Source organism: Triticum aestivum, chromosome 5B, assembly GCF_018294505.1.
Source record: "Triticum aestivum cultivar Chinese Spring chromosome 5B, IWGSC CS RefSeq v2.1, whole genome shotgun sequence".
Lineage (NCBI taxonomy): Eukaryota > Viridiplantae > Streptophyta > Magnoliopsida > Poales > Poaceae > Triticum > Triticum aestivum.
The window spans coordinates 171,411,415-171,483,503 of record NC_057807.1 but is presented as its reverse complement, the minus strand read 5'-3'; the positions used below and the strand labels follow the sequence as shown (position 1 = coordinate 171,483,503).

At 47.3% G+C, this 72,089-nt stretch overlaps 1 long non-coding RNA gene across 1 annotated transcript; it reads right to left on the bottom strand.

The window, feature by feature from the left end:
- Positions 1 to 30,169: 30,169 nt before the first annotated feature.
- On the bottom strand, positions 30,170 to 35,300 carry LOC123110934 (uncharacterized). Its single transcript, XR_006453846.1, has 6 exons — positions 33,517 to 35,300; positions 33,332 to 33,431; positions 32,294 to 33,105; positions 31,987 to 32,168; positions 31,810 to 31,888; positions 30,170 to 30,772 (listed from the first exon to the last, which is right to left on the bottom strand). It is a non-coding gene; the product is annotated as an uncharacterized lncRNA (long non-coding RNA).
- Between the last annotated feature and the right edge of the window lie 36,789 nt (positions 35,301 to 72,089).

The window sequence follows — 72,089 nt, the reverse complement described above, 5'->3', positions numbered from 1 at the left end:
GGCGATGACCGGCGCACGACAGCGCTCGTCGTCCGACCAACTCAGGTGTCGGGAGGACGCACGGCTGGTCTCGTTGGAACGGCCGCGACGCGGCGCGTCCATTGCGGCTGCGGCTTGGGTGGGCAGAAACGTCGCCGGCGAGCTCGGCTGCGGCGGCCGAAGCTCGGGTGAGCTTGGGATCGGAGCTACAGTGGGCATGGCGATGCGGGCGTAGCACCTACGGCCTCTACGCGGTGCGGTGAGCACGTGGGTGTGCTCGGTTGGGGGCTACGGTGAATGTGGCCACGGCGGCAAGGGGCTCAGGCGGCGGCGCGATTCGGTCGTCTGCGAAGCAGCGGCTATGGTGGGGAAAAGATCACGGGAGCAAGGGGAGAGGAGGCAGGGGCTCACGACGAGTCGGTTGGAGAAGACGGCGAGCTCGGGGGAGGTCGGACGGCGACGTAGCGAAGCCGGCGATCTCGGGTGCTGGAGGTTGAAGACGACGGTGATGGCGGTGTTACAGGGGCTCCCCCGGTGCATTGCTCGGCAAGGAGGGGAAGGTGGTTTAGGAGGAGCTCCTTGGTGCATTGGAGAGGCGTGGCAGTGGCCCTGGCCGCGGCGAACGGTGTCGGTGTGTTCCGGCGATGCTCTCAGGTGAGCTCGGGGGAGAGGGCTAGAGAGGGAGGGAGAGAGCAACAAGTGAGGGAGAGAGCAACGAGTGAGGGAGAGGAGAGAGGGGACTCGGGCGTCTCCAGGCGCATGTCATGACGAGGAAGGGCAAGCAGGAGGTGGCGGGGATACGTGGCCGCGGTCGCTCGCGTGGGGGCACGCAGCTGCTTCGGGGCGAGGGGAGGAAGACGATTGGCAGCTGGGATACACAGAAGCGGGCCGCGCAGGTGGGCTGGTGTCTCTAGTGGGCCTCAAGGTAAGTCCAGGCAAGGTCTGTTCCTTCCCTTTTCTATTTCTGTTTTTTTGTTTTTTTATTTAAATCTTTGCCACTGTTTTCAAAAAGAACAAATCCAAACCAGTGACAAAATTCCTCTGAATATTTTTATGTTGCTTAGTGGACTTTTCCAAAAGCACATAAAATGTTCCAGGGTATTTGGAAATATATTCTATACAAGTTATGAATATAAATCCAAATGCAAATGAAATAATGATTTAAATTCAGTGCCCAAAATATTCCTCAAAAATGCTCATTATTTTTGGTTTGGTGCAAAAACCTTTGCCAAATATAACCAACATTATTTAAGGCCATTTTGGGAACACTGAATGCAATTTCCAGGGTTCTTTGCCCTACTTTTAACTAAAGTTTTGAGGCTTCAACAATCCTCAATTCAAGTTTCAGAAATTTAAATATGATGCCTGGATAAAAATGCAACTATTTACAAACAATAATCTAGGGCTGTGACATCCTCCAAAAGATCAAGGACGTCTTGTCATGCCTGTTCTGCTTCGGCTTCTGAATAAAGCTCTACTCGAGGCGAGTTGTGGAGGAGATCACTCGGAAGCACAGCCTCGGCTCCGTACACCATGAAGAAAGGGGTGCGGTCAGTGGACTGGTTAGGAGTCATCTTTAAACCCCATAGGACAGACGGTAGTTCAGTTACCCAGGCTCCAGCTGCATGCTCGAGGTCACGCATGAGCCGTGGCTTCAACCCCTGAAGGATAAGACCATTCGCCCTCTCAGCTTGACCATTTGACTGTGGATGCGCAATAGATGTGTAGTCCATCCAAGTGCCTTGGGTGGCGCAGAAATTTCTGAACTCCTATGAATCGAAGTTTGAGTCATTATCTATGATAATACTATTGGGACTCCGTATCTGAGTATCAACTCCCTCATGAACTTGATGGCTGTTCGAGAATCTAGCTTCTTAATAGGCTTAGCTTCAATCCACTTGGTGAAATTGTCGACTGCTACGAGTAGATGGGTGGAACCGCTTCTGCCGGTCCTAAGTGGTCCAACCATGTCCAATCCCCACACAGAAAATGACCAAATGAGTGGTATGGTCTTCAAAGCAGATGCAGGTTTGTGGGACAAGCTTGCATAGAACTGACACCCCTGGCAGTGTTGAACAATCTTGTTAGCAGCTTCGTTGCCACGTGTCCAGTAAAAGCCAGCTCGGTATGCTTTGGCCACAATTGTCCGAGGGGACGCGTGATGACCACAGGTCCCCGAGTGGATCTCTTCTAAGATTAGTCAACCTTCCTCCGGAGAAATACATCATTGGGCTACACTAGTGACACTCTCTCTGTAAAGTTGTCAGTTCATCACAATGAAAGCTTTGGATCTGCGGACAATCTTACGTGCTTTAACTTCATCCTCTAGGAGTTCTTGCCCGAGCAAATATGCAATGTATGGCACTGTCCAGTCGAGGATAATTACCAGAATCTCCATAACCAAGTCAATGACTGCAGGGACCTCAGTATCAGTCGGGTCAGAGGGAATTATCGCCTGAGGAGGATCTTCAATGAAAGAATCTTCCTACACTGATGGGGAATGGAGGTGCTCAAGGAACACGTTGCTAGGAATGGGCTTCCGAGTGGAACCGTTTTTTTCCAAATCGTCAGCTACTTGATTTTTGATTTAGGGAATGTGATGAAGCTCCAGACCCTCAAATTTCTTTTCTAACTTCCTCACTGCTTTGCAGTATCCTCTCATAGTGGAGTTCCTGACGTCCCATTCTTTCATCACTTGATTTACCACCAAATCTGAGTCGCCGTAAACCATCAGGTGATGGACGCCGAGTGAAATGGCCATACACACCATAAAGGAGTGCTTCATATTCAGCCCTGTTATTAGATGAATCAAAGTGAATATGGAGGCCATAACTAAGCCGATCACCTTTTGGGGACACCAGAACCACTCCGGCACCAGAACCATTCAGCATGTTAGAACCGTCGAAGAAGATAGTCCAGTGCTCCGAGTGGATCTGAGTCGGCTGTTGCCGTTCTATCCATTCGGCCAAGAAATCTGCAAGGTGTGGGACTTGATTGCCTTTGCTTCAAACTAGATATCAAAAGGGAGATGTTCGATGGCCCATTTGGCCACTCAACCAGTTACATCCCGATTGTTGATGATTTCAGACAGCAGAGCATCACTGACTACTGAGACCGAGTTCTCTTGGAAATAGTGTGCAACTTTCTTTGCTCTCAAGTAAATACCATAGACAAGCTTCTTACAATGAGGATACCTCTGCTTGGATGGAGTCTGAACTTCAGATATGTAATACACTGCTCCACTGGGAGGACTATGCCGACGACTTGACCAGTGGCCACAATGTATAAAAGTAGAGGTTCTTTGCTATTCGGGGCAGCGAGCACCGGTTGGGTGGAGTGCAGGGCTTTGAGCTCAACAAGCACTGCTTATGCTTCGGGAGTCCACTCGAATGTATCGTATTTCTTCATCAGTCGATATAAAGGTAATGCCTTTTCTCTGAGACGAGAAATGAACCAAACCAAAGCTGCAAGACAACCCGTGAGCTTCTAGACATCGTGCACATGCACAGGGCGCTTCATTCAGACGATTTGCATTGATTCTCTTGGGATTGTCATCTATTCCTCGTTCGGAAACGATAAAACGTAGTAACTTGCCTCTAGGCACTCCGAAGGTGCACTTGGATGGATTCAACTTTATGTCATACCTCCTTAGGTTGGCAAAGTTTCAGAGAGGTCAGTTAGCTGGTAGGAACCTTTGCATGAATTGACAACGATATCATCCATATAGGCCTCAACGTTCCGACTGATCTGAGTGAGGAGGCACTTCTGGATCATGCGCATAAAGGTTGCACCAGCATTTTTGAGACCGAATGGCATGATGACATAGCAGAAACACCCGAAAGGGGTGATGAAGGCAGTTTTTATTTCATCTGGCCCGTACACTCAGATTTGATGGTACCCATAGTATGCATCAAGAAAAGACAAACACTCGCATCCCGCTGTCGAATCAACTATTTGATCAATACGGGGGAGCGAAAAAAGATCTTTCGAGTAGGCCCCGACTGATATGCTTGAAATCTATACTCATACGACGTGACTTGTCCTTATTGTGGACCATGACGACGTTGGTGATCCACTCGGAGTGGTATATTTCACGTATAAACTCTGCTGCCAGGAGCCGAGCCACTTCCTCGCTAATCGCCTTTCTCTTCTCTACAGCGGAGCAACGGAGGTGTTCTTTGACATGTTTGGCCTTTGAATGAACTCTCAGACGGTGCTCGGCCAGTCCCCTAGGTACACATGGCATGTCAGACGGCTTCCATGCGAAGATGTCCCAGTTCACATAGAGGACCTGGATGAGCACGACTTCCTATTTCATATTGAGTGTCATGGATATGTTCGTCGGAGCGGCCGCAAGATCTTTCGGGTGAATGTGAGCTTGCTTCGTCTCACCCGCCGACTGGAAAGCAGACTCGGAAGCTGGCTTCTTGGATCGGAGTAAATCAGTCGGATATGCACTTCTCTTCTATTCTGCCAACTCCACCATGGCCAGCTACTCACCAGTGATTTTTGATCCTTGCTGAAGGCATTCTTCGGCTCTTTTCCTGTTCCCAGTAATTGTGGTTACGCCCTTCAGTCCGGGCATTTTCAACTTGAGGTACACGTAACATGGACGGGCCATGAAACGTGCGTAAGCCGGTCAACGAAGGATAGCATGGTAGGCACTATGAAAGTCCACCACTTCAAACGTCAGTTTCTCCTTCCAAAAATTCTTCGAGTCACCAAAAACCACATCCAGAGCAATCTGACCGAGTGATTTCACCTTCTTCCCTAGAATGACTCCGTGGAATTGCATGTTGCTCTCACTTAGTCGGGACATCAGAATGCCAATTCCTTTCAGGGTCTGAGCATAGAGTATGTTTAAGCCAATCCCACCATCCATGAGGACCTTACACAACCGAGTGCCTCCCACAACCATATCCACCACTAGCGCATGCCACCCAGGGGTAGCAACATGAGCTGGCTGATCCGACTGGTTAAAGGTTATCGGAGTCTTCGACCACATGAAATATGTGGTAGTCAGTGTAACGGCCATATTCACCTCTCGGTTAATGACTTTCTGTCAACTTTTACTCTCAACATCGGCGAAAATCACCAGAGTGGCATTGACCTTCGGGTAATCTGCAGCTTTTTCTTTGTCGTCATCCTTGTCCGAGCCTTTTTCACTTGGCTGACCTTCACGGAACTGCTAAATCAAGAGCCTGCACTTTTGAGTGGTATGCTTGGGTAAAATCAGGTTACCCTCCTCATCGGTCTTCATGTGGATGGCACACGGCAAATCCAGGACGTCCTGGCCCGACTAATATCTCTTCTTCTTAGGGATCCACTACTCTTTGGACTTCCCTTTGAACTTGCCTTGAGCGGCAACTATAGCCGCCTCTGCTTGACTAGCGGCTTCAACTTTGCGCTTCTGTCTCCGACTGGGATTGTTGTGGTTGGGGTCATGCTCATTAGCTTTCCCTTTGCCGCTGCGGAGGCGGTCTTCTTCTTCGCCATTCGCACCGAGTGGCAATCTCCATCATTCGGTTCATGGTCAGGGTCCCAGACCGTCCAGATTTCAGAATGAGCTCTCTGTACCTAACACCTTCTTTGAAAGCACAGACTGCTTGATGCTCTATAACATTCTCCACCACATGGTGAAGCGTTGTCCAATGTTGTATGTAATCTCTCAAAAATTCACTCGGTTTCTGGATGCAGTGCTGCAATTCAGTCAGCCTAGCAAGACGCTCGCAAGTGCCTTCGAATGTTTTGATAAACACTCGGGCCAAGTCTTCCCAACAGTATATGCTTGTAGGAGCCAACTGGTTCAACCACGCCCGAGCCGACCCTTTTGTTGGAAATATGCCCTAGAGGCAATAATAAATTAGTTATTATTATTATATGTCCTTGTTCATGATAATCGTTTATTATCCATGCTATAATTGTATTGATAGGAAACTCAGATACATGTGTGGATACATAGACAACACCATGTCCCTAGTAAGCCTCTAGTTGACTAGCTCGTTGATCAATAGATGGTTACGGTTTCCTGACCATGGACATTGGATGTCATTGATAACGGGATCACATCATTAGGAGAATGATGTGACGGACAAGACCCAATCCTAAGCCTAGCACAAAGATCGTGTAGTTCGTATGCTAAAGCTTTTCTAATGTCAAGTATCATTTCCTTAGACCATGAGATTGTGCAACCCCCGGATACTGTAGGAATGCTTTGGGTGTACCAAACGTCACAACGTAACTGGGTGGCTATAAAGGTAAACTACGGATATCTCCGAAAGTGTCTGTTGGGTTGGCACGAATCGAGACTGGGATTTGTCACTCCGTGTGATGGAGAGGTATCTCTGGGCCCACTCGGTAGGACATCATCATAATGTGCACAATGTGACCAAGGGGTTGATCACGGGATGATGCGTTACGGAACGAGTAAAGAGACTTTTCGGTAACGAGATTGAACAAGGTATCGGGATACCGACGATCGAATCTCAGGCAAGTACTATACCGGTTGACAAAGGGAATTGTATACGGGATTGCTTGAATCCTTGACATCGTGGTTCATCCGATGAGATCATCGTGGAACATGTCGGAGCCAACATGGGTATCTAGATCCCGCTGTTGGTTATTGGCCAGAGAGTTGTCTCGGTCATGTCTGCATGATTCCCGAACCCATAGGGTCTACACACTTAAGGTTCGGTGATGCTAGAGTTGTTATGCGAAATAGTATGTGGTTATCGAAGGTTGTTCAGAGTCCCGGATGTCATCCCAGACGTCACGAGGAGTTCTGGAATGGTCCGGCGGTGAAGATCCATATATTGTACGAAGGGTATTGGAGTCCGGAAGTGTTCCGGGGGTACCAGGCTATGGCCAGCATGACCGAAAGGTGTTTCGGGAGCCCCGACAAGTGTTGGAGGGCCTCATGGGCCAAAGGGGAAGGGGCAAACCAGCCCACTAAGGGGTCGTGCGCCCCTCCCAGCCCCTCTCACGTAACCAGGAGAGGTGGGGGCGCCTCCCCTAGGGCAGCCCCCCTTCCCGGCTTGGGGGGCAAGTTTCCTAGGGGTGGGGGCACCCAAACCCATCTAGGGTTTCCCCTGTGGCCGCCGCCCCTCCCCTTGGGAACCCTAGGGAGCCTCCTCCACCCCCTTACTCCTATATATAGTGAGGGAGAGAGAGGGTAGCCGCACACCCTTCCCTTGGCGCAGCCCTCTCCCTCCTCCAACACCTCCTCCTCCTCCGTAGTGCTTGGCGAAGCCCTGCTGGAGAACCACGAGCTCCACCACCACCATGTTGGGGAACGTTGCAGAAAATTAAAATTTTTACCAAGATCCATCTATGAGTTCATCTAAGCAACAAGTCAAGTGAGTGAGTTTGCATCTACATACCACTTGTAGATCACGTGCGGAAGCTTGCAAGGGGATGGTGATGATGGAGTCGTACTTGACGTGATTCAGATCACCGATGTCCAAGTGCTGAACGGACACCACCTCCGTGTTCAACACACGTACAGGACGCGAGACGTCTCCTCCTTCTTGATCCAGCAAGGGGGAAGGAGAGGTTGATGATGATCCAGCAGCACGACGGCATGGTGGTGGATGCAGCAGAACTCCGGCAGGGCTTCGCCAAGCGACTATGGGAGGAGGACGAGGTGTAGCAGGGGGAGGGAGGTGCCAAGCACAAGGGTGCGGCTGCCCTCCCCCCTGCCCTCCTTTATATAGGCCCCCAGGGGGGGGGCGCCGGCCCTGGGAGATTGGATCTCCCAAGGGGGCGGCGGCCAAGGGGGGAGGAGTGCCCCCCAAGGCATGTGGTGCGCCCCCCCTACCCTAGGGTTTCAACCCTAGGCGCAGGGGGTGGGCCTAGGGGGCGCACCAGCCCACTATGGGCTGGATCCCCTCCCACGTCAGCCCATGGGGCCCTCCGGGATGGGTGACCCCACCCGGTGGACCCCCCAGGACCCTTTCGGTGGTCCCGGTACATTACCGGGAGACCCCGAAACTTTCCTGATGGCCGAAAAACCACTTCCTATATATTATTCTTTACCTCCGGACCATTCCGAAACTCCTCGTGACGTCTGGGATCTCATCCAGGACTCCGAACAACATTCAGTATGCTGCATACTCATATTCATACAACCCTAGCGTCACCGAACCTTAAGTGTGTAGACCCTACGGGTTCGGGAGACATGTAGACATGACCGAGACAACTCTCGGGCAATAACCAACAGCGGGGTCTGGATACCCATGTTGGCTCCCACATGCTCCTCGATGATTTCATCGGTTGAACCACGATGTCGAGGATTCGATCAAACCCTGTATACAATTCCCTTTGTCAATCGGTAGGTTACTTGCCCGAGACTCGATCGTCGGTATCCCAATACCTTGTTCAGTCTCGTTACCGGCAAGTCACTTTACTCGTACCGTAATGCATGATCCCATGGCCAACACCTTGGTCACCTTGAGCTCATTATGATGATGCATTACCGAGTGGGCCCAGAGATACCTCTCCGTCATACGGAGTGACAAATCCCAGTCTCGATCCGTGTCAACCCAACAGACACTTTCGGAGATACCTGTAGTGCACCTTTATAATCACCCAGTTACGTTGTGACGTTTGCTACACCCAAAGCACTCTTACGGTATCCGGGAGTTACACGATCTCATGGTCTAAGGAAGAGATACTTGACATTGGCAAAGCTCTAGCAAACGAACTACACGATCTTTGTGCTATGCTTAGGATTGGGTTTTGTCCATCACATCATTCTCCTAATGATGTGATCCCGTTATCAACGACATCCAATGTCCATAGCCAGGAAACCATGACTATCTGTTGATCACAACGAGCTAGTTAACTAGAGGCTCACTAGGGACATATTGTGGTCTATGTATTCACACGTGTATTACAATTTCCGGATAATACAGTTATAGAATGAATAAAAGACAATTATCATGAACAATGAAATGTAATAATACTTTTATTATTGCCTCTAGGGCATATTTCCAACACACCACGCCGTTGTGCTGTCGGAGTTCTCCCTCAACTTCTCCTCTCCCCTTGCTGGATCAAGAAGGAGGAGACGTCCCCGGCTGTACGTGTGTTGAACACGGAGGCGCCGTCCGTTCGGCGCTAGATCGGATCTTCCGCGATTTGAATCGCCGCAAGTATGACTCCATCATCCGCGTTCTTGAAACGCTTCCGCTTAGCGATCTACAAGGGTATGTAGATGCACTCTCCTTTCCCTCGTTGCTAGATTACTCCATAGATTGATCTTGGTGATGCATAGAAAATTTTGAATTTCTGCTACGTTCCCCAACAGTGGCATCATGAGCTAGGTCTATGCGTAGTTTCTATGCACGAGTTCAACACAAAGTAGTTGTGGGCGTTGATTTTGTTCAATTTGCTTACCGTTACTAGTACTATCTTTTTTCGGCGGTATTGTGGGATGAAGCGGCCCGGACCGACCTTACACGTACACTTATGTGAGACAGGTTCCACCGACTGACATGCACTTGTTGCATAAGGTGGCTAGCGGGTGCCAGTCTCTCCCACTTTAGTCAGATCGGATTCGATGAAAAGAGTCCTTATGAAGGGTAAATAGCAATTGACGTATCATGTTGTGGTTTTTGCGTAGGTAAGAAACGTTCTTGCTAGAAACCCATAGCAGCCACGTAAAACATGCAAACAACAATTAGAGGATGTCTAACTTGTTTTTGCAGGGTATGCTATGTGATGTGATATGGCCAAGAAGAATGTGATGAATGATATGTGGTGTATGAGATTGATCATGTTCTTGTAATAGGAATCACGACTTGCATGTCGATGAGTATGACAACCGGCAGGAGCCATAGGAGTTGTCTTTATTTATTGTATGACCTACGTGTCATTGAACAACGCCATGTAATTACTTTACTTTATTGCTAAACGCGTTAGCCATAGAAGTAGAAGTAGTCGTTGGTGTGACAACTTCATGAAGACACGATGATGGAGATCATGGTGTCATGCCGGTGACAAATATGATCATGGCGCCCCAAAGATGGAGATCAAAAGAGCAATATGATATTGGCCATATCATGTCACTTTTTGATTGCATGTGATGTTTATCATGTTTATGCATCTTATTTGCTTAGAACGACGGTAGCTTAAATAAGATGATCCCTTGCAATAATTTCAAGAAAGTGTTCTCCCTAAATGTGCACCATTGCGAAGGTTCGTTGTTTCGAAGCACCACGTGATGATCGGGTGTCATAGATCCTAATGTTCGAGTACAACGGGTGTAAGCCAGATTTACACACGCAATACACTTAGGTTGACTTGACGAGCCTAGCATGTACAAACATGGCCTCGGAACATGGAAGACCTAAAGGTCGAGCATGAGTCGTGTAGAAGATACGATCAACATGAAGATGTTCACCGATGTTGACTAGTCCATCTCACGTGATGATCGGACACGGCCTAGTTGACTCGGATCATGTAATCACTTAGATGACTAGAGGGATGTCTATCTGAGTGGGAGTTCATGAGATGAACTTAATTATCCTGTATACAATTCATCGGTTGAACCACGATGTCGAGGATTCGATCAAACCCTGTATACAATTCCCTTTGTCAATCGATACGTTACTTTCCCGAGACTCGATCGTCGGTATCCCAATACCTTGTTCAGTCTCGTTACCGGCAAGTCACTTTACTCGTACCGTCATGCATGATCCCGTGGCCAACACCTTGGTCACCTTGAGCTCATTATGATGATGCATTACCGAGTGGGCCCAGAGATACCTCTCCGTCATACGGAGTGACAAATCCCAGTCTCGATCCGTGTCAACCCAACAGACACTTTCGGAGATACCTGTAGTGCACCTTTATAATCACCCAGTTACATTGTGACGTTTGGTACACCCAAAGCACTCTTACGGTATCCGGGAGTTACACGATCTCATGGTCTAAGGAAGAGATACTTGACATTGGCAAAGCTCTAGCAAACGAACTACACGATCTTTGTGCTATGCTTAGGATTGGGTCTTGTCCATCACATCATTCTCCTAATGATGTGATCCCGTTATCAACGACATCCAATGTCCATAGCCAGGAAACCATGACTATCTGTTGATCACAACGAGCTAGTCAACTAGAGGCTCACTAGGGACATATTGTGGTCTATGTATTCACACGTGTATTACAATTTCCGGATAATACAGTTATAGCATGAATAAAAGACAATTATCATGAACAATGAAATATAATAATACTTTTATTATTGCCTCTAGGGCATATTTCCAACAGTCTCCCACTTGCACTAGAGTCACCAATCTAGTTGCATTGTGATGAATCGAACACCCATAGAGTTCTGGTGTTGATCATGTTTTGCTCGCGAGAGAGGTTTAGTCAACGGATCGGCGACATTCAGATCCGTATGTACTTTGCAAATTTCTATGTCTCCATCTTGAACATTTTCACGGATGGAGTTGAAACGACACTTGATGTGCCTGGTCTTCTTGTGAAACCTGGGCTCCTTGGCAAGGGCAATAGCTCCAGTGTTGTCACAGAAGAGTTTGATTGGCCCCGACGCATTGGGTATGACTCCTAGGTCGGTGATGAACTACTTCACCCAAATCTATTCATGCGCCGCCTCCGAGGCTGCCATGTACTCCGCTTCACACATAGATCCCGCCACGAAGCTCTGCTTGCAGCTGCACCAGCTTACTGCTCCACCATTCAACATATACACGTATCCGGTTTGTGACTTAGAGTCATCCAGATCTGAGTCAAAGCTAGCGTCGACGTAACCCTTTACGACGAGCTCTTCGTCTCCTCCATAAACGAGAAACATGTCCTTTGTCCTTTTCAGGTACTTCAGGATATTCTTGACCGCTGTCCAGTGTTCCTTGCCGGGATTACTTTGATATCTTGCTACCAAACTCACGGCAAGGTTCACATCAGGTCTGGTACACAGCATGGCATACATAATAGATCCTATGGCTGAAGCATAGGGGATGACACTCATCTCTTCTTTATCTTTTGCCGTGGTCGGTGACTGAGCCGAGCTCAATCTCACACCTTGTAACATAGGCAAGAACCCTTTCTTGGACTGATCAATTTTGAACCTTTTCAAAATCTTATCAAGGTATGTGCTTTGTGAAAGACCTATGAGGCGTCTCGATCTATCTCTATAGATCTTGATGCCTAATATATAAGCAGCTTCTCCAAGGTCCTTCATTGAAAAACATTTGTTCAAGTAGGCCTTAATGCTGTCCAGAAATTCTATATTATTTTCCATCAAGAGTATGTCATCTACATATAATATGAGAAATGCTACAGAGCTCCCACTCACTTTCTTGTAAACGCAGGCTTCTCCATAAGTCTGCATAAACCCAAACGCTTTGATCATCTCATCAAAGCGAATATTCCAACTCCGAGATGCTAGCACCAGCCCATAAATGGATTGCTGGAGCTTGCATACTTTGTTAGCGTTCTTAGGATCGACAAAACCTTCCGGCTGCATCATATACAGTTCTTCCTTAAGATGCCCGTTAAGGAATGCCGTTTTGACGTCCATCTGCCATATCTCATAATCAAAGTATGCGGCAATTGCTAACATGATTCGGACAGACTTTAGCTTCGCTACGGGAGAGAATGTCTCGTCGTAGTCAATCCCTTGAACTTGTCGATAACCCTTAGCGACAAGTCGAGCTTTATAGATGGTAACATTGCCATCCGCGTCCGTCTTCTTCTTAAAGATCCATTTGTTTTCTATCGCTCGCCGATCATCGGGCAAGTCTGTCAAAGTCCATACTTTGTTTTCATACATGGATTTTATCTCGGATTTCATGGCTTCAAGCCATTTGTTGGAATCTGGGCCCGCCATCGCTTCTTCATAGTTCGAAGGTTCACCATTGTCTAACAACATGATTTCCAGGACAGGGTTGCCGTACCACTCCGGTGCGGAACGTGTCCTTGTGGACATACGAAGTTCAGTAGCAACTTGATCCGAAGTACCTTGATCATCATCATTGGTTTCCTCTTCAGTTGGTGTGGGCATCACAGGAACATTTTCCTGAGCTGCACCACTTTCCCGTTCGAGAGGTAGTACTTCATCGAGTTCTACTTTCCTCCCACTTACTTCTTTCAAGAGAAACTCTTTTTCCAGAAAGCATCCGTTCTTGGCAACAAAGATCTTGCCCTCAGATCTTAAGTAGAAGGTATACCCTACAGTTTCCTTAGGGTATCCTATGAAGACGCATTTTTCCGACTTGGGTTTGAGCTTTTCAGGTTGAAGTTTCTTGACATAAGCATTGCATCCCCAAACTTTTAGAAACGACAGCTTAGGTTTCTTCCCAAACCATAATTCATACGGTGTCGTCTCAACGGATTTAGACGGTGCCCTATTTAAAGTGAATGTAGCTGTCTCTAGAGCGTATCCCCAAAATGATAGCGGTAAATCGGTAAGAGACATCATAGACCGCACCATATCCAATAGAGTGCGATTACGACGTTCGGACACACCGTTTCGCTGAGGTGTTCCAGGCAGCGTGAGTTGTGAAATGATTCCACATTTCCTTAAGTGTGTGCCAAATTCGTGACTTAAATAATCTCCTCCATGATCTGATTGTAGGAACTTTATTTTTCGGTCACGTTGATTCTCTACTTCATTCTGGAATTCCTTGAACTTTTCAAAGGTCTCAGACTTGTGTTTCATTAAGTAGACATACCCATATCTACTCAAGTCATCAGTGAGAGTGAGAACATAACGATATCCTCCGCGAGCCTCAATGCTCATTGGACCGCACACATCGGTATGTATGATTTCCAACAAGTTGGTTGCTCGCTCCATTGTTCCGGAGAACGGAGTCTTGGTCATTTTGCCCATGAGGCATGGTTCGCATGTGTCAAACGATTCATAATCAAGAGACTCTAAAAGTCCATCAGCATGGAGCTTCTTCATGCGCTTGACACCAATGTGACCAAGGCAGCAGTGCCACAAGTATGTGGGACTATCGTTATCAACTTTGCATCTTTTGGCATCCACACTATGAACATGTGTAATATTACGCTCGATATTCATTAAGAATAAACCATTGACCATCGGAGCATGACCATAAAACATATCTCTCATATAAATCGAACAACCATTATTCTCAGACTTAAATGAGTAACCATCTCGTATCAAACGAGATCCAGATACAATGTTCATGCTCAAACTTGGCACCAAATAACAATTATTAAGGTTCAAAACTAATCCCATAGGTAAATGTAGAGGTAGCGTGCCAACGGCGATCACATCGACTCTGGAACCATTCCCGACGCGCATCGTCACCTCGTCCTTCGCCAGTCTCCGCTTATTCCACAGCTCTTGCTGTGAGTTACAAATATGAGAAACGGCACCGGTATCAAATACCCAGGAGTTACTACGAGTACTGGTAAGGTACACATCAATTACATGTATATCAAATATACCTTTGGTGTTGCCGGCCTTCTTATCCGCTAAGTATTTGGGGCAGTTCCGCTTCCAGTGACCCTTCCCCTTGCAATAAAAGCACTCAGTCTCAGGCTTGGGTCCATTCTTTGACTTCTTCCCGGCAACTGGCTTACCGGGCGCGGCAACATCCTTGCCGTCCTTCTTGAAGGTCTTCTTGCCCTTGCCCTTCTTGAACTTAGTGGTCTTATTGACCATCAACACTTGATGTTCTTTCTTGATTTCAGCCTCTGCTGACTTCAGCATAGAAAATACTTCAGGAATGGTCTTTTCCATTCCCTGCATATTGTAGTTCATCACAAAGCTCTTGTAGCTTGGTGGGAGCGACTGAAGGATTCTGTCAATGACCGCCTTATCAGGGAGGTTAATATTCAGCTGGGTCATATGGTTGTGCAACCCAGACATCTTGAGTATGTGTTCACTGACAGAACTATTTTCCTCCATCTTACAACTGTAGAACTTGTTGGAGACGTCATATCTCTCGACCCGGGCGTGAGCTTGAAAAACTAGTCTCAGCTCCTCGAACATCTCATATGCTCCGTGATGCTCAAAACGCTTTTGGAGCCCCGGTTCTAAGCTGTAAAGCATGCCGCACTGAACGAGGGAGTAATCATCAGCATGAGTCTGCCAAGCATTCATAATGTCTTGGTTCTCTGGGACGGGAGCATCACCTAGTGGTCCTTCTAGGACATATTGTTTCCTGGCAGCTATGAGGATGATCCTCAGGTTCCGGACCCAGTCCGTATAGTTGCTGCCATCATCTTTCAGCTTGGTTTTCTCTAGGAATGCGTTGAAGTTCATGTTGACATGAGCGTTGGCCATTTGATCTACAAGACATATTTGCAAAGGTTTTTAGACTAAGTTCATGATAATTAAGTTCATCTAATCAAAGTATTAAAATGAACTCCCACTCAGATTAGACATCCCTCTAGTCATCTAAGTTTACACGATCCGAGTCGACTAGGCCGTGTCCGATCATCACGTGAGACGGACTAGTCATCGTCGGTGAACATTCTCATGTTGATCGTATCTTCCATACGACTCGTGTTCGACCTTTCGGTCTCCGTGTTCCGAGGCCATGTCTGTACATGCTAGGCTCGTCAAGTTAACCCTAAGTGTTTTGCGTGTGTAAATCTGTCTTACACCTGTTGTATGTGAACGTAAGAATCCATCACACCCGATCATCACGTGGTGCTTAGAAGCGACGAACTTTAGCAACGGTGCACAGTTAGGGGAGAACACTTCTTGAAATTGTGTAAGGGATCATCTTATTTACTACCGTCGTTCTAAGTAAACAAGATGCATAAACATAATAAACATCACATGCAATTATATAGTAGTGACATGATATGGCCAATATCATATAGCTCCATTGATCTCCATCTTCGGGGCTCCATGATCATCTTCTCACCGGCATGACACCATGATCTCCATCATCATGATCTCCATCATTGTGTCTTCATGAAGTTGTCACGCCAACGACTACTTCTACTTCTATGGCTAACGCGTTTAGCAATAAAGTAAAGTAAGTTACATGGCGTTCTTTAATGACACGCACGTCATACAAAAAATAAAGACAACTCCTATGGCTCCAGCCGGTTGTCATACTCATCAACATGCAAGTCGTGATTCCTATTACAAGAACATGATCTCATACATCACAATATATCATTCATCATTCATCACAACTTCTGGCCATATCACATCACATGACAATTGCTGCAAAAACAAATTAGACGTCCTCTAATTGTTGTTGCATCTTTTACGTGGCTGCAATTGGGTTCTAGCAAGAACATTTTATTACCTATGAATAACCACAACGTGATTTTGTCAACTTCTATTTACCCTTCATAAGGACCCTTTTCATCGAATCCGCTCCAACTAAAGTGGGAGAGACAGACACCCGCCAGCCACCTTATGCAACTAGTGCATGTCAGTCGGTGGAACCGGTCTCACGTAAGCGTACGTGTAAGGTTGGTCCGGGCCGCTTCATCCCACAATACCGCTGAAGCAAGAAAAGACTAGTATTGGCAAGTAAGTTCACAAGATCCACGCCCACAACAAAATTGTGTTCTACTCGTGCAAAGAGAACTACGCATAGACCTAGCTCATGATGCCACTGTTGGGGAACGTTGCAGAAAATTAAAATTTTTCCTACGGTTTCACCAAGATCCATCTATGAGTTCATCTAAGCAACAAGTCAAGGGAGTGAGTTTGCATCTACATACCACTTGTAGATCACGTGCGGAAGCTTGCAAGGGGATGCTGATGATGGAGTCGTACTCGACGTGATTCAGATCACCGATGTCCAAGTGCTGAACGGACAGCACCTCCGCGTTCAACACACGTACGGGACGGGAGACGTATCCTCCTTCTTGATCCAGCAAGGGGGAAGGAGAGGTTGATGATGATCCAGCAGCACGACGGCGTGGTGGTGGATGCAGCAGAACTCCTGCAGGGCTTCACCAAGCGAGTACGGGAGGAGGACGAGGTGTAGCAGGGGGAGGGTTTCGCCAAGCACAAGGGTGCGGCTGCCCTCCCCCCTTCCCTCCTTTATATAGGCCCCCAGGGGGGGCGCCGGCCCTGGGAGATTGGATCTCCCAAGGGGGCGGCGGCCAAGGGGGGAGGAGTGCCCCCCAAGGCATGTGGTGCCCCCCCCCACCCTAGGGTTTCAATCCTAGGCGCAGGGGGTGGGCCTAGGGGGGCACACCAGCCCACTTTGTGCTGGCTCCCCTCCCACGTCAGCCCATGGGGCCCTTTGGGATGGGTGACCCCACCCGGTGGACCCCCCGGGACCCTTCCGGTGGTCCCGGTACATTACTGGGAGACCCCGAAACTTTCCCGATGGCCGAAAAACCACTTCCTATATATTATTCTTTACCTCCGGACCATTCCGAAACTCCTCGTGACGTCCGGGATCTCCTCTGGGACTCCGAACAACATTTGGTATGCTGCATACTCATATTCATACAACCCTAGTGTCACCGAACATTAAGTGTGTAGACCCCACGGGTTTGGGAGACACGTAGACATGACCGAGACGACTCTCGGGCAATAACCAACAGCGGGGTCTGGATACCCATGTTGGCTCCCACATGCTCCTCGATGATTTCATCGGTTGAACCACGATGTCGAGGATTCGATCAAACCCTGTATACAATTCCCTTTGTCAATCGGTAGGTTACTTGCCCGAGACTCGATCGTCGGTATCCCAATACCTTGTTCAGTCTCGTTACCGGCAAGTCACTTTACTCGTACCGTAATGCATGATCCCGTGGCCAACACCTTGGTCACCTTGAGCTCATTATGATGATGCATTACCGAGTGGGCCCAGAGATACCTCTCCGTCATACGGAGTGACAAATCCCAGTCTCGGTCCGTGTCAACCCAACAGACACTTTCGGAGATACCTGTAGTGCACCTTTATAATCACCCAGTTACATTCTGACGTTTGGTACACCCAAAGCACTCTTACGGTATCCTGGAGTTACACGATCTCATGGTCTAAGGAAGAGATACTTGACATTGGCAAAGCTCTAGAAAATGAACTACACAATCTTTGTGCTATGCTTAGGATTGGGTCTTGTCCATCACATCATTCTCCTAATGATGTGATCCCGTTATCAACGACATCCAATGTCCATAGCCAGGAAACCATGACTATCTGTTGATCACAACGAGCTAGTCAACTAGAGGCTCACTAGGGACATATTGTGGTCCATGTATTCACACGTGTATTATGATTTTCGGATAATACAGTTATAGCATGAATAAAAGACAATTATCATGAACAATGAAATATAATAATACTTTTATTATTGCCTCTAGGGCATATTTCCAACAAACCACGCCGTCATGCTGTCGGAGTTCTCCCTCAACTTCTCCTCTCCCCTTGCTGGATCAAGAAGGAGGAGACGTCCCCGGCTGTACGTGTGTTGAACACGGAGGCGCCGTCCGTTCGGCGCTAGATCGGATCTTCCGCGATTTGAATCGCCGCGAGTATGACTCCATCATCCGCGTTCTTGAAACGCTTCCGCTTAGCGATCTACAAGGGTATGTAGATGCACTCTCCTTTTCCTCGTTGCTAGATTACTCCATAGATTGATCTTGGTGATGCGTAGAAAATTTTGAATTCCTGCTACGTTCCCCAACAGTGGCATCATGAGCTAGGTCTATGCGTAGTTTCTATGCACGAGTTGAACACAAAGTAGTTGTGGGCGTTGATTTTGTTCAATTTGCTTACAGTTACTAGTACTATCTTTTTTCGGCGGTATTGTGGGATGAAGCGGCCCGGACCGACCTTACACGTACACTTACGTGAGACAGGTTCCACCGACTGACATGCACTTGTTGCATAAGGTGGCTAGCGGGTGCCAGTCTCTCCCACATTAATCGGATCGGATTCGATGAAAAGGGTCCTTATGAAGGGTAAATAGCAATTGACATATCACGTTGTGGTTTTTGCGTAGGTAAGAAACGTTCTTGCTAGAAACCCATAGCAGCCACGTAAAACATGCAAACAACAACTAGAGGACGTCTAACTTGTTTTTGCAGGGTATGCTATGTGATGTGATATGGCCAAGAAGAATGTGATGAATGATATGTGGTGTATGAGATTGATCATGTTCTTGTAATAGGAATCACGACTTGCATGTCGATGAGTATGACAACCGGCAGGAGCCATAGGAGTTGTCTTTATTTATTGTATGACCTACGTGTCATTGAACAACGCCATGTAATTACTTTACTTTATTGCTAAACGCGTTAGCCATAGAAGTAGAAGTAGTCGTTGGTGTGACAACTTCATGAAGACACGATGATGGAGATCATGATGATGGAGATCATGGTGTCATGCCGGTGACAAAGATGATCATGGCGCCCCGAAGATGGAGATCAAGGGAGCAATATGATATTGGCCATATCATGTCACTTTTTGATTGCATGTGATGTTTATCATGTTTATGCATCTTATTTGCTTAGAACGACGGTAGCTTAAATAAGATGATCCCTTGCAATAATTTGAAGAAAGTGTTCTCCCTAACTGTGCACCATTGCGAAGGTTCGTTGTTTCGAAGCACCACGTGATGATCGGGTGTCATAGATCCTAATGTTCGAGTACAACGGGTGTAAGCCAGATTTACACACGCAATACACTTAGGTGGACTTGACGAGCCTAGCATGTACAAACATGGCCTCGGAACATGGAAGACCGAAAGGTCGAGCATGAGTCGTGTAGAAGATACGATCAACATGAAGATGTTCACCGATGTTGACTAGTCCATCTCACGTGATGATCGGACACGGCCTAGTTGACTCGGATCATGTAATCACTTAGATGACTAGAGGGATGTCTATCTGAGTGGGAGTTCATGAGATGAACTTAATTATCCTGAACATAGTCAAAAGGTTTTTGCAAATTATGTCGTAGCTCGTGCTTTAGTTGTACTGTTTTAGATATGCTCCTAGACAAAATTTAGTTGAAAGTTGATAGTAGCAATTATGCGGACTAGGTCCGTAAACTGAGGATTGTCCTCGTTGCTTTGTAGAAGACTTATGTCCTTAATGCACCGCTCGGTGTGCTGAACCCCGAACGTCGTCTGTGGATGTTGCGAACATCTGACATACACGTTTTTTGATAACTACATGATAGTTCGGTAATGTTAAACGGTTTAGAGTTGAGGCACCGAGGACGATTTCGAAACGTTGCGGAAAATATGAGATGTTTCGAGGGCTGAAATTTGGATTTCAGGCTCATGCCCACGTCAAGAGGTATAAGACCTCCGACAAGTTTCTTATCCTGCGAACTAAGGGAGAAAAAGCTCAATCGTTGAGCTTGTGCTCAGATTGTCTGAGTACCACAATCACTTGAATCAAGTGGGAGTTAATCCTCCAGATGAGATAGTGATGTTTCTCCAAAGTCATTTCCACCAAGCTACTAGAGCTTTGTGATGAACTATAACATATCAGGGATAGATATGATGATCCTTGAGTATTCGCGATGTTTGACACCGCGAAAGTAGAATCAAGAAGGAGCATCAATTGTTGATGGTTAGTTGAAAACCACTAGTTTCAAGAAGGGCAAGGGCAAGAAGGGATACTTCATGAAACAACAAATCAGTTGCTGCTCGAGTGAAGAAACCCAAAGTTGAACCAAACCCGAGACTAAGTGCTTCTGTAATAAGGGGAACAGCCACTGGAGCAGAATTACCCTAGATACTTGGTAGATGAGAAGGCTGGCAAGGTCGATAGAAGTATATTGGATATACATTATGTTAATGTGTACTTTACTAGTACTCCTAGTAGCACCAGGGTATTAGATACCGGTTCGGTTGCTAAGTGTTAGTAACTCGAAATAAAAGGCTGCGCAGTAGATGGAGACTAGCTAAAGGTGAGCTGGCGATATGTGTTGGAAGTTTTCCAAGCTTGATGTGATCAAACATCGCACGCTCCCTCTACCATCGAGATTGGTGTTAAACCTAAATAATTGTTATTGGGTGTTTGCGTTGAGCATAGACATGATTGGATTATGTCTATCGCAATACGGTTATTCATTTAAGGAGAATAATGGTTACTCTGTTTATTTGAATAATACCTTCAATGGTCTTGCACCTAAAATGAATGGTTTATAGAATCTCAATCGTAGTGATACACATGTTCATGCCAAAAGATATAAGATAGTAATGATAGTACCACCTACTTGTGGCACTGCCATGTAAGTCATATTGGTATAAAACGCATGAAGAAGCTCCATGTTGATGGATCTTTGGACTCACTCGTTTTTCAAAGGTTTGAGACATGCGAACCATGTCTATTGGTGTATATGCATGAAGAAACTCCATGCAAATGGACCGTTTGGACTCACTTGATTTTGAATCACTTGAGACATGCAAATCATACCACATGGGCAAGATGACTGAAAGCCTTGTTTTCAGTAAAATGGAACAAGAAAGCAACTTGTTGGAAGTAATACATTTTGATGTGTGCAGTCCAATGAGTGCTGAGGCACGCAGTAGATATCGTTATGTTCTTACTTCACGGATGATTTGAGTAGATACAGAGTATATTTACTTGATGAAACACAAGTCTGAATAATTGAATGGTTCAAGTAATTTCAGAGTGAAGTTGAAGATCATCGTGACAAGAGGATAAAATGTATATGATATGATCATAGAGATGAGTATCTGAGTTACGAGCTTTGGCACGCAATTAAGACATTGTGGAAATTATTTCACAATTAATACGGCCTGGAACACCATAGTGTGATGGTGTGTCCGAACAACATAGTTGCACCCTGTAGGATATGGTGCGTACCATGATGTCTCTTATCAAATTACCACTATCGTTCACGGGTTAGGCATTAGAGACAACCGCACTCACTTTAATAGGGCACCACGTAATTCCGTTGAGACGACACCGTTTGAACTATGGTTTGGAGAAACCTAAGTTGTCGTTTCTTAAAAGTTTAGGGCTGCGACGCTTATGTGAAAAAGTTTCAGGTTGATAAGCTCGAACCCAAAGCGGATAAAATGCATCTTCATAGGACACCCAAAACAGTTGGGTATACCTCCAGTCTCAGTTCCGGAAGCAAAAGGGATTGTTTCTAGAATCAGGTCCTTTCTCGAGGAAAAGTTTCTCTTGAAAGAATTGAGTGGGAGGATGGTGGAGACTTGATGAGATTACTGAACTGTCTCTTTAACTAGTGTGTAGCAGTGCACAGGAAGTTCTTCCTGTGGCGCCTGCACCAATTGAAGTAGAAGCTTCGGATCATGTCACTACCGTATCTCGTAGGGTGACAAGGATGCGTACTACTTCAGAGTGGTACAGTAATCCTGTCTTGAAGGTCATGTTGCTGGACAACAATGAACCTAAGAGCTATGGAGAAGCGATGGTGGGCCCATATTTCGACAAATGGTTAGAAGCCCTGAAATCCGAGATAGGATCCATGTATCAGAACAAAGCGTGGACTTTGGTGGACTTGCCCGATGATCAGCAAGCCATTGAGATAAATGGATCTTCAAGAAGATGATGGACGTGGACGGTAATGTCACTGTCTATGAAGCTCGACTTGTGGCGAAGAGTTTTTCACAAGTTCAAGGAGTTGACTACGATGAGATTTTCTCATCTGTAGCGATGCTTAAGTCCGTCGGAATCATGTTAGCATTAGCTGCATTTATGAAATCTGGCAGATGGATGTCAAAACGAGTTTCCTTACCAGTTTTCATAAGGAAAGGTTGTATGTGACACAATCAGAAAGGTTTTGTCGATCCTAAGGATGCTAAAAGGTATGCTAGCTCCAGCGATCCTTCCATAGACTAGAGCAAGCATCTCGGAGTCAGAATATGCGCTTTGATGGTATGATCAAAGATTTTGGGTTCGTACAAAGTTTATAAGAAACTTGTATTTCCAAAGAAGTGAGTGGGAGCACTATAGAATTTCTGATAAGTATATGTTGTAAACATATTGTTGATTAGAAATGATGTAGAATTTCTAGAAAGCATATAGGGTTATTTGAAAAGTGTTTTTCAATGGAAAACCTGGATTAGGCTACTTGAATAATAAGAATCAAGATCAATGAGATAGATCAAAATGCTTAATAGTACTTTCAAATGAGCACATACCTTGACATGATCTTGAAGGTGTTCAAGATGGATCAGTCAAAGAAGGAGTTCTTGCCTGAGTTGTAAGGTGTGAAGTTAAGACTTAAAGCTCGACCACGACAGAAGAGAGAGAAAGGACAAAGGTCGTCCCCTATGCTTAGACGTAGGATCCATAGTATGCTATGTTGTGTACCGCACCTGATGTGTGCCTTGCCACATGTCTGGCAAGAGGGTACAAAGGTGATCAAGGAGTGGATCACCAGATAGCGGTCAAAATTGTCCTTGGAGTAATAAGAACATGTTTCTTGATTATGGAGGTGATAAAGAGTTCGGCGTAAAGGGTTACGTCGATGAAAGCTTTAACACCTATCCGAATGACTCTGAGTAGCAAACCGGATACGTATAGTGGAGCAACCATTTGGAATAGCTCCAAGTGGAGCGTGGAAGCAGCATTTACAACATGAGCTAGAGATTTGCGAAGTACATACGGATCTCAATGTTGCAGACCCGTTGACTAAAACCTCTCTCACAAGCAAAACATGATCAAACCCCAGAACTCATTGAGTCTTAATCACATGATGATGTGAACTAGTTTAGTGACACTAGTAAACTCTTTGGATGTTGGTCACATGCCGATGTGACCTATGAGTGTTAATCACATAACGATGTGAACTAGATTATTGACTCTAGTGCAAGTGGGAGACTGTTGGAAATATGCCCTAGAGGCAATAATAAATTAGTTATTATTATTATATTTCCTTGTTCATGATAATAGTTTATTATCCATGCTATAATTGTATTGATAGGAAACTCAGATACATGTGTGGATACATAGACAACACCATGTCCCTAGTAAGCCTCTAGTTGACTAGCTCATTGATCAATAGATGGTTACGGTTTCCTGACCATGGACATTGGATGTCGTTGATAACGGGATCACATCATTAGGAGAATGATGTGATGGACAAGACCCAATCGTAAGCCTAGCACAAAGATCATGTAGTTCGTATGCTAAAGCTTTTCTAATGTCAAGTATCATTTCCTTAGACCATGAGATTGTGCAACCCTCGGATACCGTAGGAATGACTTGGGTGTACCAAACGTCACAACGTAACTAGGTGGCTATAAAGGTAAACTATGGGTATCTCCGAAAGTGTCTGTTGGGTTGGCATGAATCGAGACTGGGATTTGTCACTCCGTGTGACGGAGAGGTATCTCTGGGCCCACTCGGTAGGACATCATCATAATGTGCACAATGTGACCAAGGGGTTGATCACGGGATGATGTGTTACGGAACGAGTAAAGAGACTTGCCGGTAACGAGATTGAACAAGGTATCGGGATACCGATGATCGAATCTCGGGCAAGTACTATACCGGTTGACAAAGGGAATTGTATACGGGATTGCTTGAATCCTTGACATCGTGGTTCATCCGATGAGATCATCATGGAACATGTGGGAGCCAACGTGGGTATCCAGATCCTGATGTTGGTTATTGGCTAGAGAGTTGTCTCGGTCATGCCTGCATGATTCCCGAACCCGTAGGGTCTACACACTTAAGGTTCGGTGACGCTAGAGTTGTTATGGGAAATAGTATGTGGTTACCGAAGGTTGTTCGGAGTCCCGGATGTCATCCCGGACATCATGAGGAGTTCCGGAATGGTCCAGCGGTGAAGATTGATATATTGGACGAAGGGTATTGGAGTATGGAAGTGTTCCGGGGGTACCAGGCTATGGCCAGTATGACCGAAAGGTGTTTCGCGAGCCTCGGCAAGTGTTGGAGGGCCTCATGGGCCAAAGGGGAAGGGGCAAACAGCCCACTAAGGGGTGGTGCACACCTCCCAGCCCCTCTCACGTAACCACGAGAGGTGGGGGCGCCTCCCCTAGGGCAGCCCCCTTCCCAGCTTGGGGGGCAAGTTTCCTAGGGGGTGGGGGCGCCCAAACCCATCTAGGGTTTCCCCTGTGGCCGCCGCCCCTCCCCTAAGGAAACCTAGGGCACCTCCTCCACCCCCCTTACCCCTATATATAGTGAGGGAGAGAGAGGGAGGCCGCACACCCTTCCCTTGGCGCAGCCCTCTCCCTCCTCCAACACCTCCTCCTCCTCCGTAGTGCTTGGCGAAGCCCTGCTGGAGAACCACGAGCTCCACCACCACCATGACGTCGTGCTGTCGGAGTTCTCCCTCAACTTCTCCTCTCCCCTTGCTGGATCAAGAAGGAGGAGACGTCCCCAGGCTGTACGTGTGTTGAACGCAGAGGCGCCGTCCGTTCGGCACTAGATCGGATCTTCCGCGATTTGAATCGCCGCGAGTACGAATCCATCATCCGCGTTCTTGAAACGCTTCCGCTTAGCGATCTACAAGGGTATGTAGATGCACTATCCTTTCCCTCGTTGCTAGATTACTCCATAGATTGATCTTGGTGATGCGTAGAAAATTTTGAATTTCTGCTACGTTCCCCAACACCTTCTAGCATCAAGGGCAAATGTTTCATGGCAACATAATCATTTCCTCCGCCAATCTGCACAGCCACTCGATAATCTTCCAACCATGTGTCTGGATTTGACTCACCAGTGAACTTGTTCACTCATGTGGTCAACCTGAAGTTGGGTGGTATCTCTGTAGCTCGTTTGGCCCTGCTGAAACACTCTGGTCCGGAGACAAACACACCACTTCCACTCAGACGATCTCCATCCAAGCCCTCCCGGTGAGCTCTGCCTCTATCAACCAGGCCTTGTACGAGGAGTGACCTCCCGTCGAATTTAGACTCTTGGAGGCCGACTGGCTCTCTCCGCTCGTTGCCATAGGGGCGCCTGTCGTCATAACGCCGGGGCGCATAAGAAGCACCCCTCAGAAGGGGCGATGGCACTCAACAGCGGTCATTGTCGTGGTACTAAGTCTAAAAGTAAGAGTAGGGGGTACGTATGAGGAGGCAAGGCCCTAGCTACGGCGAGATTGTACACACGAGTTTAGGCCCCTCTTGGAGGAGGTAAAATCCCTATGTCTCGGTGCCCTGAGGCGGTCGACTGGAATATGGGCGTGTGTTACAAGGGGTGCGAACCCTTGTCCCAGAGGAGGGGGCTGGCTTATATAGAGTGTGCCAGGAACCTAGCCATCATCCGTTACATGGGTTCAATGTACATTAAGGTAGGGCATTACTGGTAACGCCAGCTATAAAGTGCTATTATTGATCTTTAAGACTACAGAGTGAATGCCTGACCGTTGCCATCCTGAGTGACTCTAGATCTTCTGTACTCCGAGTGGTTTCTTGTATGGTCGAATGACTTCATCCAGGTCGAGTGAAATTGGGGGTATCCGAGTGAGATGACTGGTTGAGTGGATTGCACTCGATGGCTTCAATCCATACTTCCTGCTATACTTTGAATGTCCTTGCTTCTAGGGTAGTGACCTTGGGTAGGGCGTATAGGTCAGGTCCATGACCCTAACCTAGGTATATGGCATCGTCATTAGCCCTCAAATGGATTGAGTTCCGAGTGAAAAGAGAGTTGAAGTTGAACCTGCCTTGACTCTTGTGCTTCATAAGCATTCATACTGAGTTCGAGGTCCATGCTGAAACTTCAACTTCATTTCAGTCGCCCTGATCGATTCATAGGTGGTCGAGTGAACTTATGATGGCAACCTTCGAGTGTTGATATGGTGCGAAATCTTTGGTGCGATTGGTTACTGCGATTGGTTACTGCGGTTCCCGGATCTCGAGTGAACTTATGCGCCGCAGTAAACAGGACGGATAGACATGGGTGCCTTGATTTCTGCGCCACCTTTTCCGCCACGTATCCGTTGTGCGACTGTTGCGGGATTTGACAGGATCGCTTGGGCCCACGCGTCAGCCACTCGGAAGTAGGCCCATAAAAAGCGTCGAGGCCAATGCATTTGCACAATGCGCTCCTATTCCCTTCTCCTTCCTCTGCTTCTCCACCGCGTCCTCTTTTTTCCTCAACACTGTTGCTCCACCCGTGCGCAGTCCGCCACTATGGTGAAGGACAAGATGGCGGCACTGGAGCGTGTGAAGAAAGCGATAATGATAGCGAAGGGCAAGAAAACGATTCGGGGATCGTTGTCGAGGTCTGAGTTGCCGCCTGGTTGGATCTAGGGGACTGGATTCAATCCATGCTCTGGCAAGTGGATCTGGAGGATCTGTCTGCCGCGGGTTTGATGGCCGACGGGACTTGGAGGCTGCCGGGGGACGAGATCGAGCCTCAGCCGCGGGCGGGTGAGTGCGTCCTCCTAGCAACTCACGTCGACTGTGGTTTCTCCCTGCCCACACATCCTTTCTTCCGCGGTTTTTTGAACTATTTTGGTGCTCAGCTTCACCACTTCTCTCCCAACACCATCACATACCTCTCCGCATTCGTTTCTATGTGTGAAAACTTCTTAGGTTGTAGACCACACTGGGGTCTTTTCAAACATATCTTCACTTTTCGTTCTCAGTCGATGAAGAAGGCAAATCCGACTAACGAGAGGACGCACGTGATTCAGATGTGCGGGGGTTTAGGGATTCAGATGAGGAAGAGGAGCACTTTTCCTCCTATGACACTTCCCGAGTCGGTTAGAGGGTGGCAGTCAACCTTGTTTTATTGCCAAGACATTCTGACCCCCGGTCAGTCAACCGGTCTTCCTACCTTTTACCCTAGATCGCGTCCAGCATCCTTCTTCACTGACCGTGTCTGCAGCGGAGAAAGTAGAGACGAACATGCTAGTCGAGCGGGTAGTCCAGTTGGTCCGTCAGGGTGTGACTGGCATGGATTTACTAGAAGTGTTTCTTAGTCGATGCATCCAGCCGCTCCAGGCCCATGATCACTCGATGTGGATGTATTCGGGCATCAGTGACACCGCTTGGGTCCACACAGAGGAGGTTACCGATGAGATGATGGCCCTGTGGTTTCGACGATGAGTTCGATAACACCGACGAAGAACTATACTATCTTCAGAAGTGCCAGGCAAGCAAAAACCCCTTGTTCATTCCGATACAATCCCACTCTCTCACTCCCGCTCTCTTTACTGCATTAGGACAACAACGATTCATCTGTTACTTGCTGCGATACTTGAACCCCCTTTTCCTCTGCATGACCTGTCATTCCACAGTAATTAGATGAAACCCACTAGCATGAGTGGGAGTTGTTTGAGCCTTGATGTGCCTACTCATCCATGCTTGTTTGTCATGCCTGCTATGCTTAGAGTTGTGCTAGGTCTGATTCATCGGGGATGAATTGGAAAGTTGTGAACATATCCTACTGTTGAGAGCTAAGTGTGTGAACACGATTTGGTAAAGGTATCGGTGAGAGGCCATATAGGAGTACATGGTGGGTTGTCTCATTGAAACCGTCCTCAGGAACTGATTTCTGTGTTTGTGATCCATGAACAGCTACTACCACATGTTGGACCCTAAAATATGACCCCGCTCAACTTATTAACCGCCCCTGTCCTCTCTCCAGGAGTTGCAAGTAGTTTCTGGTGTTTGTAGTTTGCTGGAGGTCGTGCGCAGCGCTGACCCGAGGGGTGGGCTGTGATGCGGTAGGCACGTGGCCAGGTATGCCGGGCGCCCGTTTGGTGTCTCTGAACCCTTTACACATCGTTCGGGGCCATATGTGGAAACCTCGGTCGAACACCCTACGAATGGAACCTGAATAGGCGATAAACCTGGACTAGAGACTTCTGTGGTTAGTCAGGTCGTGGTCTACACCCACGTCGGCTTTCGCTTGAAGTCTGCCAAGCACATGTCGTGTGCAGAAGCTAAGTGGTGGAAACATGTGTGAAGAAGTACACCCCTGCAGGGTTATAAATGATATATTCGAATAGCCGCGTCCGCGGTAAAGGACCTCTGGGTTGCCTATACAGTTTATAGACAAGTGAAAGTGAATACTCTAAAATGCGCAAGATAAGTGTGAGTGATATGGATGGCGTTCTCGTAGGAAGACGGGAGCAGATCCATAGTGGTGTATTGATATGGTGAATATGTGGACTCGAGTGCGCCACCTCAAAAGAGTTGCTTGCAGTCGTAGTTTAGGATAGCCACCGAGTCAAAGCTGGCTTGTTGCAGTTAAACCCCACCATCCCTTTGTTGATGACTAGCAAAGTGGCCCGCTCGATGCGCGGGCTAGGATTTTACAAATATAAAAAAAATCCTTTTGCAAACAAAATAACATCTTAGATACCTTTGGTTTCCTTGTTGACATTTGAATATTTATGTTTCAAATGAATCTTGTACCTACATGCCATGCATTCTTTCACCAACTGTTATGATCAAACCCGTTGCACAATTTATGTTTATCTTGTTTAATGGTGATCTAGCGTGGTTCTCCATTTTAAGAATATTTTTCTATAATCACGTAATAAGCAGGTGTTAATGGTTCCATATAGGCATATATAAATTTCTTAAGGACTGTCTAAAAATGACACCTTTACTTACGACTTGTAGATGTGTGTACCAATAATCTGCATGTTTTGTAGATATAGGAATATATATATGAAATTATACCCATTTACATGCAATATTAAAACAATTTTCTAGTAGCAATACTATCAAAGACATTGAATTTTCTAAGTTTGTATGTCTACATCAGCAAGAAAATATCGATTCATGCAATGTTATGGTTGAGTTCCTTGGTAATTAGTTAGAAACTTTTCAGCAAATTTTCCCTTGAAGTTATCCATCCCTTCACTGAAACATAACACCATTGACTAAAAAAATTGAATATGCATAATCATATGTATATCACAAATATTACAAACTTGACTATGCAAACTGAAGATGCAGAATAGAAAAGTTCAGCAATTTTCCATACAACAATACATTGGCGGACAATAGCATTTCGAACTTTGTGCAAGCATTGTTTTTCCTATCTTGTAAGAAGTGACATGTCTCTTGTGGTAAGGATCTGAAACTCTGTGCATTGCCAGATTGTAATTAGTTAGAACCTCTAATAATTGTAAGTAAAAGCAAAGAAGATTGAAGTCTTTTTGTCGACAGGCATGAATATATAGATTCAGTTATCATTCCCCTGCAAAAAAAAAAGATTCGGCTATAATTTTGCTTTAGGCAAAATATCATACTTATCCTCCAACTACCATGATATACTTTTCCCAATCAAATATAGATATACTTAATGATGGTTGCATAATAAGAAAATAACACATATAAGACAACATGTACGTTTTCTGCAAATAAGATTGCTTCACCAATCTTTCTCGTGTACCCATGCATCAATACATCCTAGTCAACGTCCTTGCACACAGAGCCAAGGATACCAAGCGTCCAAGAGTGTTGGAATTCGTCCACACGAACGACCACATCAAAATCATACGAACGCACACACACAAACTTTTAGCCAAGGGCTCATGGTGTGCCCTCTCTTTTTCCTCTTAATTTCGTTTCTCCCTTTTCTCCCCGATACAACTCACGGTGTTTCCAACAAAGAGGAGTCCTGGAATGACACCCCTACTAGCTTGTTGTTGTACTTCAAGGCTCCAACTGCCCTCCTTCGCAAATCTCCGTATGGAACTGGCTGCTAAGAACAGTACGGTTGTCGCACTAATGCAAGTTGATGGCAATGGAGTTCCATGCCTTCTCCTATAACATCAACATGACCCTGCTGAAGATAGTCAACAATGAAGACATATAACACCCACTCCAAGATCCGATGGTGATGAAGGTCACATCACATGTGCCGTCAACAGTTTCCCTTAACATGTGTGTTCCAGGCTTCCTGCACTTCCTTTGTCTGACCGAAGGGGCATAGTCAATGTTAGTCCATGAGAAGAAATCTAGAAACTCATCACATCCATGCGACTTCTTAGCTGGTACACAGTCGATACCACCATGTAGTGGCTCTCCTATAAGTTAGATCTGGTATCTTCTCAAAAAAAAGGTTGAATCGGATCAGTTAGTTTTTATTGAAATATAAGTATCCATCATATCAATGGTTAGATGATTTTAATTTTTGTGTTAATTTGCTTATTTTTTTCGATCAGTACATGCGTTGTATATATAGCAAGCCAGGCTAGCTTGTGCTGCATGTTATTTTAGGATCCCATGACGCAAGCAAGGTCCACGTGGTGGAGAATGCATGCGTACATAATACTCCCTCCGTTCCTAAATACTTGTCTTTCTAGGCATTTCAATAAGTGACTACATATGGAGCAAAATGAGTGAATCTACACTCTAAAATATGTCTACATACATCCGTATGTAGTAGTCATTTGAAATATTTAGAAAGACAAATATTTAGGAACGGAGGGAGTACATGCTAGGCCGCATCTGATGTAGTGTTTTCTAATTAAGATCCCATGAGTCATGGAAGGTGGAGAAAATAAAAGTTTTTTTTGTTAGGATCCCATGATGCAAGCAACGTACTGTTGGTGGAGATAAGAAAAACGAAAAAGGCAGGACCAATACCTTTTTTTACATTATAATTATGTAATGGCAATGGTGGGTAATTTCTCTACATAAATTATTATCTAATATCTACATCATTTTATCTAATAAAATAAAAGTTTGCATGTTTCTCATTAAGTTTGTGGTAATTTGTAGCTTATTTCTCTTTTTTCATATAACACATTTACTTACGACTTGTAGATGTGTGTATCATTAATTTGCAAACTTGGTATATATAGGAATATATATGAAATTATAGCTATTTACATGCAATATTAAAATAATTTTTCTAGAAGCAATACTATCAAGGACATTAAAGTTTCTAATTTTGTATGGCTATGTCAGCAAGAAAATGGGGATTCATGCAGAGTTATGGTTGAGTACCTTGGAAATAAGTTACAAACTTTTCAGCAAACTTGTCCTTCAAGTTATCCATCCCTTCCCTGAGACATAACACCATTGACTGAAAGAAATTGAATATGCATAATCATAAGTATATCAAAAATAATACAAATTTGACTCTAAAAACTGAAGATAAGAGAGCTAAATTAAAAAGTTTACCAGTTAAGCATACAACAGTACATTTGCGGAAATAGCATTTCGAACATCTTGTCAGATCACATAATCAAAAACCATGATAAATTATTAACCGGCTGCATCTGGTCTCAACGTTTGGTTCATTTCTTTACAGTCTCGATGCCACAAGAACTTTGCTGCCCTGCTAACGACGATGGCAGCTTTGCCTGTGTTGAACTTAATTAGCATCATCTTGTAGGTGTGAACATATACTAAAATAGTAATCACCTATAAATATATTGACATGTGATGGTTAAGGAAAAATCGTAATCGAGCCATTGATTTACAGTACCAGTTGTGGCTAGGCATGCATCAACCTGCCGTTAACTATCCATTTTCGAGGAGCACGTTGCAGCCAGTAAGAATGCACTCAAGGAGTTTCATTGGCGATCATGCCAAAACCACAACTTCATGTCGTTTTCTTCTGTACGTTGAGGGCGACGAAACCGTCTTCTCTAGGATATTAAATGACCATGGCCGACCACCAACACCGAACTGCTTGCTCGCCCATGTGAAATTTCCCTTTTGATCTTCTTCAGCAACCTGTCCATGTACGTCACACCAAGAAAAACACGCTACGCGCTCCAGCTCCAAGCTTTCCGAATTCTTTTTCCCCCAGAATTTACACATAGAAGCCCGTAGATCTAACTAAGTATAAGCTGCAGATGAACCTCAACTTCTGAAGATTAGAGTGCATACAAAGTATCAAGCTTCAAATGACAGTGGCATTAATATTAAAAATCATTCTGTCCATAAGATTGGTATAAATCATTGAACTTCTGAATAATAGACTACATAGGAATAAACACAAATTAAGTCAGCATAAACATAAAATAATGAAATATACTACCATCTGAAGTACATACCACAGGGCTTGTGTAGGTACATAGGAAGGTATATGCACTTCACCTTCTTCCTGCTAAATGTAAATTTCTCCAACTTTCTAGCAGTCTGCACACATGACCTCATAGTCCAAGCATGAGAGGGAAGTCGTTCTATTATTTCTCTACCGCCAAGCTTTTGTAGTTCTGTTTACCCACGATTTCCACGGAAAAGTTTCCCGACCTAATCAAGATCAAGTTGTGATACAGCTGCAATGTTCACCTGAAACCAAAGAGTAGGCGGAGCAAGGATGAATACATAAGCATGATCTTCCGTTCACACAATACCTCTAAAAGAAGGTGTATCAAATAATTGCATCAGACATACTACAGACATCGTCTTATGTCACTGTTCAGGCCTACTAAGTGTGATACAAAAGAAGAAAAAGATCAAAATATATAACAATCTATAGACCATATGCTGTAATTTATGGAGAAATAGATGGTACCTTTTATGTAGTTACCGGTGCCTAGCTAGATCACCTGGGCGTGTGCAATATCTGTTTATCTGATGTTGCAGACCTCCACAAAGGACTTGATCTGATTTGTCTGCATTATTCATAATTAGAGGGAGGGAGAGCGTCAGGACCTGATGGTGTAAAGAATCAAGGAGAGGGAGGGAGAGCGTCAGGACCTGATGGTGTAAAGAATCAAGGAACCTTCTGCCGCTGGCCAAACATATATACATCTTGCTATGTGTGGATCTTCACATCAGCTAGATCACCCCAGTCGTTCATCCAAGGGGAATCGCCGGCCATCATGATGGGTATATTTACATAGCATCTTGATCTCCGTGGATCATCATGTCCGCTGGATCATGTCGGCCGCCCCGACGGTGCAGCTAGCCATGTATGGAAGGAGCGGCTCCAGCAAGATCATGTATTTATGATCTCCATCTAAATCTGAGAAGTTTCCATGATGGTGTAGTCATCATGTAGGGGAGGAGAGGATCAGCTTGCTCCATGAGAAGGATCGAGGTGATCTCCAGGCAGATGCGGCGGCGACGTGAGGACTCAGGATGGGTAACTTTTTTTAGGGTAAAGAAAGCTAAGGGGATTGAGCAGAGTTATGGGAAACCTTTTTGAGAAAAAGGCTTTCGCCCCGCTATATAGATATAGCAACCGCCCGATACAACCAAGAGTTCAATGCTGGGGCAAACAGCACAAGCATGCCCAAAAGAAACAAAAGAGAAAGAAGAGAGAAACTAACGTCAACAGCATCGGATCGACGAAAACGAAGATAACCCAAAACCGTTGCGCCCACCGGAGATGTACCACACCTCGCTCCAGGCACCTCGAACCTCCGCATACCAAGCAGCACCTTCAGGAAGGAACACGACGATGACGACGCTGCTGCCCGGACAGGTCCTAGGGTTTCCTCCGGTACGCGGAGGGGCGTGGGGAAGGGGAAGATCCGACGCCCTTCAGGAAGGAAGGATGGCGCCCATGGGCGTCACCGCGTCGGTGCCGGCAAGCCGGCTCGGATTTCTCCCATCCGCCAACACCCACAACCCCGAACAGTCCGACGCGCTCCACCAGACAAGCCACCCACGAACGTGCGCCACCACGGCCTTGCCATCATCACCGCCGCCTCACCGTGGTCATCGAAGCGAGACCGACGAGAGCGAGAGGGAGTAGCCGGGAACGAAGAACGGCAGCGAGAGCAACCACGCCGGAGGAGACAACCTCCACCGCCATCGGCGGTCACCGACCGGACGCGGCAAGGGGAGCGTACCAGGCCCTCGAGGCCCGGCCGAGCCCAAAAGGGGCTCGTGAAGCACCCGTCGCCGAGCTGCAGTAGACGTGCCGCCGACTCCACCACCCCCCGCACGAGCCGCACCACCACCGGCCCTGCCGGAGCCGCCGCAAGCGCGACCGAGACAGGCCCGCCCAGACCCAGATGGGGCCCAAAAGGGCCCAGATCTGGGCCGGGAGGGCGCCGCCACCATCCATCGCGTCAGCGTGCCGCAAAGTGGCTGCGCCAGCGCCTCTAGGCCACCCGAAGTAGCGCCGCCAGGAGCAGCCGCCGCTGCCGGAAGCACCGCTGACCGAGGAGCACCGCCGCGGGACGCACCACCCGAGCCGTGGCACTGCGCGCGGGGAAGGAACGGCCGCCGCCGCCGTCAACACCACGCGGGTAGGGCCCGGTGGCGCAGGACGGCGGCGGCGGGAGGCGGGGAACGGGAGGGGGGCGCTGGGGGCGGGGAGATGAGCCCCCGGTCGCCTCGCTCGGGGAGGCGACGCGGGGGGCGGCCAGGAGGGAGGAGGGAGGCAGGGCGCGGGGCGGCGCGCGCGGCCGGCCGCCGGAGGCGCGGGAGGGGAGGGGAAGGGGCCGGCGGCGGCGGTGGAGCGAGGGGGGAACCCTAGCTCGGGGACTTGAGTTTGACTCTCTGTAAGCTCCGCAAAGACGTTGTTTACCGAGTGCCCCGCAGACGTGATTTGACGATTACCTGGGAAACCTTTTTTACATGGAATAAATCAATAGAAAAGGCCCAGTGAAAATTAGTAAATGGCATAGGTGGGTAATTCTATCAACTCTAATCTACAGGTTGTGGTTATTTGGTCTGTTAAATTAAAGGTCGGATGTTTCTAATTATTGAGTGATTTTCTAGAGTATTTCTCTAATTTCTAGTTTGCTCATTAATTACTTTTTATATATAATAGATGATGCATATGTAGCTAGTCTTGATGTAAGTCTTGCTGGGTACATTTGTACTAATGTTTGCTTAATTTATGTTTTTGCGTTTAGCTTGTTACCTCAGCTACGATCTAGTGCCTTCTGGAGGGTCTTGTAGATAATTACACTTCACAACCCTTTTTATTTGTAGATGTCTGCACTCAGACATGTTAAGCTTCTGCATGTGCTTGACTTGTATTCTCTGAATGTAGGGTCATGATACCCATGATTGTAATACTTGGCTCCTTGGATCCTAATGAATAAATACTTTGAGTTGTAGAGTCATGCTGTGATGCCACGTTATATTTGCACATATCGAGCATATTGTGTGTATGATTATTGAAATGCTTGGTTTGTGTGGGATCCGACAACCTAGTTGTTTATTCTTGGCAGCCTCTCTTACCGGGAAATGTCTCCTACTGCTTCCACATATCCATGGCAGCTTGCTACTGCTCCGGAACACTTAGGCTGGCCGGCATGTGTCCTTCTTCATTCCTGTGTCTGTCCCTTCGGGGAAATGTCACATGTTGTTTCTTTAAATCCCTGTAGCTTGCTACGACTTGGGTTCATACGTTGATGATCGACCCGTTCGTTGCTGGGTCATGTATGCCTGTCCCTGTAAGTTAGCGCCACCTTGGGTTTATGACTAGTCATGTTGGCCCGGGTTCTTTGTCATATGGATGCTAGCGGCACTATCATATACGTGAGCCAAAAGGCACAAACGGTCCCGTGCCAGGTATGGTCGCACCCGTGGGAATACCGTGCATGAGGCCGAAAAGTGATATGATGTGTTACATGCTAGATCGGTGTGCCTTAGGATCGGGGTCCTGACACTTACAAAGGTGAGATCTGATAGAGATAGATAAAACTAAATAAAAAATAACTAAATATTTTGGGTTTTTTTGGTTTATAGATTTGATAAAAGATAGCAAAATAGTAGATCAGAAATAAGTATGATGGAAAATATACCCAGGGGCCATAGGTTTCACTAGAGGCTTCTCTATTGAAGGCAAAAAATATGCTGGGTGAACAAATTACTGTCGAGAAGTTGATAGAAAAGCGCAAAGTTATGACGATATCCAAGGCAATGATTATCCATATAGGCATCACGTCCGTATCAAGTAGACCGACTCCTGCATGCGTCTACTACTATTACTCCACACATCGACCGCTATCCACCATGCACCTACAGTATTAAGTTCATAAAGAATAGAGTAACGCCCTAAGTAAGATGACATGATGTAGTTGAATTAACTCGAGCAATATGATGAAAACCCCATCTTTTTATCCAAGATGGCAACTATTCAATACGTGTCTCGCTACCCCTACTTTGTCACTGGGTGAAATCACGCAAGATTGAACGCAAAGCTAAGCACCTCTCCCGTTGCAAGAAAAACCAATTTAGTTGGACAAACCAAACCTATAATTTGAAGAGAAATACAAAGATATCAAATCATGCATATAAGAATTCAGAGAAGGTTCAAATAATATTCATAGATAAGCTGATCATAAATCCACAATTCATCGAATCTCGACAAACACATCAGAAAGTGCAACTAATCCCCGGGTGGTTTTGGTAATTCATAACAACATATAGCTCATTGAACTAATATCCATTCAAGATTAATGTTTCAGAAAGTTAAATGATCAGTATGGCATGGACTAGAGATGTGGACCCCTCAAAATGCTAAGGACACATATTGGCAAAAGCTCAAGACTCTACATTTTCATTTTAGTGATCAAAGATCACATTGAGTCCATAGGAAAAGCCAATACAATTAAAAGGGGATGAGGTGTTGCTTAATGGCTTGCTTGCTCAATATGCTCAGTGATATGCTCCAAAAGTGCTCAACCACTTTCTCATTTCCACATATGTCCTAAACCTAAAGCCAAACTCGGCCCCACCAATTTAATCTATCAGGCCCCACCGATTTAATCTATCCGGCGCCACCGAGTTAACTTGACATAGCCATAGCCAGAAACCCTAATCAGTTCGGTATCACCAATAAGGATCTCGGTCTCACCAAGATGGGATTGCAAGCTCTCTATTTCCCTTGGTAACGTTTCGGTCTAACAGAGATGAGCGATCAGTCCCACCGAGTTGGCAGTGCATACTCTCTGTTTCTGTTTCGTAACATTTCGGTCTCACCGAAATGAGCGATCGGTCCCACCGAGTTTGCTTGACCAAGTCTCTGTTTGCTTCTTATTGAAATCGGTCTCACCGAGTTCATGTGATCGGTCTCACCGAGATGGGATTTTGCTCTAACCCTAGCGCGTCGGTCTCACCGAGTTGGTATTGTCGGTCCCACCGAAAAGCCGAACGTTCACATTTTGAACAAGGTCGGTCTCATCAAGTTTCACTATTCGGTCCCACCGAGTTTGGTAAATTGTGTGTAACGGTTAGATTTTGTGTGGAGGATATGTATACCCCTCCACCCGCTTCTCCATTTGAGAGAGAGCCATCAAAACATACCTACACTTCCACTTCTCATTCCCTGAGAGAGAACCACCTACTCATGTGTTGAGACCAAGACATTCCAATCCAACCATAAGAATCCTGATCTCTAGCCTTCCCCAAGTTGCTTTCCACTCAAATCATCTTTCCACCATATCCAAATCTGTGTGAGAGAGAGTTGAGTGTTGGGGAGTGTCGGTGTCAAAACCGACGGATCTCGGGTAGGGGGTCCCGAACTGTGCGTCTAGGCGGATGGTAACAGGAGACAAGGGACACGATGTTTTTACCCAGGTTCAGGCCCTCTCGATGGAGGTAAAACCCTACTCCTTCTTGATTGATATTGATGATATGGGTAGTACAAGAGTGGATCTACCACGAGATCAAGGAGGCTAAACCCTAGAAGCTAGCCTATGGTATGATTGTTGTTGTGTCCTACGGACTAAAACCCTCCGGTTTATATAGACACCGGAGAGGGCTAGGGTTACATAGAGTCGGTTACAATGGTAGGAGATATACATATCCGTATCGCCAAGCTTGCCTTCCACACCAAGGAAAGTCCCATCCGGACACGGGACGAAGTCTTCAATCTTGTATCTTCATAGTCTTGGAGTCCGGCCGATGATGATAGTTCGGCTATCCGGACACCCCCTAGTCCAGGACTCCCTCAGTAGGCCCTGAACCAGGCTTCAATGACGACGAGTCCGGCGCGCATATTGTCTTCGGCATTGCAAGACGGGTTCCTCCTCCGAATAGTTTATAGAAGATTGTGAACGCCAGGATAGTGTCCGGCTCTGCAAAATAAATTCCACATACCACCGTAGAGAGAATAATATTTACACAAGTTCAATCTGCTGACGTATTTCGTGGCGTGACGTCACCCACGGCCAAGCCTTTACTCGGATCGTTTTTATTATCCCACCTCAGCGCGTTTAGCGAAGCGGTTCCCTTGGCACGTCTTGTCAAAGCAGAGATTGTGTCCCCCTTATTCCGGGATTCTCATCAATACGGACGTGGGTAACCCAACCGCGCCCGTTGCCACGCCCCCTCCATCGAAGGCGAGTTCCAAACGGTCACGGGGACGACTCTTGGCATTCTACCCCTTTATAATGAGACCAAGGCCTGTTCCTTTTCTTCGATCCTCAATCGAATCCGCCCCTAGCCCTGAGTTCCAACACCCAAGGCTCCAGATTCGGGCGCTTCGGACCTTCGACAATGTCCGGCTCCGGCCTTCAGGGCCGGTGGATGCCCTCCTCCATCACGGAAGGGGACGTGCTAAAGCTGAGAGAAGCCTGGTACCTAACCTACGAGATTTCGCATAGGATGCCCGCCCAAGGGCAAGTCATTCCCACTCCCGAGCCCGGCGAGAGCGTTGTGTTCGTGTCTCACCTCCGTTGGGGTTTAGGATTCCTGATGGATCCCTTTGTGAGAGGGCTCATGTTTTACTATGGGCTGGAATTCCATGACTTGGCTCCGGAGTCCATCCTCCACATCTCATCATTTATTGTCGTCTACGAAGCCTTCCTCCGCACTACCCCTCACTTTGGTTTGTGGCTCAAGACCTTCAACGTGGACCCGAAGATGATCGAGGGGCGACAGGCAGAGTGCGGAGGGGCAGTTATAAGTAAGAGGGCCAATGCTCCATGGCCCGAGGGCTCTTTTCAAGAGGAGCTCGGCCTGTGGCAACAGGAGTGGTTCTATATCACCGCTCCTAGGGGCAGCAGGCAGGTGCCGCCACCCGCCTTTCGCTCGGGCCCTCCACAACGGCTGGCGTCATGGGTCAATAAAGGGCTTGACTAGGGGCCGTCCAAGGACGTACCAATATTGCAGGGCCGGATTCGAGACCTCCAAGAGAGGGAGATCAATCTGATCGTAGTGATGCAGGTTATGCTGATTCGGCGCCTTCTGCCCTGCAAACACCGCCCCCTCTGTCTGTGGGAATTCAATCCGGAGGGACCTCGAGCTCTTCAACACTTCATGGGTATGACACCCGTGGAGATGTATAAATTGTTCTTCGGATCACAAGAGATGTGTCCGTACTTGACTGAGGACGCCGGCCTAAGCTGCAATCGCCCGGATACTCAAGTAAGTAGTCCTGTGTCCGAACATACCGTTCATTTTTATATCATGGATTTGCCTTTTAACCAACCAGCCTTTGAACAGTAGTGGATAGCGCAAGCAAAACTGATACGGTGTCCGGCCCCCCTCCCGGAGACCACGCCGGATCCCGTGTTAGTTAAGGATGCCCGTTCTGCAATGAGGGCTATAAAGGAGGAGTTGCGTCAGGCCAGAGACATTGCGGATGGAAAGCCCTTCCTGTTGCGTAGGAAGTTCACGGATCAGAAGTATGCTCAGTTAGGCCAGTTGTGGGGTGCGGAGGATCCTTATCTGAATTTGGCGGCGAGTGAGGCGGACGCGATCGTGCACTTCTGGAGCCAAAAGGATCACGAAATGGAAGAGTTTTTTGGTCTTAATTCCATAGTCCGGAGCGTCCACTTCCATTAACCGATCGGTTGGCTGAGTGGGCTGAGCTGAATAGGTTGTCTGGACTTGCCATGAAGGATGCCGTGGCTCATCAGTGGCCGGAAAGGCCCAAGCCGAAGACTTATTTTGGCTTAGTGCAGCAATTCCTTGATGCGGCGCCACATATTAAGGCGAAGAAGCGGTCGGCATGCATAGAGGGTGCACGGATGGCTCTCGCCCATGTCAAAACATGCTGGGCAGAGATGGACGCCACCGATGTTGCATCCCGGGATTCGGACAGAAGCCGATTACCCGCCGAGCACTATTTTGAGGAAGTCCTGCAGGGCGCTCGTTTAATAGAGTCGCAGTGCTCGAAAAACGTTATGTTCAAATGACATGTATGATTTGTAAAACCATATTTATAATATAAGTGCTTTTTATACTTGTGCGTTCAAGTATTGGAATATCTCCTGTGCGGCCGTTAATGTAAATGTTATGTTCAAATGACATGTATGATTTGTAAAACCATATTTATAATATAAGTGCTTTTTATACTTGTGCATTCAAGTATTGGAATATCTCCTGTGCGGCCGTTAATGTATATGTGTATATAACCTGAAAGATGGCAGTCTTCGGCTTCAGCCCCCACAGACATGGTGCGGGGGTGTTTGCAAAAGGGCGCATTTTCACACTTAATCCAACGTCTTGGTCCTGTGAAGGAGGTGGTAGCATAGCAAACTAGGCAACCGGACTATAATGCTTTATCACTTTCACTTAGCCATAGGAGTTCAAAGGTGGGGCTACGATATAGCCCCTAGGGGCACCGCGCTCTCCGAATTCGGGGCGCGTATGTGCCTGACCGGGAAACGGTCCTTCATCAAAGCGGAGGAATTCTTGACATTTCGGTAGTCGATCGAGTGGTTGACCAGTCTCTCGCTATATCATGACAGTCAGTTTTCGGCTTTCTCTACTGAGGTGCTCGCCCGGCCGAACCGGGGCACAATCGCAGTAGTTCTCCTGGTGCGGCATTAGCCGATGATATGGAACATAATGCAGCAAAACACAGGAGCTGGGCAAACCCAACATTTGACCAAAGACATGATTCGGAGCTGATGCATATAAGGCCTAACTCGAGACGCCGAACACTCCCTAAGGTATTCGGTCTTTATGAAAACGGGCAGAACGATGCCCTAAGCCCCTAGTGTCTGGGTACGCGCGAAATCTTCTGACGCGGCCGATGCCAAAACGCCAGCCTCCTCCTCGATGCCAAAATGTTTATGCAGGGTCTTAATCTGAAAAGAATCCTTGCAACGGGTCCCTGCTGCACGTCTGCGCCTGTGTCTCCGTTGTGCCGTATCCTGGACGGGTGTAGCACGTTGTTCATCTGTAAAAGAGAAGAACTTAGTTGGAAAAAGGATCGTGCAGAAAATATATTTAAAACCGAGTATGATTTAAGAAATGAATAAAATTGAGCTTTATTGGCTCTCATTCTTCATTCATGCAGCCCCTTGTAAAGGGGTGCGCGGCTAGGAAGCCCCTTGTTTATTGATACCGAACTAGCCTAACCGTGTTCGGGGTATGAATGACCTGTTATAGGGGCTTTGATCAGCAAGGCCGGATTAGTGTGTGGCTGTCAAGGCAGTCTCACGTTCTTCCGCGGTCGGGGAACACTTGAAGTTTCCCTTTAATGAGAGGATACCGCATGGACCGGGCATTTTAAGTGTGAGAGACGCGTAATGCGGTATTGCGTTAAAGCGGGTGAAAGCTTCACGTCCCAATAGTGCTTGATGGCTACTTTTAAATGGGGCGATATGGAAGATTAGCTTTTCGTGACGGAAGTTGTCGGATGAGCCGAACACAACTTCTAGTAGTAAGGAGCCCGTGCAATTGGCATAAGGGCCTGGCGTCACTCCCTTAAAGGAAGTGCTGCTATGGCGAATTTTGGTAGGGTCTATCCCCATTCTGCGGACGGTGTCCTGGTATAGCAGGTTTATATCACTGCCGCCATCCATTAGGACTTGTGTAAATTGTAGTCCGTCGATTATAGGATCCAATATTAGAGCAGTCCATCCTGTGTTTCGAATACTTCTGGAGTAGTCCTGTTGGTCGAAAGTAATTGGTTTTGACATCCAATCTCCGGATTCCGCTGGGGTGGATCGTGCGGCACGTACTTTAGTAGATGCCGCCCTATTTTTCCTTTCTATCACTTGAAGTGAATTCACTGTTTTGACTTCTTGTGGGAAGTTCTTTTGTTTTCCAGCGCTCTGCTTGTGGGGTTCTTCATCGTCCTCGCTTGGTGTGTCGAGCCCCTTGTGTTCGGCGTTAAGTCGGCCGGACTGCTTGAAGACCCAACAATCTCTGTGGGTATGGTTTGCAGGCTCCCCGGGGGTACTGTGGATTTGACATATCCTATCCAAGATTTTGTTTAGGTTGGATAGATCATCACTGTTGTCCTTAAGAGGCAGTGTTTTGTTATTCGGCCGAGAGCTTTTGAACCCGGCGTTGACCGCCGTGCTATTTGAGCCATTTTCCTTATTCCAGCGCTTATCTTTTCTGCGTCGTGATTTCCCATTTCCATCCCTGACCTCGGATGTACTTGGGTCGCTGGTGCTGCATCTTGCCAGCCAGTTATCTTCCCCCGCGCAAAAGCGGGTCATGAGGCTTGTTAGTGCGGCCATTGTTCTTGGTTTTTCCTGGCCGAGGTGTCTGGCGAGCCATTCGTCTCGGACGTTATGTTTAAAGGCTGCTAAGGCTTCGGCGTCCGGACAGTCGACTATTTGGTTCTTTTTGGTGAGGAACCTATTCCAGAATTTGCGTGCTGACTCTCCGGGCTATCGAGTTATGTGACTTAAATCGTCTGCGTCCGGAGGTCGGACATAAGTTCCCTGAAAATTTGCTCGAAACACATCCTCGAGCTCTTCCCAACTTCCGATGGTATTTTCTGGGAGGCTTTTGAGCCAATGCCGAGCTGGCGCTTTAAGCTTGAGGGGCAGGTATTTTATGGCGTGGAGATCGTCTCCTCTAGCCATATGTATGTGTAGGATATAATCCTCAATCCAGACTCTGGGGTCTGTTGTTCCGTCGTATGCCTCTATGTTTACGGGCTTGAATCCCGCTGGAAATTCATGATCCAGTACCTCATCGGTGAAACATAGTGGGTGTGCGGCGCCCCTGTATTTGGGTGTGCCGTTATCTTCGAACACTCGGCGTGTTGTGTTGCTTCCTAGAGTCTTCTTTTTTTTGGCCCACAGATGGACCTGACCGGGCCATCCTTTTTGCGAGGATCCTTATGTGGATCGTGTGCCAGCTTGTGTGCGGCGCCGCTTGCCGCTTTTAGCCTGTCGGCTGGTCGTCTATCCGGCCAGGCGGCCTCTTTGTTTTTTGACTGTGGGGGCTCTACGGCCTCCTCGTCAAATACGGGCAACAGCTTGCGCTTCGGGTAGCCCTTTGCTTGATGACTATCGCCGTATTTATCTGCGGTCTTGAGTACTTTGCTCCATCTCATTCTGAGTACGTCTTCCGCTGTTTTGAGCTTCCGCTTCTGCTTCTTCAAACTTCTTGCAGTGGCGACGAGCCTTTTGTGAAGGTTCTTCAAACTTCTTGTAGTGTCCAGCGTGAGATCGTTTGGACTGTTGTTTTCGCCGGGGGTGGGTTGCTCGTCCAATTCATCCTATTCGGATGGTTGCTTGGTGGCATGTTCGTCGTCCACTGGTTCACCCTGCTCTACGGCTGGGTTAGTATGTGTGCTGTTGTTATCGAGGCGGGACTTCGGGCGGCGCTTTCGTCGCCATTTTGGTTGTTTTTTGGGAGAATTATCCTTCGCCACGTCCCGTTGTTCCTCGTTATCGCTTCCTTTTGGTGTATCCACCATGTATACGTCGTGAGTTGAGGTGGCTTTCTAGTGCCCAGTAGGCGTTTGTTCTTGGTCGTCTCCGGCATCGTCGTCCATACCGTCGATGTCTTCGGAGTCGTAGTCTAGCATGTCGGTTAGATCGTCGACAGTGGCTACAAAGTGGGTGGTGGGTGGGCTTTGAATTTCTTCGTCGTCCGCATCCCAACCGTCCTAACCATGACCCGGCCAGGACTCTCCTGATAACGAGAGATACTTTAGCGAATTCAGGATGTCGCCGAAAGGCGAGTGCTGAAAGATGTCCGCAGTGGTGAACTCCATGATCGGCGCCCAATCAGATTCGATTGGTAAGGGCGCAGGAGGTTCGGAGTCTGGCGAGGAGTCCGGCACCTCAGAGTCACGAGCTTTATAAGGTACAAGGTCGGTATTCGGCTCCATCGCCGTAGATGTAGCAGCCCCCGAGGCGGTGTCTAGCCACCCATCCTCGATCTGCGCAGTCGGCTCCGAATTAAGGGTCAGAGTGGACTCGTGTGCGGCCTCCAGGGCACTGTCCGGCAGCAGAGCTAAATCATGCCCATCGAGGCTGTGCGGCGCACTCGGCTGTGGCTCGAATCCGTCGAAGATCAAGTCTCCGCGGATGTCAGCCGTGAAGTTCAAACTTCCAAATCTGACCTGATGGCCAGGGGCGTAGCTTTCAATCTGCTGCAGATGGCCAAGCGAATTGGCCCGTAGTGCAAAGCCGCCGAATACGAAGATCTGTCTGAGGAGAAAAGTCTCACCCTGGACCGCATCGTTGTTGATGATCGAAGGAGCCATTGGGCCTATGTGCGACGGCACAGAGGAACTATCAATGAAAGCACCAATGTCGGTGTCAAAACCGGTAGATCTCGGGTAGGGGGTCCCGAACTGTGCGTCTAGGCGGATGGTAACAGGAGACAAGGGACATGATGTTTCTACCCAGGTTCGGGCCCTCTCGATGGAGGTAAAACCCTACTGCTTCTTGATTGATATTGATGATATGGGTAGTACAAGAGTGGATCTACCACGAGATCAAGGAGGCTAAACCCTAGAAGCTAGCCTATGGTATGATTGTTGTTGTGTCCTACGGACTAAAACCCTCCGGTTTATATACACACCGGAGAGGGCTAGGGTTACATAGAGTTGGTTACAATGGTAGGAGATCTACATATCCGTATCGCCAAGCTTGCCTTCCACGCCAAGGAAAGTCCCATCCGGACACGGGACGAAGTCTTCAATCTTGTATCTTCATAGTCTTGGAGTCCGGCCGATGATGATAGTTCGGCTATCCGGACACCCCCTAGTCCAGGACTCCCTCAGGGAGACTATAATTTGAAGCACAAGAGCAAGAAGTTCATCATCAACACACCATCTATTACCTTTTGGAGAGTGGTGTCTCGTAGATTGGTTAGGTGTCACTTGGGAGCCTCCATCAAGATTGTGGAGTTGAACCAAGGAGTTTGTAAGGGCAAGGAGATCACCTACTTCGTGAAGATCTACCCAAGTGTGGCAAGTCCTTCATGGGCGATTTGCCGTGGTGGGATAGACAAGGTTGCTTCTTCGTGGACCCTTCGTGTGTGGAGTCCTCCGTGGACTCGTGCGACCGTTACCCTTCATGGGTTGAAGTCTCCATCAACGTGGATGTACGATAGCACCACCTATTGGAACCATGCCAAAAATCTCCGTATCTACATTGCGTCTGCTCCCTCCAAACTCCTCCCTTTTACCTTCATATGCAATGATTTACATTCCGCTGGTATACTCTTAGAATTGCATGTGTAGGTTGATTTCTTAACTTGTGTTAAGTTGCTAAAATCTGCTAAGACTTAAAATTGGGAAAAGGCTAGATTTTTATTTGGTCAAGTAGTCTAATCACCCCCCTCTAGGCATACTTTCGACCCTACAAGTGGTATGAGAGCTTTGGTCCCAATTTGCCTTGATTTCCATAGCTTTGGTGATCATAGCCTTAGTTTCACAACCTAGGAGAGTATGGCATCTAGCGAGGGAAATTACAACCGTAGAGGTCCTTACTTTGACGGTACTAATTTTGCTAGTTGGAAGCATAAGATGAAAATGCATATTCTTGGACATAACCCTGCCATTTGGGCTATTGTGTGTATTGGTTTGCAAGGTGAATTATTTGATGGGAGAGAACCAAATCACGAAGCAACTGTGGAAGAGTTGAAAATGCTGCAATACAATGCTCAAGCTTGCGATATCCTCTTCAATGGATTGTGCCCCGAAGAATTCAACAAAATCAGCCGTCTTGAGAATGCAAAGGAAATTTGGGATACTTTAATTGATATGCATGAAGGTACCGAGTCCGTCGAGGAATCCAAGTTGGGTGTGCTTCAAAGTCAGCTTGACAAGTTCAAAATGAAGGATGGTGAAGGTGTCACTGAAATGTACTCTAGGCTTGCTCTCATCACAAAATGAGATTGCCGGCTTAGGAAGTGAAGAGATGACTGATAGATTCATCATCAAGATCCTAAGAGCCTTGAAGAGAAAATATGATACCGTGTGCACATTGATCCAAATGATGCCCAATTACAAAGATCTCAAGTGAACAGAAGTCATTGGAAGAATTGTTGCTCATGCGATGTCACTCAAGGATAAAGAAGAGCTTCACAACAAGTATAGTGGTGCTTGTTGTAACGCCCCGGATCCGATGCGCCAGGTGTCTGCCAGTTATTCGCCGTCATTGCCATGTCATGTGCTTGCGTGTTGCATTTTATCATGTCATCACGTGCATTTCATTTTGCATACGTGTTCGTCTCATGTATCCGAGCCTTTTCCCCGTTGTCCGTTTTGCAATCCGGCGCTCCCATGTCATCCGGCGTCCCCCTTTTTTCTCTCGTTGCGTGCAGGTATTAAACTTTCTCGGAATGGCCCGAGGCTTGCCAAGTGGCCTTGGTATAGCACCGGTAGACCGCCTGTCAAGTTTCGTGCCATTTGGAGGTCGTTTGATACTCCAACGGTTAACCGGGTAACCGCAAAGCCCTCTTTGAGTTGTAGCCCAACACCCCTTCCAAAGTGGCCCAAAACCCACCTAACTCCCCTCCATGATCTCGGTCGTTCGATCATGATCGTGTGGGTGAAAACCGCACCTCATTTGGACTCTCCTAGCTCCCTCTACCTATATATTGGCACCTCCCCCGAAATTTTCGCGGATGAAACCCTAAAACTCCCCTCTCTCCGCCGCCGGACGCGTCCGCCGACGGCCGGACATGTCCACGCCGCCGCCCTCAGTGAACCGGAGGCCGCCACGTGGCACCGGGCCACCGCGCACGCCGCCGGCCCGCCGAGCCCGCAGCCGGCCCCCGCGGCCCGCGCCCGCTCCGCCGCCGTCCGCCGCCCCGCGGCCCGTGCCGCCCCGACCGGCTCCCCGCGCCGCCGCCGGCCGGGCTCGCCCCGCCGCCGCCCGACTACGCCACCGCCCCCAGCCGCTGTCGCCTTCGCCGCCCCGTCGCCCGCGGCCGATCTGCCGCGCCGCCAAGGTCTCCGCCCGCGGGTCGCGTCGCCCCGCAGCCGCGCCTACCGCCGCCGCCGGCCGCCGGAGGTAGCCGCGCCGCCCGCGCCGGTGCGCTCTGGCACCACCCTTGCGTCGCCCCGCCACCGCCCTGCCGGGATCCGGCCGGATCCGGCCAGATCCGGCCCGGAGAGCCCCTTCCCTGGCCCCGGCGACCTTCCCCGACCGCTCCGACCGCCGCACCGCCCGTCTCCGGCGAGTTCTTCGGCGAGGCCCCCGCATCAGGATGAGATCCACCGGGATCTCATCCAAACGCCCGGATCTCTCCGTCCCGAACCGTCCCGTCCCGGGTTGACTTTCGGAGGGTATATTTTCGGCTAAGTCCCAGTTTTTGAGTAAATTTCTTGCCATGTTCACCCCATTGTATCTCTGCATCCGTAGCTCCGTTTTGCGCATGTAATATGTCAAATTGTTCGTCTCGACGAGTAGATCAGTTCATTCCATTGCTTCATTTTCATTTGAGCTCATCTTGATGCCCTAAATGCTGTTGGAAGAGTGCACGTTGATGTTAATCTGCTGAAACTGTTATAACTTGCTCATTTGTCATTTTTGCCATGATTGATGTGTGCATCCTATGAGGTTGATGTCTACATGTGTTTTGATCTATGCCATGCCATCTTTCCAGAGGTGCTATACATGTATTTTTGTGATCAATGTGGTGACTAGCACAAGCATGCAAACTAGGCATCGTGATGTTGCTGATTTTAGTCCCTGTTTGCTGTTATTTTCATGCCATGTAAACTTGTTACTACAGAGAGATCCATGCTTATTTTGAGATACTTCAGTAAGGATGTTTTTAACATGTGGTTATGCTCTATCCATTCATGCCCTTGTTTTCAATTATGGAGTAGTCTAGCATGTCATTTTGGTGCTCTACTTTCGCTTCAAAATGTTGGCAGATTGTTTACTTGTTATTCAATTTAGCCAAGCTTGCTATAGTTGATCCTTGCATGCTATGGACTTGTTCTTGCCTTGGTTGGTTACCCAAACATGTATTCTTGATGATGCTATGCTTATATTGTCATGCAATGACTTGTGGTGAGTGAATCGAGCTTGTTTAGTAGTGTACTTGATGTTACTGTTTTGCTAGGCTGAATCTGTTATTTCGTGATGCTATGTAAACCTGTTGCTAGTAATCATTCTATGCATAATCTGAAGATGTTCTATAAACATGTTTTGATCTACATTTCATCCTCTAACCATCCATGCCCCTGGTTGCATTTATAGCTTGCTGTAGCTTGTTGTTATCTTGCCTCAAAGTTGCTTCATAATGTCTCTGTCAGCCTGTTAACATTAAGTTCAGTTGCTTCCATGCTTATTGTTAGTGATCCATGCACCCTATGAACTTGATCTTGCCATGCTTAGCTTCATAAACATGTATTCTTACTGTTGGGTGCCTTGCCATGCCATGTTTTGCTCTGTGGTGAGTGTAACAAGCTCACCAACATGCCTTCATAATTCTGTTTCTGCCATGTTTGAATCTGTAATATAACTTGCCATGTTTACGTGGGTGCCATCATATCTTCTGATCCTTTTTGGCTTATGGTCAGTAAGGGACTATTGTTCTATGTAATTAGTAGATTCGTGCCATGCCTTTGTTTGCCATGTTAAGTTCCTGTAACGTATTGTTTGATAGCTCTGAACATTGCAACCTGATGTTATTTCCTGATAAGTCTGTAACTGTTATTATTTGCAATCTTCCCATGTCCTTTTGAGCATGTTCTAGTGATTTCTGGAGATAGCTCAGTGTTCATGTTTTGTTATGCTTTACCTGTACATCATGCCCATGCCTTTTGTTCTTATGTTGAGGTCCTGTAGCTTGTTGTCTTGATGCTTGCAGTATGCGTACTTGCTGTTTTGGACAGATTGTTGCTATGACTTGTATAGTGTGCATGTGTTGAACCGTTGCTCCGTTTTGAGTGTGCTATATATGAAACTTGCTTTATTTTGCATGTAGTTTCATATTATCATGTTGCATCCTTGTTTTGAGGTGTTTTCTTGATGTTTGGGTGCATTTTGCATCAATGCCATGTTGATCTTGTTTTGCTCATATCTTCTAGGCCGTAGCTCCAAATCTAATGAACTTTATATGTAACTTGACTAGAATCTCGTGTAGATCATCCTGGTGCATCTTAACTTGATGTTTAAGAACTTGAACATAAGGTTTATTCAGATCTGGACCAATTTCGAAATTTGCATATGAGGACTTACCAGAATTGTTATATGTTGTTCCCGGCCTCATTTAAACTTGCATTGACGTGTTGCTCTTGTTTGCATCATCTCTTGCCATGAGTAGCTTCATATAGCCTTGTCATGCATCATGCTTGTTGTGCATCATGCCTTGTTCACGTGTGGTGTGTTTACCATGTTGTGTGCTTCTTCTTGTTAGTTCCTGTTTCGTTGCGATCGTGAGGATTCGTTCATCTACGTTTGGTTCGGCTTCATCCGTTCATCTTCTTCACGGACTCGTTCTTCTTCCTAGCGGGATTTCAGGCAAGATGACCGCTACCCTGGATCTCACTACTATCATTGCTATGCTAGTTGCTTCATTCTATCGCTATGCTGCGTTACCTATCTTTTGCTCATCAAGCCTCCCATGTTGCCATGAACCTCTAACCTTTGACACCTTTCCTATGCAAACCACTGTTTGGCTATGTTACCGCTTTGCTCAGCCCTCTTATAGCGTTGCTAGTTGCAGGTGAAGTTGAAGATTTCTCCATGGTGGACATGATTTATGTTGGGATATCACAATATCTCTTATATTATTAATGCATCTATATATTTGGTAAAGGGTGGAAGGCTCGGCCTTTTGCCTGGTGTTTTGTTCCACTCTTGCCGCCCTAGTTTCCATCATACCGGTGTTATGTTCCCGGATTTTGCGTTCCTTACGCGGTCGGGTGATTTATGGGACCCCCTTGACAGTTCGCTTTGAATAAAACTCCTCCAGCAAGGCCCAACATTGACTTTTACCATTTGCCTCACCACCACCTACATTTCCCTTGGGAGTAATTAACCCAAGGGTCATCTTTATTATAGCCCCCCCGGGCCAGTGCTTGTCTAAGCGTTGGTCCAAACTAGAGCACTGTGCGGGACCATCCCTTGGCAACTTGGGTTACGTCGGTACCTGTACGCTTAGCTTATCCGGTGTTGCCCTGAGAACGAGATATGTGCAGCTCCTATCGGGATTGTCGGCGCATCGGGCGGTCTTGCTGGTCTTGTTTTGCCATTGTCGAAATGTCTTGTAAACCGGGATTCCGAGTCTGATCGGGTCTTCCTGGGAGAAGGTCTATTCCTTCGTTGATCGCGAGAGCTTATCATGGGCTAAGTTGGGACACCCCTGCAGGGTATAATCTTTTGAAAGCCGTGCCTGCGGTTATAGGCAGATGGGAATTTGTTAATGTCCGGTTGTAGATAACTTGACACCAGACCCGAATTAAAACGCATCAACCGCGTGTGTAGCCGTGATGGTCTCTTCTCGGCGGAGTCCGAGAAGTGAACACGGTCTTTGGGTTATGTTTGACGTAAGTAGGTTATCAGGATCACTTCTTGATCATTACTAGTTGACGACCGTTCCGCTTGTTCTCTTCTCGCTCTTATTTGCGTATGTTAGCCACCATATATGCTTAGTCGCTGCTGCAGCCTCACCACTTTACCCCTTCCTTTCCCTTTAAGCTTTGCTAGTCTTGATACCCATGGTAATGGGATTGCTGAGTCCTCGTGGCTCATAGATTACTACAACAACAGTTGCAGGTACAGGTTATCCGATGATCATGACCCGAGAGCAATGCTTGCTTGCGTTGAGTTCTTCTTCTGCTTCTTCGATCAGGGGATAGGTTCCAGGTCGGCAGCCTGGGCTAGCAGGGTGGATATTGTTTGAGTTTCTATTTATGTTTCATCCGCAGCTGGATGTTGTTCTTGTATGTTGTATTGTTGTATTCATGTGGCATTGTATGCCTTATGTATGTATCCCCATTTATTATGTAATGTTGATGTAATGATATCCACCTTGCAAAAGCGTTTCAATATGTGGTTCTATCCTTGGTGGGACCTTCGAGTCTCTTTAGGATAGTATCGCATATTGGGCGTGACACTTGTAAAGCCTCATGTGATGCTCCTGCCACAACAAGTGAAAAACAAGTCTTCAATGGGGAATTGAGCTTAATGGTGAAGAACTTCAACAAATTCTACAAGAGTAGAAGCAAAGAGAGAAGCTCCAAGTCAAGATCCTACCACGAGAAAAGATTTTCAAGTCGTGAATGTAATTGCTACAATTGTGGAAGACCCGGACACTACTCCAATGAGTGTACGGCCCCATACAAAAGAAAAGAAGACTCACCTAAAAGAAGAAGTAGAAGAGAAGAATTACCTCCAAGAGAGAGAAGAAGTAGAAGAGAAGAATCACCTCCAAGAGAGAGAAGGAGCAATGATTCGGAAAGGAAGGACAAGTCATCATGGAGCTACACAAAACAAAGACATCAAGCTCATGTTGGTGAATGGGTATCTTGTTCTGACTCCAACCGCCACTCCGAGAGAAGTTATCACCCAGACTTCGAATATACTCAAGATGAAGGTGTTGTCGGTCTTGCACTTGTGTCAACCAACTCCTATGACATATTTGACTCACCAAATGAAGGAATTGGAAGATGCTTCATGGCTTAAGTACCCAAGGTATCACACCTCGAGTATATCGATTTCAATAGTGATGAAGATGATTTGCTAGGTGATGATGAGTTACTTGTTGACAATTCTAGTAACGAAAACTATCATGAAACTGCTATTAATCATGCTAATCAAGATGAAACGAATGACAATTATAAGAAGGAGATTGAGCATTTAACTGAAGTTAGCTCATGAAACTACTTTAGAAGATCATCGAGAACTTTAAAAACTCATGAGAAGCTACGCTTCGAGAAGCTCAACATAGAGCATGAACATGGGTTCTTAAAAGCCATCAATGATGATCTTTGGAAGAAAAGTTCTTCTTACATTGCCAAGCGTTTACTCTTGTCTACTTACATGCCACTAGTAAAATCTAGCAACAAGAGTAAGAAAGATTATTCTTCTAGTAGTAACAATAATCATGCTAAATCCAATATTGTTGCTTCTAGTAGTTGTCTTGATTCCACTAATGATTATCTTAGCCAAGTTACACTTGAGCAATAAAATAGCTTATTGAAGGGAATTATAGAGAAAGGTGTTTACAAGAGCCTTGCCGGAAGTAAGCAATTTGAGGAAATTTTACGCAAGCAAGGAAGGCACCGGAAGAATCAAGGTGTTGGTTTTGAACGAAAGTTCAATGCCAATGGAGTTGAGTGGGAAGAAGATCAATACCCTGTCACATCCCTAGTCTGGTATGACTTAGACTAGCTAGCTAATTGTGCATCATATTTAAAATTCATTTAAATTTGAAATGAGGATTGGTGGAACCCTCAGAATCACTTTTGAAAATGATCCAAATAAAAATTTCTCCAAAAGGGTCCAAGAAAATGCTCATGATGCCCTCTAAAAATATTGGACAGAGAAAAAGAAATCAAAACAATATTTTTAGGAGCTCATGGACATTTTATTTTGGCCATTTGGATTAATTCGATAAATATTTGCATTGGAAATATATTTCTATATATATGAAATATGGTCCAAAAATTATGCCATCTGTAAAAGAGCTCTGGAATAATATATCCAGCTCCTGCAAAAATTGGCCTAATAAAATTAAATGATTTAATATATTTATTAAATCAAACAAATTGTCAAAAAAAAATTAGAAAAACAGAAAAGGGGAGAGAAACTTACCTGGGCCTTCCCTCCCCTGCGCAGCCCAGCAGCAGCAGGCCGGCCCAGCCAGGAGGCGGCCCAGCCGCCTGGCCCCCCCTCCTCTGTCGCCTTCCTCCTCTGCCAGGAGGACGGGCGTGTGCCCGACGCTCGCCGGCACGCGCGCGCGCCACCTCCCCCCCCTGCTGGCCACCTCCTGCTTCCTTCTCTCGCCCTCGATGCCCCGGGCGAAGCCACGCAGCTGCCCCGCACCGCTCTCACTCTCCCTCGCCCTCCTCTTTCCCCCTGCTCTCTCTCCCTCTCACCCGAGAACCGCCGCCGCCGCCGACAGGCATCACCGTAGCCACCGGCCTCCCCTCGCCTCCCTGAGACGCTTCCCAGCTCCACCTCGACCCCCTCTACCTCCTCGTCAAGCCACGCACCTCCGGACGCGCTCCATCGCCGACGCCGTTGTCTTCTTCACCACCGACGCCGGAGATCGACCTCGCCGCCATCACCGTCAATTCGCCGGACGCAGGACGTCCCCGAGCACACCGGCCTGCTCTGCGAGTCCGCCGTGAGCCCCTCTTCTTTTCCCCTCACCTCTCTCTCTCGCGCGTGCCCTGTAGCCGCTGCCCCGCGAGCGCCCGAAGCCGCCGTCCGCCATGGCCGGCGAGCGCCGTGCCCCGGAGCACCTCCGCCTCGCGTAGATAGCTCGATGTGCTCCTGCTGCCTCGTAGTTACCGTCTGTGCCCTCCGTTCGCTCGAACGCGAGCTGCAGCCCCACGCCCGCACTATCCCGAACTCCGGCCGCCGCCGCGAGCGTTGCCCCGGCGAGCTTCGCCCTTCCCAGCTCCTTTCCCTGCCACCGTTGGATGCGCACGAGCCCCAGCTCCTCGTAGATGGGCTCGGCCATCGATTTGGTCGCCGGAGCCGCCGTTCCGATCAGCGCCGCCGCGTCTGTGTGCTCGCCGGCGTTGAACTCCGGTGGGATGACGTGGCCGCCATTAGCAGCTAACAGCCCGCCTAATTAACCCCCCCCCCCCCTGACGCTGACGAGTGGGCCCACGGCTTAGTCAAAGCTAATCAGCCCGGGTTTGACTCAGGGTTAACCCCAGTGTCACTGACGTGTGGGTCCCACACGTCAGATTTGACCTGGACAGCTGCGTTGACCGCTGATGCAATGATGACGTCATGCTGACGCAATTATACATTTTCTGGAATTAAAATAATTCAGAAAATCCAGAAATTGATTTAAACTTCAAAAATTCATATCAATTCAACCGTAGCTCAGATTTAAATAATTTATATATGAAAAATTATCAGAAAAATGCAATCTTTCCATCTGTACTAGTTTCATGCATGACAAACCAACCTATACATGCTGAATATGAGAAAACACATTATGGCATATATAAGAGACCTAATTTAGAAATGCATTTGAACCTTTGGTTCAAATGGACTTCAAACCAATTGAACACTAGTTGCATTAGCTCAACAGCATCACATCTACATGCCATGTTCATGCATCATATTGTTGCATATGATTGTGTATTGATTGCCGGCACCGTTCCTTCTCGATAGGTCCTGCTCCGGAGACGTTCCAGAGTACCTGTCTGTGAAGCAGTGCCTCCCTTGTTGATTTACCAAGCAAGCAAACCCCCTTGTTCATTTCGATAAAACCCTACTCTCTCGCTCCTGCTCTCATTTATTGCATTAGGACAACAACGATTCATCTGCTACTTTGTGCTGCGGTAGCTGAACCCATTCCTCTGCATGACCTGTCATTGCCACAGTAAATAGTTGAAACCCACTAGCATGTGTAGGAGTTGATTGAAGCCACTGATGTGTTCCTACCATGCTATGCCTGCTATTGCTTAGAGTGTGTCAGGTCTGGTTCATTGGGAATGAATTGGAGTGTCACGATATGTTCTGATGCTGAGAGTGAAGTGTGTGAACACGTTTTGGTAAAGGTAGCGGTGAGAGGCCATGTAGGAGTACATGGTGGGTTGTCTCGCTGGAACCGTCCTTAAGCACCGAGTTCTATGTATGTTGTCCAATGACTCGATACTACCACACATTGGGATCCTTAATTGACTCTCTCGGCTTATTAACCAACTTGATCTCTGTCCAGGAGTCGCAACTAGTTTCTGGTGTTTGTAGGTAGTGCTATTTTTCTACCAAGTGGCACCCGACAGGGTGGGCTTGGGACAGACTAGGCACACGTGGCACGGTGTACCGAGTGGCACCCGGTTGGTGGGCTCGGGAACCCTGCTCACATCGTTTGGGGCCGTGAGCGACACCCCGGCCGGATTTCCTTGCGGATGGAACCCGAATAGGCGATAAACCTGGACTAGAGTCTTGTGTGGTTAGTCAGGTCGTGGCCGACACCCTCGCCAGGCTTCCGCTTGAAGGTTGCCGAGATACATGACGTGTACATGGCGGTAAGTGGCGAGAGCGTGTGTGAAGAAGTACACCCCTGCAGGGTTAATATGATCTATTCGAATAGACGGGTCCGCGGTTATGGACTTCTTGGATGCTTACATGGTACATAGACAACTTGAAGTGGATACTCTAAAATGCTCAGGACAAGTGTGAGTGCTATGGATGGCCTTCTCGTAGGGAGACGGGGATGAATCCATAGTAGTGTATTGTGTGGTGATTAGTGGACTCGTGTACGTTGTTTCACCTCCAGAGTTTCTGGTAGCCGTAGAACAGGATAGCCACAGAGTCAAAGCTGGCTTGCTGCAACTAAACCCCACATTATCTCTTGATACAGATGCATGTATGATAGGATCTGATGTAAGTCTTGCTGAGTACCTTTGTACTCATGTTGCTTTATTTATGTTTTTGCAGCGGAGATTTCGGTCCTACTAGTGTTTCCATGGACTTCGACTAGTAGCTAGTACCTCAGCTACGATCTTGATCGGATGTGGTAGATAGTCAGGCTTCCAGCCTTTTTCATTTATAGATGTCTGTACCCAGACATGTAATGCTTCCGCTTGTTGCTTGTATGCTCTGTATGACGGGTCTTGTGACCCCTGTTTGCAATAAATGCTCTGACGGCTCTTCTGAGCCTTTATCTATATAATTGTTGAGTTATGCTGTGATGCCATGTTGTACATCACATACTTGCATGTTATGCGTACGTGTAATGTGTATTGCTATGTGTGGGATCTGACTATCTAGTTGTTTATCTTTAGTAGCCTCTCTTACCGGGAAATGTCTCCTAGTGTTACCGCTGAGCCATGGTAGCTTGCTACTGCTCTGGAACACTTAGGCTGGCCGGCATGTGTCCTTCTTCGTTCCTGTGTCTGTCCCTTCGGGGAAATGTCACGCTTTGAGTACCGGAGTCCTGTTAGCCCGCTACAGCCCGGTTTACCGGAGTCCTGCTAGCCCAGTGCTACAGCCCGGACCCACTTGCTGATGATCGACACGTTCGAAGCTGGGTCATGGATGCCTGTCCCTGTAAGTCTGTGCCACTTTGGGTTTACGACTAGTCATGTCAGCCCGGGCTCCTTATCATATGGATGCTAGCGGCACTATCATATACGTGAGCCAAAAGGCGCAAACGGTCCCGGGAAAAGGTAAGACGACACCCGTGGGGATACCGTGCGTGAGGCCGCAAAGTGATATGAGGTGTTACCGGCTAGATCGATGTGACATCGAGTCGGGGTCCTGACATACCCCAAGACGAAGTTTGTTCCTCAACAAGCGAAGTATGATCCTACTTCATTCAAGGGGACACAAGCTCAAGATGATCTTCCACCACAAGACCACAAGCTAAAAGGCAATGATAAGCTTCAAGAGGAGACTGATGCATTTGAAGAAGCTCCAAAGGCCTTGGTCAAGTGGGTTCCCAAGACCACTTCAAGTTCTACTTCATCAAGTACATCTTCAACCCCAAGGATTCCCATCAAGATGATGTGGATCCCGAAGAAGAAGAAATAGAGAGTTCTTGAGGGTGACTCCGCCAACATACTTCACTCATATTCATATTGGCAAGGACAAGTGCAATCAACTTCCACATCTTGCACTAGTTCAAGGAGTCACAAACCCTCTTGTTAGTAAGTCAAGGGACAAGGTCACCTAATGCTTTCATGGACATCATCTTGTGTGTACTTCACTCTATGTCCATGGATATCCTTGTTTCTTCCTTGTGGGACTAACCTATGTAGGTATTGAAAGTGCAACAAACTCCAATGGATTGCTCCAAATGATCTACATCAACTTTGAGCATCCACATTTTCAACATCTACATGAAGTCATCATCGACAAAACCCATGGTTAGTTCATCCCTCTAAAAGGGGATATCACATCTAGGGGGAGATTTACTCTAAGACTTGAGCTAAAGCAACTCTAACGGTGTGAACACAACAATGCTTTATGTAAAAGTGGTAACCCCACTTGTGCTTAAAGATGAGTATGACCTATGATCAAATGTTCTCATTTCACTCCTAAGTCAATATACTCATATATAGATGACCTAGTCATCGCAAAATTGCTTGATAGATGCTAGAGTGTTTGTGCATCCTTTGCCACATATTTCATTTCCTATATTATTGTGTGACCATGCTGGTTGCACAATTTTCTTCATTCGAGGACATCCATTGTTTGCTTTGATTGTTTGGTCTTCTCTTTTGCCAAATGGATGGACAAGAATGCCTAGGCACTCCCTCTAGCTATCTATGCTTTTCTTGTATCAAACTATATTCATGCTACATCACAAAGTTTGATCAAGTCAGATTTGAACCCTCTGGGTGAGGAGCACTCAGAGCCACCGATTTGTCATAGACTTAAACGTCCAAAACCTCTTGATGTATTTCGGTATGACCGATTCATTCCTTTCGGTCATACCGAGTTCATTGAGGTGATATAGGTTTCAATCTCGGTGCAACCGATTTGAACCTTTCGGTCTCACCGGGTTGCAGTAACCACTTGCGATTCTGCATCTCGGTGCCACTGAGTTGCTCAACTCGGTCACACCGACAGGGTCTGGATATATATACCCACGGGTCGAATTTTGAAAATTTCTCTAAAACTGTTCGCCCGTGCTGTCCAGCTCTGCCAATGCGAGGTCTCCAAATTGTCTCCTCCATCGCCAGCGACCTCCTGCCGCTGGTCTCCCCCACCGTCAATGGAATCATCGCGGCCATTGTCACTGTAGCGAGTTCACCGCCGAGTTAGGGGTCAGCCTTTAGCTTTCAGACATGTCTGACAATAGTGACAGCCAAAACAGGTCTGAGGAACAAGTTCACTTGAGTGAGGGCACTAGTCCCTCTAACAGCTATGATGATGGGAGCAGAAGTACTCCTAGCAACCTGCGTAAGGCTGCAACCAGGCAGAGGAAGAAGAAAACATCTGACTCAAAGGATGAAGATTTTATGGTTGATGAGGAAGTCACTTCCAAGAAAAAGGTTGTCAAGAAAGAGTTTGCCACAACAGCTACAACCAAGCCAGGATTGAAGAAGAAGTCACCTGCCAAGAGGATTCCATTGTCCAAAGCCAGAGCCTCAACACAGGAAACCATTGAGTTGACTCTTGAACCAAAGGAGGCTGGTGAGGGCAATAAGAGGAAGCAAAGGGTCAAGAAGACCATGGCCAAAGTAATTGGCAGACCATCTATGGTCAGAGATTCAGATGAGGAGGAGGAAGAGCAAGATGCACCTCCTGCCAAAACCCAGAAGTTGATGGGGGATGCCATCAAGTAAGGGGCTGCTCCATCAAAGCAAAAGACTGCCCCCAAGGCTGCTACTACTGCTCAAGCTTCTAAGCCTGCAGCACCCAAGATATCAACTAGGAACATAGCAGTTGCTGAAAAAAACAAGGCCCAAGTGCCTGAAGTGGAAGAATAAGAAGAAGCCCAAGTGCTTAGAAAACTGAAGCCCAAGATCCCTCATCATGATGATACACATACTTTGGCTGAAAACATGAAGCTGAGAAAGGATGCATGTCTCAGGCTATGGAGGCAGACAGACCCATATGCCACCAGGAGGAGGACAGTTGTGGTTCCATACAAAGGAGCAGCAAGATTTCTATGAGACTGTGCTCCTGGACAAGAAGCCCATAGTTAGTGGTATGAGATGGGTTGACTGGACTAACATTGATAACAATGCAGATCACTTCCCAAGGGTTCATGATAGCTTCAGACTGACTGGAGTTGACACTTTTGTTGGCCATAAGCTCGCCAAGTGGAATGATGAGATGGTGATGCTGTTTTACTCTACAACAAACTTTTACCTAGATGATAAAATTGTTTGGATGACTGAGGGTACAAGGTACCAATCTTCTATAGCTGAGTGGGCCAAGCTTATCAATGCCCCTAAAGAGCATGAGGATGACATAGATGTGTATGCCAAGCCCAGAAAAGGACACAACTCCATGCCACACATGTATAAGGATATTCCTAATGCTGCCTTGGATACTCACAAGTTTGGCTCAATATACTATTTGCTATCGGGACTGCCAACCATCAACACTATCCTCAGGCACACATTGTTTCCCAAGTCTGGAGATGACAAGATGATAAGAGGGCATTCCATCAATTTGCTGCACATGTTTGACATTCCAGAGAAGTTCAAAGTGATGACATTGATTGTAGAGACAATCAAGAGGACTGCTGCTGATCAGAAGAGATCATGTGGATATGCTCCACACATTCAGATGCTCATCAACTCCAAGATGGGAAAAGGCACATATCTCTTGGACAAGGAGCACCTTTCCCTATTGCTACAATTTGAAGACAATGTGGCTGTCATGGATGCTTCACATCCTACTTTAGTAGAGGCTCAGGAGAAGAAAGGAAAAGCACAAGCACAGAAGGCTGCCAAGACACCAAGTGCTCAAGAGGCATCCCAGATATTTCTCCAGTCCAAACAGGATAAACTTGGTTATCTCATTCAGGCTACTTTGAGGATTGAGATAGGATTGGCCACCCTGACTCAAAATCAAGAGTCTTAAAAGGATAATTGAAACAAAGATACATGATCTAGATGTGAAGGTCATAGAAATTCAATCAACCGTGGAGAAGATTCAATAAGAGCTTGAATACAGAGATGAGGGACCTACAACAGATGCTTTTTTAGCAAGTCCCAAGGGGGTCAAGGTCCACAGCTGTGCCAGTTGCTACTGATCCCAGACCTACAGTATCAGCACCTGCAGCTACAGCCTCAGTTGCTCCTCCAGTTGCAACTCCAACAGCTCCACAGACCTCTTTGGATGCATTCATTGCAGGACTGCTCTCCACGCCACCTTTGCACTCCGGAGCTCCCAGAGATCGTGCTTAGAGAGCTGCATAGCACTATGCATTTTAAACTTTTTGGTAACTTGTTGCCAAAAGGGGAGAAAGTGTATAGATCATAGGCTTCAAGAGAGAGTGTGCTTTGCTTCTTTTGCCTCTCTTGCTACTTTATTTGCTCGATTGTTTGGGTGATACATTATTTATGCTTGTGTGTGAGATGCTCCTGTGATCATGTGTTTGATCATATCATACTTTAATGTTTATGCTTGAATGATGATATTCCATCTCTCATGTATGATCATTCATATCTTATCTTGGTAATGAGTGCATATTTCATATTCTACCATTTTGAGCGCTCCACCAAGATGTATGTGACATGGAAGAGTAACCCATGATCCTAATCAATTGTGCATTTGCATTCAAAAGCAAATTTTAAATAATGCACAAATTTAGGGGGAGTTCTTGCTTATCACATACTTCTCAAAGCGACGATGTACTTCATTCATATTATCATTTGTCGATGCTTTGATCTATATGTTGTCATCAATTACCAAAAAGGGGGAGATTGGAAGTGCAACTAATCCCCGTGTGGTTTTGATAATTCATAACAACATATAGCTCATTGAACTAATATCCATTCAAGATTAATTTTCCAGAAAGTTCAATGATCGGTATGGCATGGACTATAGATGTGGACCCCTCAAAATGCTAGGACACATATTGGCAAAAGCCCAAGACCCTACATTTTCATTTTTAGTGATCAAAGATCACATTGAGTCCATAGGAAAAGCCAATACTATTAAAAGGGGATGTTCCTTAATGGCTTGCTTGCTCAAAATGCTTAGTGATATGATCCAAAACCCCTCAACCACTTTCTCATTTCCACATATGTCCTGAACCTAAAGTCAAACTCGGCCCCACCTATTTAATCTATCCAGCGCCACCGAGTTCACTTGACATAGCCATAGCCAGAAACCCTAATCAGTTCGGTATCACCAATAAGGATCTCGGCCTCACCGAGATGGGATTGCAAACGCTCTGTTTCCCTTCGTAACATTTCGGTCTCACCGAAATGAGCGATCGGTCCCACCGAGTTTGCCTGGCCAAGTCTCTGTTTTCTTATTACTGAAATCGGTCTCACTGAGTTCATGTGATCGGTCTCACCGAGATGAGGTTTTGTCGTACCCTAGCGTATCGGTCTCACCGGGTTGGTATTGTTGGTCCCACCGAAAATCCTAACATTCACATTGTGAACCAGGTCGGTCTCATCGAGTTTCACTATTCGGTCCCACCGAGTTTGGTAAGTTGTGTGTAACGGTTAGATTTTGTGTGGAGGATATATATACCCCTCCACCCCCTGCTCCATTTGAGAGAGAGCCATTAGAACGTGCCTACACTTCAAGTACTGTTTTTCTGAGAGAGAACCACCTACTCATGTGTTGAGACCAAGACATTCCAATCCAACCACAAGAATCTTGATCTCTAGCCTTCCCCAAGTTGCTTTCCACTCAAATCATCTTTCCACCATATCAAATCTGTGTGAGAGAGAGAGAGTTTAGTGTTGGGGAGACTATCATTTGAAGCACAAGAGCAATAAGTTCATCATCAACACACCATCTATTATCTTTTGGAGAGTGGTGTCTCCTAGATTGGTTAGGTGTCACCTGGGAGCCTCCGTCAAGATTGTGGAGTTGAACCAAGGAGTTTGTATGGGAAAGGAGATCGTCCACTTCGTGAAGATCTACCCAAGTGTGGCCAGTCCTTCGTGGGCGATGGCCATGGTGGGATAGACAAGGTTGCTTATTTGTAGAACCTTCGTGGGTGGAGCCCTCCATGGACTCGTGCAACCGTTACCCTTCATGGGTTGAAGTCTCCATCAACGTGGATGTATGATAGCACCACCTATCGGAACCACGCCAAAAATCTCCGTATCTACATTGCATTTGCTCCCTCCAAACTCCTTCCTTTTACCTTCATATGCAATGATTTACATTCCGCTACTATACTCTTAGAATTGCATGTGTAGGTTGATTGCTTGACTTGTGTTAAGTTGCTAAAATTTGCCAAGACTTAAAATTGGGAAAAGGCTGGATTTTTATTTGGTCAAGTGCTCTAATCACCTGGACATACTTTCGATCCTACAACACCACAAAAGAATATTACATCAGATAGATCTCCAAGAACATCAAGGAGAACATGGTATTGAGAATCAAAAAGAGAGAAGAAGCCATCTAGCTACTAGCTACGAACCCGTAGGTCTGAGGTAACTACTCATGCTTCATCGAAAGGGCAATAGGGTTGGTGTAGAAGCCCTCCATGATCGAATACCCCTCCAGTAGAGCACCGGAAAAGGCCTCCAGATGGGATCTAACGAGGGCAGAGACCTGCGGCGGTGGAAAAGTATTCTCGTGGCTCTCTTTGAGGGTTATGGAATATATGTGAATATATAGGACGAAGAAGTAGGTCAGGGGATCTCCAAGGGGGGCACAAGGAAGGGGGTGCCCCCTAGGGCACGCCCTCCACTCTTTCTACCTCCTCGTGGATCTTCTGGCTTGGATTCCAAGTCCTATGGGTGTCTTCAGGTCCAATAAAAATCATCGTGAAGTTTTATTCCGTTTGGACTCCGTTTGATATTTTTCTTTTCTGTAAAACTCAAAAACAACGAAAAACAGAATCTACCACTAGGCTCTAGGTTAATAAGTTAGTCCCAAAAATAATATAAAATAGCATAATAATGCATATAAAACTTTCAAAACTGATAATATAATAGCATGTAACAATAAAAAAATATAGATACGTTGGAGACGTATCAGCCACATGGGTGAACGGATAATACAACGGCAAATTACAATGGCAACGGATAATACGACGACAAATTTACAATAGCACGAATAATAATTGTCTTACATATTCCAGATAATTTAAAATGCCACATGCGGCAATGCCTGAAAGACACAGGGGCATGAGAATAAGGAAATCACAGACAACAATCTGGGTCGCTACTGTCTCTACTCCTCGATGGATAGCCGTCGACTAGTTCCTCCAGCTCTTCTTTACATCCTCACAACTTTGCTTGACAGTAGCCACAGATTCCTCCACCTGCACCTCGTGCTCGATGCGGAGCTTCCTCAAGTCACTGGTAAGTTACTCCACGACCGCTTTCAGCGTCATCCTCGAGGCTCTCCTTTGCTCATGCAGGTTCTTCCAGCCGGCGGCCTCCTCCTATTTCTTGGCGTGCTCCTTGAGGGGCTTTGCATTGTCACCCATGAGTTACATGAGTAGGCAGGTCACCTTCTCAACCAAGGCATCGCTAATCTTGAGCAACTTCACCAAGCCATCGACCAGCTCCTATTGCTTAATTTGGCCAGCGAGACTATCGTCTTCGCTGGCCAAGGAGTTCAGCATCGCCAGCTCGTCGTGATCGCCGACATGGTAAGTGTCCTTGTGAGAGCCCTCGCCTACCGATGAGAGCTCGTTCGAGGGCTTCGTGTCATGCCAGGAGATCTCTGCTGCAACTGCCGCATTGCGGCGGGACCTTTCTAGTGCTTCCGCAGCCTTGGTCTTTGCTCCCTGGTTATATGTCAACCTGAAACAGCTCCTACTGGTCATGGCGAAACGACTTGATAGGAAACACCTATTTTTTGGGTTATGAGGAGAGGAAAGACCAAATTTTTGAGTGGGTAGTTGTTATAGCCCAGTGCTAAGTGGGAACACGTTTTGGTTTGATGAGTGTGAACAGATTTGCAATTACTTATTGTGTGTTAATCTGGAATGTGATGAGAAACAAGCTCATAATTTATTGATGGTTCTGGGCTCGAAGCCCGAAACGGTCCCCGGATGGCGTATGTGGGCCCGCATTGTCGGATTTGTATGTGTCTGCCCACTATCGCGCACGGTCTAGATATCACCATAGTGTCCGATGGATGAGCCATCGTGCCTCCCACGGGGTGCCAGAAGGTTGACCAGAATTGCACGATGCAGGTGTTGTTGCTCGCCGTTGAAGTGGCAGCGGCGCGCTCTGCTCGCGGCCCCCATGGTTCTGCTTGTCGTTGAGGCGACGGCGACACGCTCTGCTCGCGTCCGTCCGCACACTTTGCTCAGCGTTGAGGCGGCCGTGGTGCGCTCAGCTCTGGCGTCCTTGCCCGCGCTCTGCTCATCATTGAGGAAAATTTACAATGGCAATGGTTAATAATTGTCTTACATATTCAAGACAATTTAAAATCCCACATGCGGCAACAACCAAAACACACACGACCTACATATGCTTAGTGACTTAAAATATCGATATGCGACATTTGCGTACAATTATAATAAAATATAGGCTAAAAGGTTGAGCTGGCGGCCTTCTGACAATGGTCTTCGTGGGCTCCATGATCAGATAGCACCCTTGCGACCATTCATTCTGAGTGTCCGGACTCACGGCCACCATACCCGTCTCTGCCTGCGGAGCTACTGGCACTGGCAAGCTCTTGGGGCTGTTGGGCCTCTTCCAGTAGAGCTTGACAGCGTGCAATCACGCATGTGCCACACCCGCGGAACTGCTCCATCTCAATGTCTCTGCATCGATAACACATTCCATCAATCACCTGCATCCTCAAGATATCACGTTGGCGATATTCTCCTTCGTCGGGGACATAAACTCAGCCAAGGATGCGCTCGAGCCAGGTGATACGTCTCCGTCGTATCTACTTTTCCTAACGCTTTTGCTCTTGTTTTGAACTCTAATTTGCATGATTTGAATGAAACTAACCCGGACTGACGCTGTTTTCATAGAACTACCATGGTGTTGTTTTTTGTGCTGTAATAGAAGTTCTCAAAATGGAACGAAACTTTTTGGAGAAGTATTTTGTAACGCCCACAATGCGGCTATATCTCCCACGTGTCGAGGCACGACTTAGAGGCATAACCGCATTGTGGTTGTTTCGCAAGAAGGGTCATCTTCACACAATCCCATGTAATGAACAAGAAAGGGATAAAGAGTTGGCTTACAATCGCCACTTCACACAAGTACTTAAATAAATCATACATGAATCAGAGTACACACATAGGTCCATCTACAGACATATCCAAAAGAAAGAAGACAACCCCAAATGCTAGATCCCCAACCGTCCCAACTGGACCCCACTACTGATCATCAGGAAACTACACGTAGTAACGACCAAGGACCTTGTCGAACTCCCACTTGAGTTCGGTAGCATCATCTGCACTGGTATCGTCGGCACCTGCAACTGTTTTGGTCGTATCTTGTGAGTCACGAGGACTCAACAATCTCAAAACCCGCGAGATCAAGACTATTTAAGCTTATGGGTAGGATGGGGTAATGAGGTGGACTTGCAGCAAGCACTAAGCAAATATGGTGGCTAACATACGCAAATAAGAGCGAGAAGAGAAGCAATGCAACGGTCGAAAAGCTAGAAGTGATCAAGAAGTGATCCTGAAACTACTTACGCACAATCATAACACAAAGACTGTGTTCACTTCCCGGACTCCGCCGAAAAGAGACCATCACGGCTACACACACGGTTGATGCATTTTAATTAAGTCAAGTGTCAAGTTCTCTACAACCGGACATTAACAAATTCCCATCTGCCACACAACCGCGGGCACGGCTCTCAAAAGTTTATACCCTGCAGGGGTGTCCCAACTTAGCCCATCACAAGCTCTCACGATCAGCGAAGGATATTCCTTCTCCCGGGAAGACCCAATCAGCCTCAGAATCCCGGTTACAAGACATTTCGACAATGGTAAAACAAGACCAGCAAGACCGCCCGACTGTGCCGACAAATCCCGATAGGAGCTGCACATATCTCGTTCTCAGGGCACACCGGATGAGACATCCTACGAGTAAAACCAACCCTCAAGTTTCCCCGAGGTGGCCCCGCAGTCTACTCGGTTCGGACCAACACTTAGAGAAGCACTGGCCCGGGGGGGTTAAAATAAACATGACCCTCGGGCTCGCAAAACCCCAAGTTTTATTCAAATGTCAAACCAAGGTTGGGCCTTGCTGGTGGAGTTTTATTCAAAGCAAACTGTCAAGGGGTTCCCATAAACCCGACCGCATAAGGAACGCAAAATCAAGGAACATAACACCGGTATGACGGAAAGTAGGGCGGTAAGAGTGGAACCAAACACCAGGCAAAAGGCCGAGCCTTCCACACTTTACCACGTATGTAGATGCATTAATTAAAATAAGAGATATTGTGATATCCCAAAATAATCCTGTTGCAACATGGAGCAATCTTCAACTTCACCTGCAACTAGCAACGCTATAAGAGGGGCTGAGCAAAAGCGGTAACTTGGCCAAACAACGGTTTGCGAGGAAAGGTGGGTTAGAGGCTTGACATGGCAATATGGGAGGCATGGTAAACAAGTGATAGGTAGCGCAGCATAGTGATAAAACGTACCAACTAGCAAACAAAGATAGAAGTGATATCGAGGGTAATGGTCATCTTGCCTGAGATCCCGCAAAGAAGAAGAATGAGTCCATGAGGAAGACAAACGGACGTAGTCGAACGAGTCCTCACAACCGCAACGTTACCAGAACTATCAAGGACAAGCGCAACTGGAAAGAAGCAAACAATATAGTAAACAACCATCACATAAACATGGCATGATGCATGATCAAGTATGATGCATGTCCCGTTTAAAGAGACATGGCATGGCAATATGCACAAACAAACTACAAATTAAGTGGAGCTCAATATGCAACAGGTTGCATATTGACGAGACACCATGTTCGAGTTATTTAGTTTGCTCTTGTTTAGGTACACAACAATATTAAATGTTGTTAAACATGGCAAGAGGTGAAACAAAAGTAAACTAACTATTTAGGCAAGTTTAAATGAGGCCGGAAACAACAAACAACAAATCCGGAAAATCCGCATGTGCATATTTCGAATCAGCTACTGTTCTGCCCTAAACCATATTTTTAATGTTGTTAAACAGTAAAATAAAGTGCACCAGGTTAATCTATGCATTTTTCCAGCCCATTTACATATAAAGTTTATTTAAAACCGAGCTACGGTTATTTAGTTATGAAATAAATCATTTTAACATGTTATTTAAGCACAATGAAGCAAATAGCAATTTAAACATTTTAAACAGGGATGAAAGTTGCAAATCATTAAACTAGATGAAATTCTAAGCATTTTACATATATAAAACATTTTAATCCGATGCACGGTTGTGGAGTTATTATATGCATGATGCTTGAGGGTTTTTCTGTAAAACTGTAAAGCACTGGATAATTAGCAAAATGGTAGATCTGGAAAAAAACGTACGTGGGCCGAATCTGGCTGGCCCGATAGGTTACATGAGGGGGACTGGAGGGGGCTGGTTACCGATGGGCTTGGCCCGGTGAGGCAGAGGCAAACTGGGCCGGCTAGGCTGCTCCTGGCTGGATCGAACGAGGCGGAGGGAGGCGGTCAACGCTCGACCCAGCAGGTGGTCGAGGTAGGGCAGGGGATCGAGCGAGCAAAGGCCGGTGGCACACAGGTCCACGGCGGAACTTGGCGAGTGCAAGGGACGACGAGGACGAGCAAATCCGGTCAATCCCGTCCGGATCCGACGAAGAAGTGGTGGTCGAACTTGAAGCTTGGCGCGGTGGTCCTGGAGGCTTCCATGGTGCAAGGAACACCTGTTTCAGGAGAAGAACGAGGGAGTTGAGAGGAGGAGACGAATGAAGGAAGGAGAAGGGCAGAGGTGAGGGGCATGGCCTGCTGGTGGCTCGCGGGAGCTCGGACGGGCGGAGGTGTGAGGGCGCTGGGCAGTTGGCTTGGGACGACGGCGTGAGGAGGCTCGAGGTGGCACGAGGCCGAGGGCTGGAGGCGTTCATCTTGGGCAACGAGGGGAAGCAGAAGGAGGCACCATGGACAAGCTCCTGCTTGTTTCGGCAGACAGCAGGCGAGGAACTCGCGCGCCTCGACGCAGAGGTGCCAAGGATCGAGAGGAAGGAGCTCGGGGACGGGAGGATCCAGGAGGCAGGGACGGTGGCCGTCGAGCAGAGGCGGAGCTCCTCTCCTTTGGGCTTGATGAGGCAAGGAGGAGGATTTGGTGGTGGCTGGCTGGTGGATCGGGAGGAGGCCACGTAATTGGTCCGGTGAAGAAAATGAGGGAGGTTGGTGGCGCTGCGGATAGATGGATTTGATGGGTGGCGCCAGATCCGAGGAGGAGGAGGCTATAGGTGGCGGCGGCTAGGGGGAAAAATGTCCTAGGATTTAGGGTTTGGTCTAAAAATGGACTAGGGGTCTATATATAGGAAAGGGGAGATGAGTTTGGATCATTCGATCAAAATCCGATTGTTGAGATAAAATAGGCTTCGGAAGTCCAAAAGAGAAACCGAAGATAATTAGGGGATGTTTCGGGATGATCCGGACCCATTGGTAACGACAGAGCGGGTCGGGTTCGGGACAACTTTCGGTCGCGCGCGAGGGTCTGAGTAAAGTGTAGAGAGGGTCAAACTGTCAGACAAGAGGGAATTGTCAGGGGTTGGGTGCGACATATGCCAAAGGATGGCTTATCATGGTGGGGGCGAGTAGAACATCGCCGGTGCCTGGAAACGGGATGAGGCAAAGACATGCACGCCGGCGGATCTTACCCAGCTTCAGGGCTCTCCAAGGAGATAACACCCCTACTGCTGCTCTGCGGGGTCTCTGCATGATCACTAAGGCAAAGTGAATACAAGGGTGCTCCTAGAGCTATTTCTGGAGGAAGGAGAAGGCAAGGCTAGTTTTCTCCCTTCCTTGTGCTCTGTCTAATGCTACTGGATGCGAACCCTTTGCATGGGTGCCTTGGGGGGTTTATATAGGCCTACCCCCCAAGGTTACAATGGTAAATCCGGCTGGGTGTGGGTCCCAGCCGTCTGTCTCTCAGGTGCCGTCTTCTCCGCCGACTCCTGGGGCCCGCCGGCGGGGCGGGTCTTGCTGGCTGCAGATTACTGTAGCCGTGCTTCTAATGACACGGGCTTGGTCATGGGGTTATGGCAAGAGTGCCGCCGCCTACAGGCGATCACTGTGGCCATTCCCTGGTCGCATCTAGTTAATGGCGCGTGGGGCCCGTGGGAGGGGCCGCCCGGCTACGGGGGGCCAACTCCCAACTGGTCCGACTCTCGAGGTGCCCGTCGTCTTCAATACTCTCGCTGACTGGTAGGCCCTGCCGTCTCTGGGCCGTACAGACAAGGCGTCGTGGGTACAGGGCCCCGCCCCAGGGGCTGATGTCAGGGCTGGCATGGCAACAGTGCCGCGCCGGGCGGAGGTCTCTGCGAGTACGGCGCACTGTGGCCATGCTCGTCTTTAATTACCGGGTAGTTGGGAGTCGCGGGCCAACTCCCCATAGCCGGCTTCTTCGGAGTCGTCTCTGGGACTCGGCCGAGACGAGAGTCGCCTCGGGGACTCGGCTCGTCTCGGAGTCGCTCTCTGAGACTCGGCTAATCTCGGAGTCGCTGAGGGAGTCCTGGACTAGGGGGTGTCCGGATAGCCGGATTACCGCCATCGGCCGAACTATCATCGGCCGGACTATCATCATCGACCGGACTCCAAGACTATGAAGATAGAAGATTGAAGACTTCGTCCCGTGTCCGAATGGGACTTTCCTTGGCATAGAAGGCAAGCTTGGCGATACGGATATGTAGATCTCCTACCATTGTAACCGACTCTATGTAACCCTAGCCCTCTCCGGTGTCTATATAAACCGGATGGCCTAGTCCGTAGGACAACACATTACCTACAATCATACCATAGGCTAGCTTTTAGGGTTTAGCCTCCTTGATCTCGTGGTAGATCCACTCTTGTAAACATCCACAATATCAATATCAATCAAGCAGGACGTAGGGTTTTACCTCCATCAAGAGGGCCCGAACCTGGGTAAAACATCGTGTCCCTTGTCTCCTGTTACCATCCACCTAGACGCACAGTTCGGGACCCCCTACCCGAGATCCGCCGGTTTTGACACCGACATTGGTGCTTTCATTGAGAGTTCCTCTGTGCCGTCACCGATAGGAAGGATGCCTCTTCCCGTCTTCAAGGACGGTATCTTCGCCAATGGAGCCTTGGCCGCCGGCCAAACTATCCGGCTAGGAGGTTTTCTTATAGCCGCCTGTCCGGCCACCGCCTCCGCAATAACCTCTCGAGTCATCGAGAGCAACCTTCACATCAACTCGGAATTCGCCGAGCATCTAGATCCAGCAGAGCTCTCGTCCGTAAACGAACTCTTGGATCGGATCGCCGCCCTGGGAGTCGCTACAGACTACGATCAGATCGGGCTTAAAACCGATCTGAGAGAGATTAACTCTCCCCAGGTCACCCACCATGTTACGGTGGTAGAAGAACAATGCAGCGGCTCTTCTCCTATATTGAAAACTAGACATGTCCGGGCTCCCAAACCCACCACGCCAGATTCCCGCGGAGGGGCGGACTTCGATCGAGCACTGAACTTAAAATTAGGCCTCGTTCCGTACTCGTTGGAGAATGTCCAGCGACCAAAGTTTCCGGTCTTGGAAGCTCCTCGGCCTTTGAGCCTTGAGATGGGTAGGGCTCCGGACTTAGTTCCTCCCACCCGACCAGATATATGGGATCTATCTCTAATCCGGCAAGAGCCCACTGAAACAGTACATCGCTACTGGGCCAGATTCCTCCTGGTTATGGACAGGATAAAAGACTGCCGAGAGGAAAACGCAATCTCAATTTTCTGCAATAATTGCACGGACGAGGGAATCTTGAACGCCGTCAGCCGTCGTGAAATCACACGCTTCGCCGACCTGGCATCCATAGTACAAAAGTACTGTGCGATAGAGAGTTTCCGGAAAACCGAAAATAGGTTTTGGGACAATCCGGCCCCGGATACAGACCCAGTCCGCAACAAAAGGGTGCATCACACTCAGGCACCAGGTGCAAGAACCAAAAAACAGAAACCCCTTAAAGGGAACGGAACCGTACTGGAGGGATGGCTCAGCAGACCCTGTACAATTCACAGTACAGAGGGCGCCGTCCCAACACATAGCCTTCGAGCATGTTGGATACTACGGCAGGTGGCCAAAAGTGGCGAGGAGCTTCTAGCCCCGGGAAACCACACCAACAATGCCGGTACGGTATCAACAGTCTTCGAGACTTTCGCATCAAACAATATGCGGAAACGAACAATCCGCAGCCTCGCCGAAGTCTACCAAGTAGCCACAGCAAATCCTTGGAGTGACGCGGCCATCACCTTCAACGCCAGCGACGAACCTAAATTCCGAA